The 72,089-nt window shown below is 33.0% G+C and overlaps 3 protein-coding genes and 1 long non-coding RNA gene across 9 annotated transcripts; 3 read left to right on the top strand and 1 right to left on the bottom strand.

Moving 5' to 3' along the window:
* Positions 1-26,721: 26,721 nt before the first annotated feature.
* On the top strand, positions 26,722-28,263 carry LOC116134154. The gene is made up of 3 exons (XM_031419839.1): positions 26,722-26,807; positions 26,968-27,480; positions 27,616-28,263. Exons 1-3 carry the CDS (start codon positions 26,766-26,768, stop codon positions 28,261-28,263), a joined length of 1,203 nt encoding a protein of 400 aa, XP_031275699.1. The 5' UTR covers positions 26,722-26,765.
* A 7,210-nt stretch (positions 28,264-35,473) lies between these two features.
* Positions 35,474-55,944, top strand: LOC116134153. The gene is made up of 11 exons (XM_031419838.1): positions 35,474-38,242; positions 38,343-38,836; positions 43,902-43,968; positions 47,961-48,149; positions 49,641-50,162; positions 50,498-51,226; positions 52,943-53,575; positions 53,693-54,190; positions 54,354-54,866; positions 55,023-55,619; positions 55,792-55,944. Exons 1-11 carry the CDS (start codon positions 35,783-35,785, stop codon positions 55,807-55,809), a joined length of 6,720 nt encoding a protein of 2,239 aa, XP_031275698.1. The 5' UTR covers positions 35,474-35,782; the 3' UTR covers positions 55,810-55,944.
* Positions 55,945-56,597: 653 nt separating this feature from the next.
* On the top strand, positions 56,598-61,680 carry LOC116134183. 6 transcript variants are annotated; one of them, XR_004128682.1, is made up of 12 exons: positions 56,598-56,745; positions 56,884-57,003; positions 57,311-57,454; positions 57,952-58,021; positions 58,414-58,502; positions 58,836-58,985; positions 59,098-59,135; positions 59,423-59,521; positions 60,007-60,066; positions 60,306-60,466; positions 60,907-61,025; positions 61,138-61,680. It is a non-coding gene; the product is annotated as an uncharacterized LOC116134183 (long non-coding RNA). The 6 variants fall into 6 exon arrangements; XR_004128681.1 differs by having other exon boundaries at positions 58,365-58,502; positions 58,852-58,985; XR_004128680.1 differs by having other exon boundaries at positions 58,365-58,502.
* Positions 61,681-67,502: 5,822 nt separating this feature from the next.
* On the bottom strand, positions 67,503-67,934 carry LOC116134152 (putative cysteine-rich receptor-like protein kinase 16). The gene has a single exon (XM_031419837.1). The coding sequence runs from the start codon at positions 67,932-67,934 to the stop codon at positions 67,503-67,505; it is 432 nt and encodes a 143-aa protein (XP_031275697.1).
* Between the last annotated feature and the right edge of the window lie 4,155 nt (positions 67,935-72,089).

Genomic DNA, 72,089 nt, shown 5'->3' with positions numbered 1-72,089 from the left:
ACAATTGACTCGGTTGAAGATGCTGATTGACCAGTTGTTCAAAACTGAAAGTAATTGCACCAAATGTCATTTCAAGCCTTTCCCGATTAGAGAGAACATATATGAGCAAAGTTTCTTCATTGGGAGATTGAAGGATTGATCAACAATCGAGAACGAACAGCAATGCCAGTCTTCTTGAGTTGAAGCAATTGTCTCGCCTAACCACTCTAGATATACATGTTCATGGCATCCAGATATACAAGAAGACTTGTTTTCAGAGAAGTTAATAAGATACAGAATACTCATAGGAGATCAGTGGAATTGGAGAGGCTACTATTATGGTGAAACCTCCAGAATGTTGAAAATCAAGCTCGACAACAGCATTTCCTTGATCCATCGAGTTAAAATTTTTGTTGAAGAAAACTGAGAACTCCATTTAGAATTGAATGGTGTTAAAAATGCTATTGATGAACTTGATGAGGGTGGTTTTGCACAATAAAGCATCTTCAAGTACAAAAGGTCATAGCTCTTATATGTTGTTAGCGTTGTTCCTAGCAAAACTGTCTTCCCAAGGTTAGAGTCATTGTTTCTTCATAATTGATTAAATTAGAGAAGTTATGTGATGGGGAACTCTATGCGGAGTCTTTCAGCAAACTAAGAATTTTGAAAGTTGAAAATGTGATAGGTTGGAGCATCTCTTCTCGTTCTCCGAGTATAAAAAGTTTTCGCAGCTTCAAGAAATTGAAGTCATTGATGTAAGAACCTAAAGGAGATTTTTGGTGAAAGAAGTGTAGACTTAGTGGTTGAAAACGCAAGGAATAGTAAGCTTGAGTTCACTCCATTGCGTCCTAGTACTACAATGCTACCACATTCATAAGTTTGGCATGAAGGTATATTTCTCTTTTTCTTTTTTTTCATTTCTTTTTCATGTATAAAGGTGTTTTGTAATTAGTTTCTAAGTTATTATGGAGTAAGATTTGCTTTTGCAGGTTGTTTTGCCAAGATTGGAGAACTTGACACTGCTCAATTAAAATTGAGGATATATGGCTTGGTCAACCTCAACTGATGTCTTCTTTTCAATACTTAAAAATATTAACTGTGGAGGAGTGTAATGGTTTGAAATTTCTGTTCATCCTCCATGGTCAAAAGTTTTATGCAACCCAAAAGCTTGTGATATGCAAATGCAAGTCAATGGAAGCAGTGATATTGGCTCAGAAGGATTAGAAGTACAAGATAAGATAATTGATATGAGTTTTCCTAAATTGTTTTGCCTAAAACTTGCGTGTCTTCCAAAACTCACAAGATTGGCACCGGAAATTCAGCTGAATTTCCCACCTGAATGAACTTCACATTGAGAGTTGCTCTAATTTGAAGACGTTCTTCTCTGATTTTTCTGGTGTAGACATGTTAAGAGAAGAAACCTGAGGAAGTGAGCTTGGAGGACTATATTTTGATGTAAATCCCTTTTTGACAAAAAGGTAAAGTTAATTCTTCTTATTGAAATTCTTCCTTGTGTTGGCCTCAAAATTTTAACCTTTATGTACCTATTAATGTCACTATTATCAGTAATTAAGTAGTAGAAATTTGCTTATAGATATTTCTTTTATTTTTTATTTTAAAGAAGACAAAATCCTCTTCATGTTTCTAATTTTGATTCATAATATATGCCAAAAGAAATTTACATGATGAGATGTTTTTTGCAGGTTGCTTTTCCAAGTTTGGAGAAGATGATACTCTCACACTTGGATAACTACAGTTGATATGGCACAACAAACTCCATGGAGATTCCTTTCGAAACTAAAAGAAGTGAGAGTCGAATTCTGTAAAAAATTGATGACTATTGTTCCTTCTAATCTACTCAAGGACTTCTTACCTTACAATCTAGAAACATTAACTGTTAAAAGATGTTGGAATATGAAAAGTCTGTTTCCAGTTCATAGCTACTGGTCTTTTGCAACTTAACGAGCTTCAGATTATCGTTGTGGGTTGGAGGAAATTGTTGTTGCCAAGGAGGAAGTAGATGGGACCCCTAGATTTTTGTTTCCCGAATAAACTTCCTCAAACTTGATAATTTACCAAAACTCAACATTTTTACATGGGGTTGCATGCAATTGAGTGGCCAAGGCTAGAACGGTTGCTAGTGTATAATGTAAAAAGATGAAAGTATATGCTTCAGATGGAGAGAGACACCTCCCCTGTTTTCATTTGAAAAGGTATGACTTCTCCTATTCCACTAAAAAATGCAACATAATCATTAAGGTTTATTTGTGACATTTACTTTCTTTTTCTCTTCAAACCAATCGAGTGGATTTATTGAAGTATTGATCTGTTTTAAGTAAGATATAAATTTGTCAATTAATATAATTTTGTATTCTTAAAGTATTTATAATCAGGTTGTCAGATTATATCTATTTAGAAGCGTATATATAATATAATTAATAGGAAAAGTTAAATGGTTAAAAATTGGCACCCTTTATATAATAAATTGACTTGTGAACTAGATGATGAATGGATATTTTTGTTTGTTCATTGATTTTCAGGTCATACCCAACTTGGAATGGTTGGGTTTAAATGCCGATACATTACATCCAGTTGCCTGGATCGGATTCCAGCTAGGAGCTTTAGGAAACTTAAATTTTTTGGGTGGTTAACTGTGACAATGAATCAATGGCATTTTGGTTTGGGTCTTCAAAAACTGTACCACCTGGAAAATTCTATCTAGTGATAGTACTCTACAAGAACTTGATTACCAAGTGGGCACATTTCTTCAAAATCTTCAAACTCTGAAAGTAGAGAGATGTCATCTTTTGAAATATTTAATGCCATCTTCAGTATTTTCTTTCAAAAAAACTTAAGAGTTTGGAAGTACGGTTGAATGGATTAGCGAAGATATTAGCATGCTCAGCAGGAAGAACTCTTGTCTATCTTACATCATCCGAATAAGAGAATGTAAGTAGTGAAAGAGGTAATAGCAAATGATGTAGACAACATTGATAAAGAGATTGCTTTCAACACAGTTGAAAATTTGGAGCTTCATGTTTACCGAGTCTACAAGCTTCTGCTCAGCCAATTTCGATTTCGAATCCCATGCTTAGAACAAGTAATTGTGAGTCAATGCCCCAATTTGAAGATCTTTTCCAAGGAGGCTTAAGCACACCAAAATTAAACAGAGTAAACTAACAAAGAGCATCAATGAAGATATTGTGGAATGATGACCTTAATTCCACTATCCATCAAATGTTTACGAAAATGGTACGTACTATTCACATATTCTTTTATTTTGTTTTGCAACATTGCCATTAATCTCTCTCTCTCTCTCTCCCTATAATATAATTTTTTGCCCTTAGCTACCAATTAGCTTAAGCTTTTTAGATAAAGATAAAGCAGTAGTTTAACATTACCTTGGGTCTTATTGATAAGGTCCAAATGGTAAATGCAAAATTGGGTATTAAAAGTTTATTGAACAATTATTACTAAACAATGTACATAAATTTTTGGTTCATCAATTTAGTGTAGAATGTAAAGCCTAACAATGGAGAAATTAAAATTGAGAAACCAAATCATGCTGTTTGTTCTTGTTCTGCAAAATTGCCAGAATAATACACTTTTGTAATTTTTAAACATGCATTAAAAGTTAGTATTGATATGAACAATTGCATTAATAGAAAAATAGAGAAATAATTTTTTTTTTTTTTTTAATTTAAGAACTTAAAACAATAGAGGAAGAGAAATGTAGAACTGAAGGAAAAGACAGTGGATGTAAATTTACCAAAAAGTATTTGACAAATTAAGGAATTGATTTTGTAGTAAGATTAAGAGATTCTTTTTTTATAAATGAAGATAAACATTAATAATTCTAAATTTAGACAGAATTAAAATTTAAAAATATTATTTTCTTTCTAAAATTTCAGGATTGATATGAATCATATTGTTAAGCTTAAAACTACTTTTTTTTTCCTTCTTTTACACTTTAGCCTCTTCTAACACTTTTTAAGCAAAAATTTTGTGTTTTGTAGCTTGGATTTCGCAAATTAGAACATTTGAAACTCTTGAATTCCCACATTAGAAGAAAAAGTTGGGAATGCTCAAGTTCCTATTGGCTTATTTGCAATTTAAAGTCACTAGTTTTGGACGTGTTTTGGGTACGTTATCTGCAATTCCAGCAAGTGTGTTAAGCGCCTTTAAAAACCTGGAAACACTAGAAGTAAGAAGTTGTGGTTCGCTAAAAAAAGTGTTTGATATGGATACACAACAAAATGCTGATGGACATACGTTGAAGAAAACTAATCAAGAAGCTTTGGACTTCAACAACATGAAATCGCTTAAAGTTTACAATTGCTGCAACTTGAGATGTATATTTATGCATCTATCATCTCAGGCCTGCTCAACTCCAAAAGATAGCAGTTAAAAATTGTGCGTTGATAGAAGAAATCATCATGAAAGAGAAAAGAAAGGAAGCACACATTGAGGAAATTAGAATCCCCAAAACTAAATCCATTGTTCTTGAGTCATTGCCTAATTTGACAAGCTTCTGTTTAGGAATTAATATTTTGGAATGTCCTGCCTTGAAAGCTATTGCAGTAGCCAAATGTCCAAACATTGAGACAATTATTTTCGCTGCTATGAAGCACCAATCTGACCACATGCCCCCTTTTCAGTTTTAATCATAAACCAACTTAGAATATAATTAATTAGATTTCCTATTAGCGTTAACATAATAAATATATTAATTAACTAATTAGGTGTATATATATATATATATTAATTAGGTAATTTATTTATTCTATAATAAATAGACATAGGAGCCAACCTATACATAGTTACCGAATCACCCTAGTCTTTGTAAAAAGACCAAAATACCCTTTAGCATTCTTTGATTAAATACACAATCCACAATCCACTCTCCTTATGTGTGTGACTCGTACGCTCCCTATCATGTTGGCAGTGAGTAATATTGCGATTAACTACCAATGAATCGTCTCATTATACACAGAGCAAGATTGACCTCTAGCAAGACATCATGGTCACCCAACAAGTAGAGATCAGCGAAGAACTGATATCAATCTATAGTATGGTTATCGTGCAATTCAATCATTTCATCATCTGTTATCTCATCAAGGCTGAAGTACAAAAAAAGTGTCATCCTCAGATCATACCCTTGATGTATTTGGTGTTTGGTTATCAAACTAACGATCGAAATTAAATCGGATTTTAGCAACAACTCAATTCCACTGTAGCCACAGATTTATGGTCATTACCATATAGCCAAACTATGCTGTGAAATAATTACTCCGGTAGCTAGGATTGATGAATCATTTGTCAGTCCACCATAGCCATGATATATTTCATGATGTAGTCAATCACCACCGTATTGGTAACCCTAAAAAGGGATTACGTTGTGCTGGCATCAAACTACACCACTAAGTACACATGACGCTCCGATGATTTTAAGTCTTAGGATCACATGTACCATCATCCGTAAGAGGATTTGTTCTACAGACACTAGATTTACCATCTGCATGGAATCCTCTAGTGGGTCAGACAAGTAAACTTGCATCCAACAAGCACTTATGCATTGCACCAGTTGGGTTTTAATCGAATAATAATAAACAAAAATTTTATTTGAAACTCATTTAATCCTGGATCATAGATTGATGTTAATAACCCATTCAAAACAAATATATATAAATTAAAGAATCATTCTAATCAAACCTTCGATTGGAGGCTCCACCACTTTTTGATTGAAGAAAAACGCTTGCACTTCAAGAGGAGAAGTGAACTAACGATGATCCACACAAGGACAACAAAACCCCACACAATCAATTTGCTAGTTTGAGAGTGAAAATATAAAGAAGAAAAAAGAGAGAAATTTTTTTAGGAAATTTTCTCTTTACAACTTTTAGCTTGGGAGGCAAAAATAAGCTAATTGGGAAATCAGGGGTAAGGCCCCTTTTTATAGTCAAATCTTAATCCTAATATTCCCTTGGCATATTCCTACTAATATCCACTACTATCCATTATTTATAAATAAATAATTAGACTTTACTTAGTGCCCAAGAAAATGTCGTTTTGATATTTTATTATTATTGCTTTAATCATACAATAATAATTCACTATTTAAGATGCATATACACCAATATATTAAATTAAATAATGATTTTTTTTTTAATATATATACACCAATATAATATATATATATTTGAATAAATAAGTAATCTTACAAATTAAAATCTAATATTAAAATCGAACATAGGCAACAACCTTTAAGGTGATAACTTTCAGCAAATTTAATTGCACCATAAGAATTACCAAAATACCCTTTCACCTTGAAATGACGAAATTGCCCTTACTCTAAATCTTCTTTGATTTGTCTTTTAAGTGTGTGACTCGTATGTTCCTTATTGTATCGGCAATGGGTAATATCGCAATTGATACTAAATCAATTGTCTCATTACACACCGACCCAAATTGGTCTCTAACCAGGCATCAAGGCCACCCGATAGATTCAGATTCAGTATATCAGCTACCTATCAACGATATGGTTATTGTGTAATCAAATCCTTTCATCATCTATTTTCTCATCAAGGTTTGAAGTGTAGAAATAATGACAACTTCAAGTAAGCTACCTTGATATGTTCATATTCAGTAATTCAAACTAACGACTTAATTAAACTTAAGCACCAACTCAATTCCACTGTGGTGAGAGTTTTGCAGTTGTTGTCATTCACCAAATTACTTAGCAAGATAAATTCTCTTATAACTAGGAGTGATGAATCTTATGTTGATCCACCATAACCATAATGTACTTCTCAATGTCGCCAATTACTTCCGTACTGATAACCCTAAATAGGACTACGTTAGGCTAATGTCAAACTACACCAATATTTACACATGACGCTCTAGTGATCTCAAGTCTAAGGATCAAATGCAACACCATCCATTAGAAGATATATTTCATAGACATTGGGGTTACCATCTATATGGAATCCTCTGGTTAGTCATGTCCAGTGAACTTGCCAACTGTAAGCACCAATGTGTCACACCAAGTTGTCACCAAACAACTTTAACATGCAAGATTTGTTACTATCTTTCAATAAGGTCGTTCAATGTTATGATAGCCTTACCATATTATCTATGCTCTTATTTCAAGATAATAATAGGGCTACGAATGATTTCTAGAATGACCATCTAATGTGATCATAGAGTTCTTACAATCAAGATTTAAAGCACTTGATACCCTCGTCACGATTCTACTATTCTAAGAACATATATTATAACATATTTTAAAAAGGATTTACATAATATAGTCATAAATAATATAATCAAATTGGGTTTTATTAATATTAACATGTTTTTACAAATAGTCAAATACTACAATTTGATTGGCTCTAGGACACCTACCCTAATAGTTATCACCAAACAACTTTGACATGCGAGACCTATCACTACCTTACGATAAGGTCATTCAACGCTATGATAGCTTTACCATATTATCTGTGCCCTAAGTCAGAATAATATTAAGGCTATTGACATTTCTAGAATGGCCACCATATGTGCTCACAAAGATCTCACAATCAAGAATTAAAACCTTTTGATTCCCTCATCATGGTTCCACCACTCTAAGGACATATATTATTACATATATAAAATACAATATACATAATATAATTAATGCCTTTATTAATTTATAATCATGATACATTAGAGTCAATTGCAATAAGTTGATTGGCTCTAAGATACCTACTCTAATAATCTCCCATTTGCACTATGGCTAGTTATTCATGTATTTAATACCAAATGAAGCTAAGTATCATGCTTCTGCTATGACAGAGCCTTTGTCAGTGGGTAGGTATGTTGTCATCTATGGGTACTCTGTTAATTTTCACATCTCCTCTCTGAACGATTTCTTTGATAAGGTGGAATGGTCTAAGTATGTGTTTGGATCTTTGATGAGACCATAGTTCTTTAGCCTGTGCAATGGTTCCATCGTTGTCGTAGTAAAACTCTACTAGATCAACACTGCTTGGAACATACCAAGTTCATTAATGAACTTCTTAATCCAAACCCCTTCTAAGGTTGCATCTAACAATACAATGTACTCAAATTTAGTCATAGAATCTGCTACAGTGTTTTGCTTTGAGCTCGTCAAAAATCTTTGTCAGCTTGAAAACTGGCATCTTTGTATCCTCTAACAGTGAGTTTATCTTCTCCTTCATAAACCACGAATATATCTTTATTCCTTTTTAGGTACTTAAGAATGTTCTTGACTACTATCTAGTGGCGCTCACCTAGATCTAACTGATATCTACTACAACTGCTTAATGCACACGAGACATCAATTCGAGCACATAACATGACATATATGATGGGTCCAATAGCAGAAACATGTGGAATCTTATTCATTTTTTCTCTTTTTTCGGGTGTTTTATGATACATGTCCTTCAAGAGATAAACACCATATGACAAAGGAAGAAATCCTTTCTTGGACTCTTATATACTGAATCTCTTTAGTACATTGTCTATATATATATTCTAACTTAGGCCAAGCAACCTATGTGATCTATCTCGATAGATCTCAATTCCAAGGATATAAGTTGCTTCTCCTAAGTTCTTGATGGAGAAGCACTTGGATAATCAAGTTTTTACCATCTGCAAGTTTGGTATATCATTCCTAATTAGTAGTATGTCGTCAACATTTAACACTAGGAATGCCACTACACTCCCACTGAACTTTTTGTATACATAGGGCTCCTCTTTGTTTTTATGAAACCAAATTCTTCCATGGCTTCGTCAAAACGAATGTTCTAGCTCCTTGATGCCTGCTTGAGTCTATATATGGACCTGTGTTACTTACATACCTTATTTGCCTTTCTTTCAAGAACGAAACCATCGGGTTGTGTCATATAGACATCCTCTACAAGGTTTCCATTCAGAAAAGAAGTTTTGATATCCATTTGCTAAATTTCATAATTGTAGTATGTAGCTATTACAAGCAAAATCTGAAGGGACTTCAACATTGCTACTGGTGAAAAAGTTTCATCATAGTCTATGTCATACTTTTATTTGAAACCTTTAGCAACCAACCGTGTTTTATATGTATACATGTTACCATCCATGTCAGTCTTCTTCTTAAAGACCCATTTACACCTTATGGGTTTAACCCTTTTCAAGTAAATCCACTAGAGTACATACTTGGTTTTGATATATAGAGTCAATTTCAGATTTCATGGCTTTTAGCCATTTGATGGAATTTGGATCCAATACATCATCATCATAGGTTCTAGGTTCATCATCCTGATAAACCAATATGTCGCCATGTTGAGTCATGAGGAAACCATATCTTTTATGCTCACGACGTACTCTTATAGACCTACACAACTCCTATGTAACCATAGGTGGTTTGCTTTGTTCCACATTTTGTGGAGTAACCCCTTCATGATATTTAACCGTCTAAAGCACATCATCTCATCTTTCATCCATGTATTTTGTGGAATCAGAACTTTATCGAATTCTATATTCCTCCCACTAGTTCTTCTTTGGAGAAATTCCTTCTCCAAGAAGACCCCAGTTTGAACAACAAATACTTTGTGTTAGAATACCTCACAAAAATACACTTCTTAGATTTTGAGGCAAGCTTATTTGATGTTAATTTCTTGATATAAGCTTCGCAACCCCAAATTCTCAAATAAGATGATATGGGCTTATGCCCATACCAATGTTCATTTGCTGTCTTAATTATTGACTTTGACGATACGCGATTCAGTGTGTGGGTCACAATCTCTAGGTGTAGCCCTAGAATAAGATATGTTTAACTTAATCTACCATACTTGGCATAGTTATTACTTTGAGAATTTTCTTATTGTTTAATTTAAGAACATACAAACTATTATGAAACAGTTCCATAAAGAATATTATTTATATTAAAAGACAACAATCCTTTAATAATCAAAACAATATTCTCATTTGTCCAAAGTGGACACAGAAACAAAATTCTTTGAAACTAATTGAACATAATTGTCATCTGTAAGTTCTGATATCAAGCATGTAGGAAAAGACAAACAATAGGTCCTTACAGCTAATGCAGCAACATGTGCTCCATTCCCAACTTGTAGGTCTACCTTTCCTTTGGCGAGCGATCTACTCTGCCTTTTGCTCTGCATGTTTGTAAAATATGAGAACCACATCCATTGTCAATGACATAAGAAGTAATAAGAGATAGGTTAAACTCAGTAATTAACATACATTATGTTGAAGTTTTTGACTTCTTTACGAGGAAGGCCTTACAATGTTTCCTCCAATGACTAGGTTTGCCATGTAGAAGCAAACAACCTTCCTGCCTTTACTGACACCTCCCATAGGCTTCAGAGTATTCTGGGATTTTGGGCTTGGGCTTAGCCTTATCCTTCCTGTTACCCTTCCTTTCACTAGTGCTAGCATCAACTAGCAACACTGGTTTGGACCTTTTAATGTCCTATTCTGTAGTCCTTAAAATGGTTAGGAGCTTGGAGAGGGTTTTCTTATTCGTGCTCATATTATTTATGAACTCAGAATAAGAATTAGGTAAGGAATATAAGACTAAGTCGATTGCTAAGTCATTGTCCAAATTAGAGCTGGGCATTTGGGACTGGGCCCAAAAGCCTAGCTCCAAAACCCGGTCCTAGGACCGGTCCTCGAGAGGACCAGACCTAGGAGGCCTGGTCCCAAAACGGGATCAAGCCTAAAGAGGAGGGCCCGGGCCCTCCACTTGGCCCTCCTCCAAGGCCCGGGCCTAGGCCCAAAAAAATTTGTATTTTTTCAATATAGTCCCCTGCCAAATTACATAAAACCCTTGTTAATTTGAAAATAAATATAAATTAAAAGGGCTAAAATGAAATTTTACAAAATTTATAAAAAAAAAAAAAATCTTTTAGGTCTAAAAAATTTATAAAATTTACCCTAAAAAATACTAAAAACCCCTATAAATTTTCATTTTGCCCCCAAAATATAAAAAAAAATTGAGGGGGGAAAAATTAATTATCCAAGCGCCATGGGACCAGTCCCTACCAGGCCTAAGGCCTGGTCTCGGTCCTAATTTTTCTCATGGGCCTAGGACCGGTCCCAGGCCCATGGGACCAGTCCCAAACGGGCCTAGGCCTAAGCCTGCTTGGGACCGGTCCCTGCCCACCTCTAGTCCAAACCAAAACCCAAAGTCTCAAGCCTCTTGATATACTTGATCATCTTGAGTACATGAAGGCCAACTTCAGCACTCTCATCCATCTTGCACTTGAATAGTTGTTTCGACACCTCATACCTTTCATTATGTTGAAGGTATAAGATCATGGTAGAAGGATCCATGTTTTGGTACTGCTTTTGCAGTTCAGTTGTCATTAGCGCTAACATGATATACTTAATAAGTTTTATGTTAGTATCATTTAGATGCTTTTTATAAACATCTCGCTATTCTTGGGTGATGTCATCACCAAGCTCTTGAAATAGAGTCTATACAATGGTATCTATAATTTATGTTCCGACTTTAGTACAATTCATAGATTTCAATACCAGTAAGTGAAATTGGTACCATCTAGCCTGTTTTCCTTTTTGATTATCGATTGAAGCGAAAAGGTAGTATTGCTCATTTTTAATGTGATTCTACAAGTGCAAATTAAACAAAGGTAATATCATGTTTATTTAATCTAATTAATTAGGTCTTTAATTAATTAAATGCTCCCACTATTTCACTCAAGATTAATAGCCCTCACTATTAAACTTGGGAAGACCTGTTGGTCTTCCTAGTGGGCTGAGATCACATTAATTCCATTTTAAACCTTCGTTGATGCGAACAAGCCAAAATTGGTTGAATTAGGTAGGCCATAAGCTGTAATTATACCAATCTATGGCACCCACCAAATATCTCAAATGTAAAGAAAGCAAACAAACCAATTACACAATCCAACGAAACCAACTATTATCCTCAAGTGCAACTCTCGGATTAGTAGAGTAGACACTACATGTCAACCCATGCATTATTCGATTGCACTTCTCTACTATACCTCTAGTATGTTTATCAACCTTCACTGATGCAAATAAGCAAAACTACTAGTTAAGTCTTGAGCCAACACTATTTAGGAAAAACTTCAATGTAACCTAACCTCCCACTAGTAGAAGTATGCCCTTCGCTGATGCAAACAAGTTCACGAGCCCATAGTGTTGGAAGGCATAAAATAGACTTAATATCTTTAACGAGGTTTTTTTTTTTTTTTTTTTTTTTTGGTCTCATCATTTTATTATCTTTATTAACATGTTATAGTCATAACATCCACCCTTAGCATGTATACTAAGCAATAAAAATAAATATGTTGGTGCATTGCCTTAACTAAAACCCAATTCCTTGAGCCTAGAGGAATTGATAAGTCAACCTAGGTAATGAAAATTAAAAGGAGTCTTCAATGGGAAAACCACCTTCTTCAATCCAATGCTTCTTCTTCTCGATCATTACAATAACTTCAAAAAAAATCCAATTTAATTTTGCATAGTTGAAAAGAAACTTCGAGTTACACTTAAGGGGAGTAAGACGAGAGAAAGAAATACAAGAGAGTAGGAGGAAGGCAGGGCACACAAACCTTATTTAAATTGAAAATTACAAACCCCCAAAATAATCAATATTAGGTCTAAAGGCAAATGTGCCAAACACCATGCAAATTCAAACACAAGAACATGCATAAGATAATCAACATTTTAATTTTGATCATTTTGGTAAAATTATAATTACCCCTTGTTTTTTAACATTGTTTTTTAAACCCAATAAGTTTTAAACTTTACAATTTAGTCCCTTGCTATCAGGCCCTACTCAATTTGGGCCTCCAAAATATTTATAATATGCAGCAACATATTATAGAATTTTCTGGCCCATCATCAACGCACGACAATGCGAAAACAACCCAAAACCAAGGCCATTGCACCATTGGGCAAGCTGCCCGTAAAAGCGGTTTAATGCGCATTCGTGAAGCAGTGTTACAGGACTTGCAAGACGTGCTCCAACATGTCAGAAATCCAATGGTTCAATTTGTGAATCAATTGATTCATGATAGCATCCGTTATGATCAATTCACGGACATGCAGCAAATTCACACGAAACAACGTTTAGAAACACTGCTTGTTCGTAAACTGATCGAAACCCCTTGTTATATTAGTCCGAAAACAAATATAAACATATAATCATGATCCTAACACATGCAGCAACACGTGGGATCTGATCCCGCCCAAAATTCACACCATAGTGTAAACAAGAGCGGTTTTACCGAAGGTACTGCAGGTTACCCATTAATGCTATTTAATTCGCGTGTAACACTCTTTAAATCGAACATTTGGCTAAAATTACCAAATGCAAGTCAAGGCGTGTGTTGACACACCCGGCCAAGCCACTTTGGTCGTGTGCAACAACACGCAGCCATGGGCCATCGCCACGCAACGTGGTGTAGAATGGAGCAGTAGTGGGTACGAGTGTTAACCCGAATCTTTCGCATTTGGTGGTCGCATGCTACTGCACACGACCACCACACGTTGTTTGTGGCAGTGTGAGACGAGGCTGCATGTAGACACATGCAGTAGCCACGCGCTGTTGTACAAGGCAAGCATGCTACTGTTGTTGCTGCTTCAACACCCGCCATGCGTGGCAGTACATGGTGGTTGTGCATTGCGGTGAATGACAATGCACCAGGCTTCTAAAATTAATTTTAATTTTAATTAAAACAAAATTAAAATCAGTTCAGATGAATTCAATAATCAACACAACAACAAATCCAATTTAATCCAATTAACCAAAAACAAATTAATCAAATTAAACCCTAATCATGCAATCATCAAATCACATAATTAAAACATGTAATTAATCAATTACAAACAATCCAAAAAATCTTAAAATAATTAAATCATATTACCTGAGGCTCTGATACCACTGTAAGGTTTAATATAAGTGAAAGAATGTAGAGGCATAGTCTTTTAAAATTTTATTAAACCTTAATCCAATGATCCGGGTATTGATTTAATTATTTTCATGTTTAATTCACAGACAAGGTTGCAAATTACTTACTTTCATTTGAAGGTTCCTTCACTTTAATTTTCCAGTTGTTCACAATACTGTTCATGATGGAACTGTTCACGATGGATCCTTCGCAACCCAATTCAAGGATAGAATTGCACCTTAGCATCCACGCAAAGAGCTTGCAGAATAATCAGAGAAAATCCCAATTGCTAGAGAAGGAGTGGATGTCGGCTAAGGTTTTTCCCTCTAAAAAATTATCTCTATTCTTTATTGAATGAATTCTCTCTTTAAAAACATAATTCAGGTTGTCTTATATAGGCAACTTAAAATCCTATTCCATTTTGGAATAGGATACAATTCCATTCCTTGTTTGGTTTTAATCCTAAACCAACTTAGAATAGAATTAATTAGGTTTCTTATACGATTAATATAATAAATATATTAATTAACTAATTAGGTATTTTATTTCAATTAACATTATATATATTAATTAGGGTAATTTAATTAATGCAATTAATATTAATATATCAAATTTATTAAATATAAATTAGGTAATTTATTTATTCTATAAGAAATTGAAATACGTGCCAACCTATATATAATTACTAAATTACCCTCATCTTTGTAAAAAGACCAAAATACCCATTAGCCCTTCTTTGGTTAAATACACAACCCACAATCAACTCTCCTTATGTGTGTGACTCATAGACTTCCTATCATATTGACAATGAGTAGTATTGTGATTAACCACTAATTAATCGTCTCATTACACATAAAATAAGATTGACCTTTAACAAGACATCATGGCCACTCGACAAGTAGAGAACAGCGAAGAACTGATACTTATTTACAGTATAGTTACCGTACAATTCAATCATTTCATCACCCGTTATCTCATCAAGGCTGAAGTACAAAAATAGTGTCATCCTCAGATCATATCCTTGATGTATTTGATGTTTGGTTATCAAACTAACAACCGAAATTAAATCGAATTTGAGCGACAACTCAATTCCACTATGGCCACAAATTTAAGGTCATTGCCATAAAACCAAATTGCGTGGTGAGATAATTACTCTCGTAACTAAGAGTGATGAATCATTTGTCAATCTACCATAGCCATGATATATTTCATGATGTAGTCAATCACCACAGTACTAATAACGCTAAAGAGGACTAAGTTAGGCTAGCGTCAAACTATACCACTAAGTACACACGACGCTCCGGTGATCTCAAGTCTTAAGATCACATGCACTACCATCCGTAAAAAGATTTGTTCCATAAACACTGGGTTTACCATTTGTATAGAATCCTCTGATGGGTCAGTCCAATGAACTTGCATTCAACAAACACTCATGCGTTGCACCAAGTTGTCACTAATCAATTTTGACATACGAGATCTGTCACTATCTTTCGATAATGTCATTGAACACTATGATAGTCTTACTGTATTATTTGTGCCCTAGGTCAAAATGAGGCTATAGACATTTCTAAAATGACCGTCATATGTGCTCATAGGGATCTCATAATCAAGACTTAAAACCGCTTGATTCTCTCATCATGATTCTACTACTCTAACGACATATATTATTATATATATAAAATACGATTTACATAATATAATTAATGCCTTTATTAATTTTTAATTATGATATATCATAATCTATTACAATTAGTTGATTGACTCTAGGGACCTACTATGATAGAATGGACTTTAGTTTATACTTTCCACGTTCCTCAAAATGCATTGCATAATTAAATTCTCTGGTAGCTTAACATTAAAGGATTATTTCTTCAAATTGAGTAATATATAATAATTAAGAATAACATTTATGACAATTTATTTAGGTATTATAATCGAAAATTATAGGCTCTGTTTGATTCATTATTATGATGGTTTTTAGAATAATATTTTGAAAAAAGTTAAATTGGGCGGATATTACGATGTACTATTTGAAAATTAACAAAAACATTCCCTATGTTTGTTTATTTACTAAACATCCCTATAATAAAATATTAAGAGTTAATAAAAACACCTTTAACCCACCCATTAAATACGGATAATCGGCTACCACCGTCGGAGGGTGGCCGGAGTGTTTTTGCAATTTTAAAAAAAAATATTTAGGGGTGTTTAGTTAAATTAACAAATTTAAAAAATTTAAAAGAAATTGAAAAATATAGAATAATATTTTAAAAATAATGATATTTTACTGTTTAATCGAAATACTAATAATAATATTCCCAAAAGCAAACCACACATAGTCATAGTACAATAAAGTTGATTTCTTAATTATTTTTACCGAAATAAATTCTTTTAGCTTTTAAATTAATGGAATTAGTTCATAAGTGTACTTTCTAGTTATTCCTTTAATAAAATCGATTCATTTACATTTTCGTCCCTAAAGTGAGTAAAGTCTGAAGACATTTTTTCAAAAACTAGTAAAATAATATGTTAAAAACTAACTGTTAAAGGGTATATATGTCTTTCTAGTCCTCTCTTAAAATTGAAACCCGAGTTATTCACCCAAAACAATGGACGAAAATACGACACTGACAAGGCAGACATCTAGGCCCACACTTCAACAAAGGAACTTTAATGAAAGACTTGGGAATTGACTGAAACAAGCCGAGCAGATGATACTACTGTATTATGAAAGTAATCGACGGCTGCGATTTACATGTAAGTTAACTTTGTTCAAGCTACAACATCTTCTCATATTTTCATCATACCATCATTCACTCACAGCTATCAAAGAGCTTTTGCGTTTGGCTCCTCCCTTCCTTCAGCGGCTTTGCTTTGCTTCTGAACCTCAACATTGTATTCCTGTTGTCATTTTCTTTCTTAAGGTTATTTCTTTTTTCCCCTGCTTTGTCATTTTGATAGCAATTTTAAGTTTTTTATTTCTGCATATTTTATTTGCTTTGTTCAGCGCTCTTTTTCTTGAATATATTTTACTTTTATAGCTCTTCAAAAATAAATCCAGTTTTTTTCAGAATCCACACACCCAAACAACTTGTGTTTGATCATTGATGTATAGATCGTCTTAATTTACTGTGTTGAAAACAAAATTGATCCGAGTTTACAATTATTTCCGTAATATTGAAAATTAAATAAAAAATTTCAGTTCTGTTTGTGTCAATTTTCGAGTTGTTTCTCAATCTTTTTTTTGTTTTTTTCTTATTAATTTCCCCCTTGTTATTCCAATATTCATTTCTTTGAAGACGCCCAGGACAAAATTCGTGTTTTTTAAAACAGTGCTTAGTTGATTGTTGTCTATTTTTTCCTCCCTTAAATTTTGTTGTCTTTGGCCAATCGGGTTCGGATTTAGGTTTTGCTTCGTTACAGAAAAAAAAAAAAAAAAAAAAAAAAAAAAAAAAAAAAAGAGCAATGGCTGCTGAACTAGGTAACGCTGCAGTTTCTGGTGTTGATCAAATTGCAGAGTCAGCTTTTGATACCATTGGACTCATATATCTTATTTGTTCAAGTACCAAGCTATATCGATGATCTCAAGAATCGAGTTGAGGATCTGGGAAATCAGAGAGGAGGGTGGAACATCAAGTTATGAAGCTAAGACGAGGGGAAGAATTGAACAGGATGTAGAGCTATGGCTTGAAAGAGTGAATGAGTTCACTGAAGGGTTGTAAAACCCATAACTGGTGATGAAGATAAAGCAAAGAATCGTTGTTTCATAGGGTTGTGTCCTAATTTGATTCAGCGTTACATGCTCGGCAAGAAGGCAGCGAAAGCGTTACCAGGTGTACCGATCTCTCGAAGGGGAACTTCAGTATTGTTTCCTACCGTCCTCCAATACAGAGGACAGAACCGTTTATACTAGAGGCTATGAGGCCTTTGATTCCAGGATGCCTTTTTGCAGGAAATTATGGAAGCATTGAAGGATGCTAATGTTAACATGGTTGGGGTGTATGGGATGGCTGGTGTGGGAAAAACTACATTGGTGAAAAAAGTAGCTTGGCAAGCAGAGGAAGATAAGCTATTTGATCAGTGGTCATGACTACAGTAACACAGACCCCAGACTTGAAGAGCATGCAAGAAGAAATTGCTGATCAATTAGGCCTAATATTCCCTGAGCAGAGTGTATCCGAAGATCTCTTCGATTCGTGATAGATTGAAGAGGGAGAAGAGGATTCTAGTAAATTAGATGATATATGGGCTAAAGTCGATTTGGATGTGGTGGAATTCCTTATGGAGATTCACGAGGGAATTGGCCAGAAAAAGAAGACTGAGAGACAGAAAAGATGATGACAAACATACAAGATATTGCTTACATCTAGATCAAGACTTATTACGTAATCATATGATGTTCAAAAGAACTTCTTTGTTGATCTTTTATCTGATAGAGAAGCATGGAACTTGTTTCAGAAGTTGTAGTGATTTCGCTGAACCGCTGGATTCCGACCTATAGCAGAAGATTTGGTTGAAAATGTTCAGGTTTGCCTATTGCTATTGAAACAGTTGCAAAGGCATTGAAAAATAGTCTTCCAGTTTGGAAAGATGCCTGGGCCAATTAAGAAGATCTAATCCTAGACCTATAGGAATGCTACAGTGTGTACTCTATTATAGAACTGAGCTATAATTTTTTGCGAGGTGAGAAAAATCACTATTACTTCTTTGTGGTCTAGTTAATACAGGTAGTCATATACACATTAGCTACTTACTAAGATTAGTATGGGTTTGCGCTTATTGCAAGATGTTTATACCTTGGAAGATGGAAGAAATAGATTACATAGTTTGATCCATGGCTCTCAAAGCTCTCGTCTTTGTTGTTGGATGGTATCACCAATGATACTGTTAAATGCATGACATCTCATGCCGTTGTTGTATCAATTGCATCCTTAGATAATTTATGTTTAATATTAAAAATGTTGTTGATTTGAAAGCAGTGCTAAGAAAAATACCCAAAACTTCAAATGCTATATCTTTGCACTATGGAGATATTGTGTTGACTTCCGCAAAGTTTGGAATATCCGAAACTCAAGTTTTTTCATCTATTCAGGAAAATCACTTTCTAGAAATCCCAGACCTCTTATTCCAAGGGATGAAAGAACTCCAAGTTTTGGATTTGACTGGAATTTGTGCCTTGTCACTACCTTCTTCACTCCGCTGCCTGAAAAACCTTCAAACACTATGTTTGAACGCCTGCCTACTAGAAGACATAGCAATAGTTGGAGAGCTAGAGAAGTTGAAATTCTTACCTGCAAATTCTGATATAGAAAAGTTGCCCGGAGAAATTGGACAATTGCTCGGTTGAAGATGCGAATTTGACCAGTTGTTCAAAACTGAAATAATTGCACCAAATGTCATTTCAAGCCTTTCCCGATTAGAAACTATATATGAGCAATAGTTTCCTTCTTGGGAGATTGAAGGATTGATCAACAATCGAGAACGAAGCAATGCCAGTCTTCTTGAGTTGAGCAATTGTCTCGCCTAACCACTCTAGATATACATGTTCATGGCATCCAGATTATCAAGAAGACTTGTTTTCAGAGAGTTATAAGATACAGAATACTCATAAGATCAGTGGAATTGGAGATGGCATACTACTTATGGTGAAACCTCCAAATGTTGAAAATCAAGCTCACAACAGCATTTCCTTGATCCATCGAGTTAAATTTTGTTGAAGAAAACTGAGAATCCATTTAGAATTGAATGGTGTTAAAAGCTATTGATGAACTTGATGAGGGTGTTTTGCACAATTAAAGCATCTTCAAGTACAAAATGGTCATGAGCTCTTATTGTTTTTGCGTTGTTCCTAGCAAAACTGTCTTCCCAAGGTTAAGTCATTGTTTTCTTCATAATTTGATTAATTAGAGAAGTTATGTGATGGGAACCTATGCGGAGTCTTTCAGCAAACTAAGAATTTTGAAAGTTGAAAAAGTGATAGGTTGGAGCATCTCTTCTCGTTCTCCGAGTATAAAAAGTTTTCGCAGCTTCAAGAAATTGAAGTCATTGATTGTAAAACCTAAAGGAGATTTTTGGTGAAGAAAGTGTAGACTTAGTGGTTGAAAACGCAAGGAATAGTAAGCTTGATTTCACTCCATTGCGTTCCCTAGTACTACAATGCCTACCACAATTCATAAGTTTTGGCATGAAGGTATATTTTCTCTTTTCTTTTTTCATTTCTTTTCATGTATAAAAGGTTTTTGTAATTAGTTTCTAAGTTATTTATGGAGTAAGATTTGCTTTTGCAGGTTGTTTTGCCAGATTGGAGAACTTGACACTGTCCTCAATTAAAATTGAGGATATATGGCTTGGTCAACCTCAACTGATGTCTTCTTTTCAATACTTAAAAATATTAACTGTGGAGGAGTGTAATGTTTTGAAATTTCTGTTTTCATCCTCCATGGTCAAATTTTTATGCACACTCCAAAGCTTGTGATATGCAAATGCAAGTCAATGGAAGCAGTGATATTGGACTCAGAAGGATTAGAAGTACAAGATAAGATAATTGATATGAGTTTTCCTAAATTGTTTTGCCTAAACTTGCGTGTCTTCCAAAACTCACAAGATTTGGCACCGGAAATTCAGCTGAATTTCCCACCTTGAATGAACTTCACATTGAGAGTTGCTCTAATTTGAAGACGTTTTCTCTGATTTTTCTGGTGTAGACATGTTAAGAGAAGAACCTGAGGGTGAGCTTGGAGGACTATATATTGATGTAAATCCCCTTTTTGACAAAAGGTAAAGTTAATTCTTCTTATTGAAATTCTTCCTTGTCTGTTGGCCTCAAAATTTTAACCTTTTTGTACCTATTAATGCCACTATTATCATAATTAATTAGTAGAAATTTGCTTATAGATATTTTCTTTATTTTTTTTATTTAAGAAAGACAAAATCCTTCTCATGTCTTCTAATTTTTGATCTCATATATATGCCCAAAAAGAAATTTACATGATGAGATGTTTTTTGCAGGTTGCTTTTCCAAGTTTGGAAAGATGATACTCTCACACTTGGATAACTTACAGTTGATATGCACAACAAACTCCATGGAGATTCCTTTTCGAAACTAAAAGAAGTGAGAGTCGAATTCTGTAAAAATTGATGACTATTGTTCCTTCTAATTCTACCAAGGACTTCTTACCTTTCACAATCTAGAAACATTAACTGTTAAAAGATGTTGGAATATGAAAGTCTGTTTCCAGTTTCCATAGCTACTGGTCTTTTGCAACTTAACGAGCTTCATTATCGCTTGTGGGTTGGAGGAAATGTGTTGCCAGAGGATAGATGGGACCCCTAGATTTTTGTTTCCCGAATTAACCTTCCTCAAACTTGATAATTTACCAAAACTCAACATTTTTACATGGGGTTGCATGCATTGAGTGGCCAAGGCAGAACGTTTGCTAGTGTATAAATGTAAAAAGATGAAAGTATATGCTTCAGATGGAGAAGCCAACCTCCCCTGTTTTCATTTGAAAAGGTAGGACTTCTCCTATTGCCACTAAAAATGCAACATAATCATTAAGGTTTATTTGTGACATTTACTTTCTTTTTCTCTTCAAACCAATCGAGTGGATTATTGATGTATTGATCATGTTTTAAAGTAGATATAAATTTTGTCAATTAATATAATTCTTGTATTCTTAAAGTATTTTATAATCAGGTTGTCAGAATTATATCTATTTAGAGCGTATATATAATATAATTAATAGGAAAAGTTAAATGGTTAAATGGGCACCCTTTATATACTAAATTTGACTTGTGAACTAGATGATGAATGGATATTTTTGTTTGTTCATTGATTTTCAGGTCATACCCAACTTGGAATGGTTGGGTTTAAATGCCGATAACATTACATCCAGTTGCCTGGATCGTATTCCAGCTAGGATTCTAGGAACTTAAATTTTTTGGGCTGGTTACTGTGACAATGAATCAATGGCATTTTGGTTTGGGGTTCTTCAAAAACTGTACCACCTGGAAAATTCTATCTAGCTGATAGTACTCTACAAGAACTTGATTACCAATGGGCACATTTCTTCAAAATCTTCAAACTCTGAAAGTAGAGAGATGTCATCTTTTGAAATATTTAATGCCACTTCAGTATTTTCTTTCAAAAATCTTAAGAGTTTGGAAGTATTCGTTTGCAATGGATTAGCGAAGATATTAGCATCTCAGCAGGAAGAACTCTTGTCTATCTTACATCACTCCGAATAGAGAATGTAAGTTAGTGAAGAGGTAATAGCAAATGATGTAGACAACATTGATAAAGATTGCTTTCAACGCTTGAAATTTTGGAGCTTCATTTTTTACCGAGTCTCACAAGCTTCTGCTCAGCCATTTCGATTTCGAATTCCCATGCTTAGAACAATTAATTGGAGTCATGCCCCAATTTGAAGATCTTTTCTCAAGGAGGCTTAAGCACACCAAAATTAAACAGAGTACACTAACAAAGAGCACTCAATGAAGAAATTGTGGAATGATGACCTTAATCCACTATCCATCAAATGTTTACGAAAATGGTACGTACTCATTCCATATTCTTTTTATTTTGTTTTGCAACATTGCCATTAATCTCTCTCTCTCTCTCTCCCTATATATAATTTTGTGCCCTTAGCTACCAATTAGCTTAAGCTTTTTAGATAAAGATAAAGCAGTAGTTTAACATTACCTTGTGTCTTACTTGATAAGGTCCAAATGTTATAATGCAAAATTGGTATTAAAAGTTTATTAGAACAATTTATTACTAAACAATGTACATAATTTTTGGTTCATCAATTTTAGTGTAGAATGTATAAAGCCTAACCAATGGAGAAATTAAATGAGAAACCAAATCATGCTGTTTGTTCTTGTTCTGCAAAATTGCCAGAATAATATCACTTTTGTATTTTTAAACATGCATTAAAAGTTAGTATTGATATGAACAATTGCATTAATAGAAAAATAAGAAATAATTTTTTTTTTTTTTTTTTAATTTAAGAACTTAAAACAATAGAGGAAGAGAAATGTAGAACTGAAGGAAAAGACAGTGGATGATAAATTTACCAAAAAGTATTTGACAAATTAAGGAATTGATTTTGTAGTAAGATTAAGAGATTCTTTTTTATAAAATGAAATAAAACATTTAATAAATTCTAAATTTAAGACAGAATTAAATTTTAAAATAATATTTTCTTTCTAAAATTTCAGGATTGATATGAATTCATATTGTTAAGCTTAAAACTACTTTTTTTTTCCTTCTTTTACACTTTAGCCTCTTCTAACACTTTTTAACAAAAATTTTGTGTTTTGTAGCTTGGATTTCGCAAATTAGAACTTGAAACTCTCTGAATTCCCACATTAGAAGAAAAAGTTGGGAATGCTCAAGTTCCTATTGGCTTATTCTGCAATTTAAAGTCACTAGTTTGGGACGTGTTTTTGGTACGTTATCTGCAATTCCAGCAAGTGTGTTAAGCGCCTTTAAAAACCTGGAAACACTAGAAGTAAGAAGTTGTGGTTCGCTAAAAAAAGTGTTTGTATGGATACACAACAAATGCTGATGGACATACGTTGAAGAAACTAATCAAGAAGCTTTGGACTTCAACAACATGAAATCGCTTAAAGTTTACAATTGCTGCAACTTGAGATGTATATTTACTGCATCTATCATCTCAGCCTTGCTCAACTCCAAAGATAGCAGTTAAATTGTGCGTTGATAGAAGAAATCATCATGAAAGAAGAAGAAAAGGAAGCACACATTGAGGAAATTAGAATCCCCCAACTAAACTCCATTGTTCTTGAGTCATTGCCTAATTTGACAAGCTTCTGTTTAGAATTAATATTTTGGAATGTCCTGCCTTGAAAGCTATTGCAGTAGCCAAATGCCCCAAACATTGAGACAATTATTTTCGCTGATATGGCACCATCTGACCACATTGCACCCTTTTTCAGCAAAAAGGTTGCTATATCTGAACTCTTTTTTCACTCTTTAATTTTATTATCTTTATAATTATCTATGTTATATCATCATCTACGTTTATTGAAATTGGATTGTTATGCATAGTTGAAAATAACATATTGTTTAATTCCGATATACTTTGGTTCAATGGTTTTTAGGAAAAAATCTTTTTGTTGAATTTAATGATCGTAAAATTTTTATTTCCAATATATTTTGGAAAGCTTACCTCGAGATGTTTTTGTAGGTTGTTTTTCCAAGCTTGAAGACACTTTATCTGTATGATAGTACTTTCCAAGAACTATTCCCAATGAAGGTTATTATGGAAACAAATTCCCAAATGGCACCAGTTCTTCAAAATCTTCAAACTTTGAAAATATGGAGATGTCATCATTTGACATATTTAATATCATCCTCCACAATTTCCTTCAAAAACATTAAGAATTTGGAAGTCCACTGTTGTAATGGATTGGCAAATATATTGCATGCTCAATAGTAAGAACTCTCGTCCATCTCACAATAATCAAATAACAGATGCAAGTTAGTGACAGAGGTAATAGCGACTGAGGCAGAGACACGGAAAGGGAGATTGTTTTCAGCCAATTGAAATTCTTGAGCTTCATTGTTAACAAGCATCACAAGCTTCAGCTCAGCCAATTATGCTTTCGAATTCCCATGCTTAAACAAGTAATTGTGAGTCAATGCCCCAATTTGAGATCTTTTCTCAAGGAGATTTAAGCACACCAAAATTAAACAAATGCAACTAACAAAGAAGATCGATGAGAATATTTTGGAATGATGACCTTAATTCCACTATCCATCAGATGTTTACGAATATGGTACTTACTCATTCACATATTCTTTTTATTTTCTTTTGCAACATTACATATATTACTACTATTCTTTGTATAATTAAAGAATATGTGAGAAAATTGCTGCAGTGCCAAACGCATGACCACAGAATCATAAATTTGGATACAAATTCTCAAAACTACTCTTCTTGCAAGAATCCATTGTCCTTTCACAACTATTTCAATTAAGAAAATGTTTAATTCCGGATTCCACGTATCTGATTGTTTTGAAAAATTCATCATCAATCTACACATGGCATAAGCAAATATTGGCTAAGCAACATAGTTGTTCTATATTTTTCACTGAATTTGTTTTAGAAACTATTTTGTGAACTGGAATAAATTATTTGTTTTGTTAATAAAGTAATCTCCTGAGAATATATATATTTTTTTTTTTTTCTGTTAAAACCTTGGGGTGTTGCCTATATATACACTATTGGATAGTTTCATGTTGGCTTTGTCAAGTAGACTAGTACATAAATTTCAAATGGTTCCACTGTATTCATGCCTAAGTGTTGGCTGGTCTTAATAATTGGGCACACAATTGAGACTTAAAAAAAAAAAAAATTGTATTAGAGGTATATATATTTTGACATAATCTCAATATTTTTCTTATGACCTTAAAATGTTTCTAAATACATAAAAAACCACCCACATTAATGCTTTTATTTGAGTAGTTTTCTGAAGATATTTGTTACAGGAATTTAAAACTTGTTAATTAGAGTTATTACATCCTTGTCAGCCTTTGATTTAAAATTTCTGTCGATATAATATAATCTTATACTTAAGCATAAAATAGTATTTTTAATATTTTCAAATTAAATCATAATTCTCATTGTGCATGTTTTAACTAACGTAATGTTTTTGGTTTGCAGGTTGGTTTTCGTAAATTTGAACATCTGAAGCTCTGTGAATTCTCTTTCTAAAAGAAAACATATGAATGGCAAAGTTCCATTGTTTATTCTGCAATTTGAAGTCATTAGTGCTAGATGGGCTTTCTGATAGTGCAACTATTATTCCACCATTGTTAAGCTACTTCAAAAATGTGGAAAAGATAGAGGTAAAATTGTATTCGCTGAAAAAGTTTTTGATGTGGAAGAGCAACTAGATTATGTTGATGGACGTACAGCAAAGAGAAGTCATCATGAAATTTTGGGCTTCAGAAATCTGAAATCATTGAAAGTTTTAATTGCAACAACTTGAGATATAATATCTGCATCTTTAGTCTCAAGCCTCGTGCAACTCGAACAGATAGAAATAAAAAGTTGTGCTTTGGTTGAAGAAATCATTACAAAAAGGGGAAAAGGATGCGGGCATTGATAAATTAAATCCCTCTATTGAAGTCCATTAGTCTTGAGTCTTTACCAAATTTGACAAGCTTCTATTCAGGAAGTAATATTTTGGATGTCCTCCCTGAAAACCATCATCATAAAAGCTGTCAGAATATACATTTGAAGGACTTCAGCCTCCATCTCCATCCCTTTTCAGTGAAATGTAAGTTTTTAGAGTTTTATTAAAGAAATTTACATAGTGTAAAATAATTTAGGTATCATAGATAATGTTATTCACAAACAATCATAATATCTGCAGGTTGTGTTTCCTACCATGGATGACTTAACATTATCCTCAATCTCACTGAGTGGTATGGCAGAGCCAACTGGCCAGCCATTTCCGTGCTTTCAAAACTTACAATCTTGGTCATTGATGGCTTTGATCATTTAAAATATTTTTCTGTTCTTCATGTGTCAAAAGTCTTTTCAATTTGAAGGAGCTTGAGATATCCAATTGTAAGTTGATAGAAGGAATTATAGTTGAAATGAAGAGAGGACAAGTACAATGCTGTTTCCTAAATTATACCAGCTGAAGCTTAAGATCTTCCAAACTCACAACATTCTGCAGCTCCACTGGAAATTTTGTTGAATTGTCCTCCTATTCAGATTGTGGATTGACAATTGTCCGGTATGAAATCATTTGTCTCCATTTCTATTGGAGACATGACATCAACCAAGAAACTTGAAGAGATGAACTCCAATGAGAACCTCCAAGCACATGCAATCTCTTTTTGATAAAAAGGTGATTTATCTCTTTTTTCTTTCACATTTATTCCCTTCTTTGTTCATACTTTCTGAGATTCTTTAATCTATTTTCTCATTTTTTTTCATCATACTCATGTCAATGTTTATAAGTAATTGATATCGGTGCCTTGTTATTGTAATGTAATTGGATTCTTCAGGTAAGGCTCCCTTGTTTGGAGAGATTGCAAATCAGTTATGCTGATGAATTGGTAAAAATATGGGACGATCAGGTCTCTTTGGATTGTTTCAGCAGTTTAAATCGTGTGTTTGTACGGTTTTGTAAAAAACTTGTAAATGTTTTTCCACCTATCATGCTTGAGAGACACCCAGAACTAGAGATGCTGGAAGTGCAAAATTGTGATTCAGTTGAAGAGATATTTGAAGTGCTTGAGAAAAGATCTGGCATGGTGGAGGAAATTGTTGCCAATGAAGAAGCAGGTCATAAATTTGTGTTCTCCAACTTAACAAGGTTGAATTTACAGATGCTTCCAAGTCTCAAAAGTCTGTACCCAAAAAAACATATTTCAGAGTGGCCGGTTTTATACAAGTTGAAGGTAAATGGATGTAACAATGTGGAGACTTTAGCTTCAAAATTTCTGACCATCAGAGAGACTCATGGGCAGAGTCAAAATGAGACCCCAAATCAAAAACCACTATTCTTGGTTGACAAGGTATGTAGAAGGCATTGTAACTAAATATTCATTGAAAAAAAAAATTAGTTCAGCTTAAACGTCCACTCAAGTATATGCAAGTTTTAATTCTCTATTCTACATATATAATAATTCAGCTTTCTTGTGATATTCTAGGATGGATTCCCAAGATTGGAAGAGCTTGAGTTATGTGAAATGCCCAGATTGTTGCATCTATGGAGAGGAAATCCTCAACCTAGCAATGCTTTTCTAAATCTGAAGACTCTAAAACTATCAGAATGTGGCAGTTTAGATAATTCATGGTCATCATCGGTGTCTTTCCAAAATTTGGTGAGTTTGCAAGTATCAAAGTGTGATGGATTGAGATATTTACTGAGCCTCTCAAAAGCTAAAACTCTGAAGTGGCTTACAAGTATGAATATATCTGAGTGCAAAATGATGGATCAAATTATATCCACTTTGGAGGGTGAAGTGGTGGAGGATTCAATTGCTTTCAACTATTTGAATAATTTGGAAATTCATTGTTTACCAAGCCTTACAAGCTTTTGTGGTGGAGATATTAGTCTTGAATTTCCATCATTGAGAAAAGTAATTGTCAAACAATGCTTGAAGATGGAGACTTTTTGTCTTGGAGTTTTAAGCACGCCAAAGCTACAAACATTACAGTTGATAGAAGGAGAGGAGGAAGTTGAAGAATGTGGGGAAGGCAACCCTGAACTTAATTCTGCCATACAACAATTTTTCAATAAAAGGGTATGTATTGATTCACAAAATTATCACGTGCATTTCCCTTGCACTTTCTGATTTGCTGAAAATATTTCTTCTTTGGTATATTATTGCGATTGATGTATTAATCAATTGCTTTAATCCTCTTTCTTTTTATGTGATGGGAACTCTATGCGAGTCTTTCAGCAAACTAAGAATTTTGAAAGTTGAAAATGTGATGGTTGGAGCATCTCTTCTCGTTCTCCAGTATAAAAGTTTTCGCAGCTTCAAGAATTGAAGTCTTGATTGTAAGACCTAAAGGAGATTTTTGGTGAAGAAAGTGTAGACTTAGTGGTTGAAAACGCAAGGAATAGTAAGCTTGAGTTCACTCCATTGCGTTCCCTAGTACTCACATGCCTACCACAATTCATAAGTTTTGGCATGAAGGTATATTTTCTCTTTTTCTTTTTTCATTTTCTTTTCATGTATAAAAGGTTTTTTGTATTAGTTTCTAATTTTTTATGGAGTAATTTGCTTTTGCAGGTTGTTTTGCCAAGATTGGAGAACTTCACTGTCCTCAATTAAAATTGAGGATATATGCTTGGTCAACCTCAACTGATGTCTTCTTTTCATACTTAAAAATATTAACTGTGGAGGAGTGTAATGGTTTGAATTTCTGTTTTCATCCTCCATGGTCAAAGTTTTATGCAACTCCAAAAGCTTGTGATATGCAAATGCAGTCAATGGAAGCAGTGATTGGCTCAGAAGGATTAGAAGTACAAGATAAGATAATTGATATGAGTTTTCCTAAATTGTTTTGCCTAAAACTTGCGTGTCTTCCAAAACTCACAAGATTTGGCACCGGAAATTCAGCTGAATTTCCCACCTTGAATGAACTTCACATTGAGAGTTGCTCTAATTTGAAGACGTTCTTCTCTGATTTTTCTGGTGTAGACATGTTAAGAGAAGAACCTGAGGAAGTGAGCTTGGAGGCTATATTATTGATGTAAATCCCCTTTTTGACAAAAGGTAAAGTTAATTCTTCTTATTGAATTCTTCCTTGTCTGTTGGCCTCAAAATTTTAACCTTTTATGTACCTATTAATGTCACTATTATCAGTAATTAAGTAGTAGAAATTTGCTTATAGATATTTTCTTTTATTTTTTTATTAAAGAAGACAAAATCCTTCTCATGTCTTCTATTTTGATCTCATATATATGCCCAAAAAGAAATTTACATGATGAGATGTTTTTTGCAGGTTCTTTTCCAAGTTTGGAGAAGATGATACTCTCACACTTGGATAACTTACAGTTGATATGGCACAACAAACTCCATGGAGATTCCTTTTCGAAACTAAAAGAAGTGAGAGTCGATTCTGTAAAAAATTGATGACTATTGTTCCTTCTAATTCTACTCAAGGACTTCTTACCTTTCACAATCTAGAAACATTAACTGTAAAAGATGTTGGAATATGAAAAGTCTGTTTCCAGTTTCCATAGCTACTGGTCTTTTGCAACTTAACGAGCTTCAGATTATCGCTTGTGGGTTGGAGGAAATTGTTGTTGCCAAGGGGAAGTAGTGGGACCCCTAGATTTTTGTTTCCCGAATTAACCTTCCTCAAACTTGATAATTACCAAAACTCAAACATTTTTACATGGGGTTGCATGCAATTGAGTGGCCAGGCTAGAACGGTTGCTAGTGTATAAATGTAAAAAGATGAAAGTATTGCTTCAGATGGAGAGAGCCAACCTCCCCTGTTTTCATTTGAAAAGGTATGACTTCTCCTATTGCCACTAAAAAATGCAACATAATCTTAAGGTTTATTTGTGACATACTTTCTTTTCTCTTCAAACCAATCGAGTGGATTTATTGAATGTATTGATCATGTTTTAAAGTAAGATATAAATTTTGTCAATTAATTAATTCTTGTATTCTAAAGTATTTTATAATCAGGTTGTCAGAATTATATCTATTTAGAGCGTATATATAATATAATTATAGGAAAGTTAAATGGTTAAAAATTGGCACCCTTATATACTAAATTTACTTGTGAACTAGATGTGAATGGATATTTTTTGTTGTTCATTGATTTTCAGGTCATACCCAACTTGGAATGGTTGGGTTTAAATGCCGATAACATTACATCCAGTTGCCTGGATCGTATTCCAGCTAGGAGCTTTAGGAAACTTAAATTTTTTGGGCTGGTTAACTGTGACAATGAATCAATGGCATTTGGTTTGGGGTTCTTCAAAAACTGTACCACCTGGAAAAATTCTATCTAGCTGATAGTACTCTACAAGAACTTGATTACCAAGTGGGCACATTTCTTCAAAATCTTCAAACTCTGAAAGTAGAGAGATGTCATCTTTTGAAATTTTAATGCCATCTTCAGTATTTTCTTTCAAAAATCTTAAGAGTTTGGAAGTATTCGGTTGCAATGGATTAGCGAAGATATTAGCATGCTCAGCAGGAAGAACTCTTGTCTATCTTACATCACTCCGAATAAGAGTGTAAGTTGTGAAAGAGGTAATAGCAAATGATGTAGACACATTGATAAAGAGATTGCTTTCAACCAGTTTGAAAATTTTGGAGCTTCATTGTTTCCCGAGTCTCACAAGCTTCTGCTCAGCCATTTTCGATTTCGAATTCCCATGCTTAAAACAAGTAATTGTGAGTCAATGCCCCAATTTAAGATCTTTTCTCAGGAGGCTTAAGCACACCAAAATTAAACAGAGTACAACTAACAAAGAGCATCAATGAGAATATTTGTGGAATGATGACCTTAATTCCACTATCCATCAAATGTTTACGAAAATGGTACGTACTCATTCACATATTCTTTTTATTTGTTTTGCAACATTGCCATTAATCTCTCTCTCTCTCTCTCCCTATATATATAATTTTTGCCTTAGCTCCATTAGCTAAGCTTTTAGATAAAGAAAAGCAGTAGTTTAACATTACCTTGGGTCTTACTTGATAAGGTCCAAATGTTATAATGCAAAATTGGGTATTAAAGTTTATTAGAACAATTTATACTAAACATGTACATAAATTTTTGGTTCATCAATTTTAGTGTAGAATGTATAAAGCCTAACCAAGGGAGAAATTAAAATTGAGAACCAAATCATGCTGTTTGTTCTTGTTCGGCAAAATTGCCAGAAAATATCACTTTTGTAATTTTTAAACATGCATTAAAAGTTAGTATTGATATGAACAAATTGCATTAAGAAAAATAAGAGAAATAATTTTTTTTTTTTTTTTTTAATTTAAGAACTTAAAACAATAGAGGAAAGAAATGTAGAACTGAAGGAAAAGACGGATGATAAATTTACCAAAAAGTATTTGACAAATTAAGGAATTGATTTTGTAGTAAGATTAAGAGATTCTTTTTTTATAAAATGAAGATAAAACATTAATAAATTCTAAATTTAGACAGAATTAAAATTTTAAAATAATTATTTTCTTTCTAAAATTTCAGGATTGATAGAATTCATATTGTTAAGCTTAAAACCTTTTTTTTCCTTCTTTAACACTTTAGCCTCTTCTAACACTTTTTAAGCAAAAATTTTGTGTTTTGTAGCTTGGATTTCGCAAATGAACATTTGAAACTCTCTGAATTCCCCACATTAGAAGAAAAAGTTGGGAATGCTCAAGTTCCTATTGGCTTATTCTGCAATTTAAAGTCACTAGTTTTGGACGTGTTTTTGGGTACGTTATCTGCAATTCCACAAGTGTGTTAGCGCCTTTAAAAACCTGGAAACACTAGAAGTAGAAGTTGTGGTTCGCTAAAAAAAGTGTTTGATATGGATACACAACAAAATGCTGATGGACATAGTTGAAGAAAACTAATCAAGAAGCTTTGGACTTCAACAACATGAAATCGCTTAAAGTTTACAATTGCTGCAACTTGAGATGTATATTTACTGCATCTATCATCTCAGGCCTTGCTCAACTCCAAAAGATAGCAGTTAAAATTTGTGCGTTGATAAAGAAATCATCATGAAGAAGAAGAAAAGGAACACACATGGAGGAAATTAGAATCCCCCAACTAACTCCATTGTTCTTGAGTCATTGCCTAATTTGACAAGCTTCTGTTTAGGAATTAATATTTTGGAATGTCCTGCCTTGAAAGCTATTGCAGTAGCCAATGTCCAAACATTGAGACATTATTTTCGCTGATATGAAGCACCAATCTGACCCAATTGCACCCTTTTTTCAGCAAAAAGGTTGCTATATCTGAAACTCTTTTTACATCTTTAATTTTATTATCTTTATAATATCTATGTTATTATCATCATCACGTTATTAGAAATTGGATTGTTATGCAGTTGAAAATAACATATTGTTTAATTCCGATATACTTTTGTTCAATGGTTTTTAGGAAAAAATCTTTTTGTTGAATTTAATGATCGTAAATTTTTATTTCCAATATATTTTGGAAGCTTACCTCGAGATGTTTTTGTAGGTTGTTTTTCCAAGCTTGAAGACACTTTCTGTATGATAGTACTTTCCAAGAACTATCCCTATGAAGGTTATATATGGAAACAAGATTCCCAAATGGACACAGTTCTTCAAAATCTTCAAACTTTGAAAATATGGAGATGTCATCATTTGACATTTTAATATCATCCTCCACAATTTCCTTCAAAACTTAAAAGAATTTGGAGTCCACTGTTGTAATGGATTGGCAAATATATTAGCATGCTCAATAGTAAGAACTCTCGTCCATCTCACAAATCAATAACAGATGCAATTAGTGACAGAGGTAATAGCGACTGAGGCAGAGACAACGGAAGAGGAGATTGTTTTCAGCCAATGAAAATTCTTGAGCTTCATTGTTTAACAAGCATCACAACTTCAGCTCAGCCAATTATGCTTTCGAATTCCCATGCTTAGAACAAGTAATTGTGAGTCAATGCCCAATTTGGAGATCTTTTCTCAAGGAGATTTAAGCACACCAAAATTAAACAAAGTGCAACTAACAAAGAAGATCGATGAAGATATTTGTGAATGATGACCTTAATTCCACTATCCATCGATTTTTACGAATATGGTACTTACTCATTCACATTTCTTTTTTTTTTTCTTTTGCAACATTCATATTACTACTATTCTTTGTATAATTAAAGAATATGTGAGAAAATTGCTGCAGTGCCAAACGCATGACCACAAGAATCATAAATTGATACAAATTCTCAAAACTACTCTCTTGCAAGAATCCATTGTCCTTTCACAACTATTTCAATTAAGAAATGTTTAGTTCCGGATTCCCGTATCTTGATGTGTTTTGAAAAATCTCTCATCAATCTACACATGGCATAAGCAATATTGGCTAAGCAACATAGTTGTTCTATATTTTTCACTGAATTTGTTTTAGAAACTATTTTGTGAAACTGGAATAATTTTTTTTTTGTTTTGTTAATAAAAGTATCTCCTGAGAATATATATTTTTTTTTTTTTCTGTTTAACCTGTGTTTTGCCTATATATACACTATGGATAGTTTCATGTTTGCTTTGTCAATGTAAGTACTAGTACATAAATTTCAAATGGTTCCACTGTATTTCATGCCTAAGTGTTGGCTGGTCTTAATATTAGGGCCACAAATTGAAGACTTAAAAAAAAAAAAAATTGTATTAGAGGTTATATATATTTGACATAATCTCAATTTTTCTTATGACCTTAAATGTGTCTTAAAATACATAAAACCACCCACATTAATGCTTTTATTTGAGTAGTTTGCTGAAGATAATTTTGTTACAGGAATTTAAAACTTGTTAATTAGGAGTTATTACATCCTTGTCAGCCTTTGATATTAAAATTTCGTCGATAATAATATGAATTCTTATACTTAAGCATAAAATAGTATTTTTAATATTTCAAATTAATCATAATTCTCATTGTGCAGTTTTAACTAACGTAATGTTTTTGGTTTTGCAGGTTGGTTTTCGTAATTTGAACATCTGAAGCTCTGTGAATTTCTCTCTAAAAGAAAACATATGGAATGGCAAAGTTCCAATTGATTTATTCTGCAATTTGAAGTCATTAGTGCAGATGGGCTTTCTGATAGTGCAACTATTATTCCATCCAATGTGTTAACTACTTCAAAAATGTGGAAAAGATAGAGGTAAAAAATTGTGATTCGCTGAAAGAAGTTTTTGATGTGGAAGAGCACCTAGATTATGTTGATGGACGTACAGCAAAGAGAAGTCATCATGAAATTTTGGGCTTCAGAAATCTGAAATCATTGAAAGTTGATAATTGCAACAACTTGAGATATATATTTACTGCATCTTTAGTCTCAAGCCTCGTGCAACTCGAACAGATAGAAATAAAAGTTGTGCTTTGGTTGAAGAAATCATTACAAAAAAGGGGAAAAGGATGCGGGCATTGATAAATTAAATCCTCTATTGAAGTCATTAGTCTTGAGTCTTTACCAAATTTGACAAGCTTCTATTCAGGAAGTAATATTTTGGAATGTCCTCCCTTGAAACACCATCATCATAAAAGACTGTCAGAATATACTTTTGAAGGACTTCAGCCTCCATCTCCCATCCCTTTTCAGTGAAAATGTAAGTTTTTTAGAGTTTTATTAAAGAAATTTACATAGTGTAAATAAATTTAGGTATCATAGATATGTTATTCACAAACATCATAATATCTGCAGGTTGTGTTTCCTACCATGGATAACTTACCATTATCCTCAATCATCACTGAGTGGATATGGCAGAGCCAACTGGCAGCAGCATTTCCGTGCTTTCAAAACTTAACAATCTTGGTCATTGATGGCTTTGATCATTTAAATATGTTTTCTTTCTTCTTCAATGGTCAAAAGTCTTTTCAATTTGAAGGAGCTTGAGATTCCAATTGTAAGTTGATAGAAGGAATTATATTTGAAAATGAAGAGAGGACGAGTACAATGCTGTTTCTAAATTAACCAGCTGAGCTTAGAGATCTTCCAACTCACAACATTCTGCAGCTCCACTGGAAATTTTGTTGAATTGTCCTCCTTATTCAGATTGTGGATTGACAATTGTCCTGGTATGAAATCATTTGTCTCCATTTCTATTGGAGTGACATGACATCAACCAAGAAACTTGAAGAATACTCCAATGGAACCTCCAACTACATGCAATCTCTTTTGATAAAAGGTGATTTATCTCTTTTTTTCTTTCACATTTATTCCCTTCTTTGTTCATACTTTCTGAGATTCAAGTTAATCTATTTTCTCATTTTTTTCATCATATCTCATCAATGTTTATAAGTATTGTAATCGGTGCCTTGTTATTGTAATTGTAATGATTCTCTGGTGTTGCATCAAAAATTGCAGAGTCAGCTTTTGATACCATTGGACATCATATATCTTATTTGTTCAAGTACCAGAGCTATATCGATGATCTCAAGAATCGAGTTGAGGATCTGGGAAATGCAAGAGAGAGGGTGGAACATCAAGTTGATGAAGCTAAAAAACGAGGGGAAGAGATTGAACAGGATGTAGAGCTATGGCTTGAAAGAGTGAATGAGTTCACTGAAGGGGTTGTAAAACCCATAACTGGTGATGAAGATAAAGCAAAGAATCGTTGTTTCATAGGGTTGTGTCCTAATTTGATTCAGCGTTACATGCTCGGCAAGAAGGCAGCGAAAGCGTTACCAGGTGGTACCGATCTCTCAGGAAAGGGGAACTTCAGTAGTGTTTCCTACCGTCCTCCAATACAGAGGACAGAATCCGTTTATACTAGAGGCTATGAGGCCTTTGATTCCAGGATGCGAGTTTTGCAGGAAATTATGGAAGCATTGAAGGATTCTAATGTTAACATGGTTGGGGTGTATGGGATGGCTGGTGTGGGAAAAACTACATTGGTGAAAAAAGTAGCTTGGCAAGCAGAGGAAGATAAGCTATTTGATCAAGTGGTCATGACTACAGTAACACAGACCCCAGACTTGAAGAACATGCAAGAAGAAATTGCTGATCAATTAGGCCTAATATTCCCTGAGCAAAGTGTATCCGGAAGATCTCTTCGATTACGTGATAGATTGAAGAGGGAGAAGAGGATTCTAGTAATATTAGATGATATATGGGCTAAAGTCGATTTGGATGTGGTGGGAATTCCTTATGGAGATATTCACGAGGGAATTGGCCAGGAAAAAGAAGACTGGAGAGACAGAAAAGATGATGACAAACGATACAAGATATTGCTTACATCTAGAGATCAAGACTTATTACGTAATCATATGAATGTTCAAAAGAACTTCTTTGTTGATCTTTTATCTGATAGAGAAGCATGGAACTTGTTTCAGAAGATTGTAGGTGATTTCGCTGAAACCGCTGGATTCCGACCTATAGCAGAAGATTTGGTTGGAAAATGTTCAGGTTTGCCTATTGCTATTGAAACAGTTGCAAAGGCATTGAAAAATAAGAGTCTTCCAGTTTGGAAAGATGCCTTGGGCCAATTAAGAAGATCTAATCCTAGACCCATTGAAGGAATGGCTACGAGTGTGTACTCTATTATAGAACTGAGCTATAATTTTTTGCGAAGTGAGGAAAAATCACTATTACTTCTTTGTGGTCTAGTTAATACAGGTAGTCATATACACATTAGCTACTTACTAAGATATAGTATGGGTTTGCGCTTATTGCAAGATGTTTATACCTTGGAAGATGGAAGAAATAGATTACATAGTTTGATCCATGGTCTCAAAGCTTCGTCTTTGTTGTTGGATGGTATCACCAATGATACTGTTAAAATGCATGACATCATTCATGCCGTTGTTGTATCAATTGCATCCTCAGATAAATTTATGTTTAATATTAAAAATGTTGTTGATTTGAAAGCAGTGCTAGAGGAAAAACCCAAAACTTCAAATGCTATATCTTTGCACTATGGAGATATTGGTGATGAGCTTCCGCAAAGTTTGGAATATCCGAAACTCAAGTTTTTTCATCTATTCAGGGAAAATCACTTTCTAGAAATCCCAGACCTCTTATTCCAAGGGATGAAAGAACTCCAAGTTTTGGATTTGACTGGAATTTGTGCCTTGTCACTACCTTCTTCACTCCGCTGCCTGAAAAACCTTCAAACACTATGTTTGAACGCCTGCCTACTAGAAGACATAGCAATAGTTGGAGAGCTAGAGAAGTTAGAAATTCTTAGCCTGCTAAATTCTGACATAGAAAAGTTGCCCGGAGAAATTGGACAATTGACTCGGTTGAAGATGCTAGATTTGACCAGTTGTTCAAAACTGAAAGTAATTGCACCAAATGTCATTTCAAGCCTTTCCCGATTAGAAGAACTATATATGAGCAATAGTTTCCTTCATTGGGAGATTGAAGGATTGATCAACAATCAAGAACGAAGCAATGCCAGTCTTCTTGAGTTGAAGCAATTGTCTCGCCTAACCACTCTAGATATATATGTTCATGGCATCCAGATTATACAAGAAGACTTGTTTTCAGAGAAGTTAATAAGATACAGAATACTCATAGGAGATCAATGGAATTGGAGATGGCACACTACTTATGGTGAAACCTCCAGAATGTTGAAAATAAAGCTCGACAACAGCATTTCCTTGATCCATCGAGTTAAAATTTTGTTGAAGAAAACTGAAGAACTCCATTTAGAATTGAATGGTGTTAAAAATGCTATTGATGAACTTGATGAGGGTGGTTTTGCACAATTAAAGCATCTTCAAGTACAAAATGGTCATGAGCTCTTATATGTTGTTAGCGTTGTTCCTAGCAAAACTGTCTTCCCAAGGTTAGAGTCATTATTTCTTCATAATTTGATTAAATTAGAGAAGATATGTGATGGGGAACTCTATGCGGAGTCTTTCAGCAAACTAAGAATTTTGAAAGTTGAAAAATGTGATAGGTTGGAGCATCTCTTCTCGTTCTCCGAGTATAAAAAGTTTTCGCAGCTTCAAGAAATTGAAGTCATTGATTGTAAGAACCTAAAGGAGATTTTTGGTGAAGAAAGTGTAGACTTAGTGGTTGAAAACGCAAGGAATAGTAAGCTTGAGTTCACTCCATTGCGTTCCCTAGTACTACAATGCCTACCACAATTCATAAGTTTTGGCATGAAGGTATATTTTCTCTTTTTCTTTTTTCATTTTCTTTTCATGTATAAAAGGTGTTTTGTAATTAGTTTCTAAGTTATTTATGGAGTAAGATTTGCTTTTGCAGGTTGTTTTGCCAAGATTGGAGAACTTGACACTGTACTCAATTAAAATTGAGGATATATGGCTTGGTCAACCTCAACTGATGTCTTCTTTTCAATACTTAAAAATATTAACTGTGGAGGAGTGTAATGGTTTGAAATTTCTGTTTTCATCCTCCATGGTCAAAAGTTTTATGCAACTCCAAAAGCTTGTAATATGCAAATGCAAGTCAATGGAAGCAGTGATATTGGACTCAGAAGGATTAGAAGTACAAGATAAGATAATTGATATGAGTTTTCCTCCTAAATTTGTACCAAACTTGCGTGTCTTCCAAAACTCACAGATTTGCACCGGAAATTCAGCTGAATTTCCCACCTTGAATGAACTTCACATTGAGAGTTTCTCTAATTTGAAGACGTTCTTCTCTGATTTTTCTGGTGTAGACCTGTTAAGAGAAGAACCTGAGAGAGTGAGCTTGGAGGACTATATTATTGATGTAAATCCCCTTTTGACAAAAAGGTAAAGTTAATCTTCTTATTGAAATTCTTCCTTGTCTGTTGGCCTCAAATTTTAACCTTTTTGTACCTGTAATGTCACTATATCAGTAATTACGTAGTAGAAATTTGCTTATAGACATTTTTTTTTATTTTTGTAGTTTAAAGAAAGACAAAATCCTTCTCATGTCTTCTAATTTTGGTCCATATATATGCCCAAAAGAAATTTACATGATGAGATGTTTTTTGCAGGTTGCTTTTCCAAGTTTGGAGAAGATGATACTCTCACACTTGGTAACTTACAGTTGATATGGCACAACAAACTCCATGGATTCCTTTTCGAAACTAAAAGAAGTGAGAGTTGATTCTGTAAAAAATTGATGACTTGTTCCTTCTAATTCTACTCAAGGACTTCTTACCTTTCACAATCTAGAAACATTAACGTTTAAAAGATGTTGGAATATGAAAAGTCTGTTTCCAGTTTCCATAGCTACTGGTCTTTTGCAACTCAACGAGCTTAGATTATCGCTTGTGGGTTGGAGGAAATTGTTGTTGCCAAGGAGGAAGTAGATGGGACCCCTAGTTTTTGTTTCCCGAATTAACCTTCCTCAAACTTGATAATTACCAAACTCAAACATTTTTACATGGGGTTGCATGCAATTGGTGGCCAAGGCTAGAACGGTTGCTAGTGTATAATGTAAAAAGATGAAAGTAATGCTTCAGATGGAGAGAGCCAACCTCCCCTGTTTTCATTTGAAAAGGTATGACTTTCCTATTGCCACTAAAAGCAACATAATCATTCGGTTATTTGTGACATTTACTTTCTTTTCTCTTCAAACCAATTGAGTGGATTTATTGAATGTATTGATCATGTTTTAAAGTAAGATATAAATTTTGTCAATAGTATAATTCTTGTATTCTTAAAGTATTTTACAATCAGGTTGTCAGAATTATATCTATTTAGAACTATATATAATATAATTAATAGGAAAAGTTAAATGGTTAAAAGTGGCACCCTTTATACTAAATTTGACTTGTGAACTAGATGATGAGGATATTTGTTTGTCATTGATTTTCAGGTCATCCCAACTGGAATGGTTGGGTTTAAATGCCGAGAACATTACATCCAGATGCCTGGATCGTATCCAGCTAGGAGCTTTAGGAAACTTAAATTTTTTGGGCTGGTTAACTGTGACAATGAAATAATGGCATTTTGGTTTGGGTTCTTCAAAACTGTACCACCTGGAAAAATTCTATCTAGCTGATAGTACTCTACAAGAACTTGTTACCAAGTGGGCACATTTCTTCAAAATCTTCAAACTTGAAAGTAGAGAGATGTCATCTTTTGAAATATTTAATGCCATCTTCAGTAATTTCTTTCAAAAATCTTAAGAGTTTGGAAGTATTCGTTGCAATGGATTAGCGAAGATATTAGCATGCTCGCAGAGGAGAACTCTTGTCTATCTTACATCAATCCGAATAAGAGAATGTAAGTTAGTGAAAGAGGTAATAGCAAATGATGTAGACAACATTGATAAAGAGATTGCTTTCAACCAATTGAAAATTTTGGAGCTTCATTGTTTACCGAGTCTCACAAGCTTCTGCTCAGCCATTTCGATTTCGAATTCCATGCTTAGAACAAGTAATTGTGAGTCATGCCCCAATTTGAAGATCTTTTCTCAAGGAGGCTTAAGCACACCAAAATTAAACAGAGTACAACTAACCGAGCATCAATGAAGAATATTTGTGGAATGATGATCTTAATCCACTATCCATCAAATGTTTACGAAAATGGTACGTACTCATTCACATATTCTTTTATTTTGTTTTGCAACATTGCCATTAATCTCTCTCTCTCTCTCTCTCTCTCCCATATATATAATTTTGTGCCCTAGTACCAATTAGCTTAAGCTTTTAGATAAAGATAAAGTAGTAGTTTAACATTACTTGGGTCTTACGTGATAAGGTCCAAATGTTATAATGCAAAATTGGGTATTAAAAGTTTATAGAACAATTTATACTAAACAATGTACATAAATTTTTGGTTCATCAATTATGTGTAGAATGTATAAAGCCTAACCAATGGAGAAATTAAAATTGAGAAACCAAATCATGCTGTTTGTCTTGTTCTGCAAAATTGCCGAAATAATATCACTTTTGTAATTTTAAACATGCATTAAAAGTTAGTATTGATATGAACAAATTGCATTAATAGAAAAATAAGAGAAATAATTTTTTTTTTTTTATTTAAGAAATAAAACAATAGAGGAAGAGAAATGTAGAACTGAAGGGAAAGACAGTGGATGATAAATTTCCAAAAGTATTTGACAAATTAAGGAAATTTTGTAGTAAGATTAAGAGATTCTTTTTTTATAAAATGAAGATAAAACATTTAATAAATTCTAAATTTAGACAAACTAAAATTTAAAATAATTATTTTCTTTCTAAAATTTCAGGATTGATATGAATTCATTGTTAAGCTTAAAATACTTTTTTTTTTTTCTTCTTTTACACTTTAGCCTCTTCTAACACTTTTAAGCAAAAATTTTGTGTTTGTAGCTTGGATTTCGCAACTTAGAACATTTGAAACTCTAGAATTCCCCACATTGAGAAAAAGTTGGGAATTCTCAAGTTCCTATTGGCTTATTCTGCAATTTAAAGTCACTGGTTTTGGACGTGTTTTGGGTACGTTATCTGCAATTCCATCAAGTGTGTTAAGCGCCTTTAAAAACCTGGAAACACTAGAAAAGAAGAGTTGTGGTTCGCTAAAAAAAGTGTTTGATAGGATACCACAAAATGCTGATGGACATACGTTGAAGAAAACTAATCAAGAAGCTTTGGACTTCAACAACCTGAAATCGCTTAAAGTTTACAATTGCTGCAACTTGAGATGTATATTTACTCCATCTATCATCTCAGGCCTGCTCAACTCAAAAGATAGAAGTTAAAAATTGTGCGTGATAGAAGAAATCATCATGAAAGAAGAAGAAAAGGAAGCACACATTGAGGAAATTAGAATCCCCAACTAAACTCCATTGTTCTTGAGTCATTGCCTAATTTGACAAGCTTCTGTTTAGGAATTAATATTTTGGAATGTCCTGCCTTGAAAGCTATACAGTAGCCAAATGTCCAAAGATTGAGACATTATTTTCACTGATATGAAGCACCACCTGCCCACATTGTACCCTCTTTCAGCAAAAAGGTTGGTTAATCTGAAACTCTTTTTTCACTCTTTTAATTTTTTTATCTTATAATTATCCATATTATTATCATCTACGGTTATTAGAATTCGATGTTATGCATGGTTGAAAAACTATTGTTTAATTTGATATACTTTTGTCAGTGGTTTTAGGAAAAAATCTTTTTGTTGAATTTAATGATCGTAAATTTTTATTTCAATATTTGGAAAGCTTACCTCAAGATGTTTTTGTAGGTTGCTTTTCCAAGCTTGGAGACACTTCATCTGTATGATAGTACTTTCCAAGAACTATTCCCATATGAAGGTTATATTGGAAACAAGATTCCCAAATAGACACATTTCTTCAAAATCTTCAACTTTGAAAATATGGGATGTCATCATTTGACATATTAATATCATCTCCACAATTTCCTTCAAAAACATTAAGAATTTGGAAGTCCACTGTTGAATGGATTGGCAAATATATAGCATGCTCAATAGCAAGAACTCTTGTCATCTCACAATAATCAGAATAACAGAATGCAAGTCATGACAGAGGTAATAGCGACTGAGGCAGAGACAACGGAAGAGGAGATTGTTTTCAGCCAATTGAAAATTCTTGAGCTTCATTGTTTAACAAGTCTCAAGCTTTAGCTCGGCCAATTATGCTTTCGAATTCCCATGCTAGAACAAGTAATTGTGAGTCAATGTCCCAATTTGAAGATCTTTTCTCAAGGAGATTTAAGCACACCGAAATTAAAAGAGTGAACTAACAAAGAAGATCGATGAAGAATATTTGTGGAATGATGACCTTAATTCCACTATCCATCAGATGTTTACGAAATGGTACTTACTCATTCACATATTCTTTTATTTTCTTTTGAACATTACAATATATTACTACGTTCTTTGTAAATTACAGAATATGTGAGAAAATTGCCACGGTGCCAAACGCAGACCACAAGAATCATAATGGATACAAATTCTCGAAAACTACTCTTCTTGCAAGAACCCATTATCCTTTCACAACTATTTCAATTAAGAAATGTTTAGTTCTAGGACTCCACATTCTTAATTGTTTATGAAACCTATCTATCAATCTACACATGGCATAAGCAAATAATTGGCTAAGCAACAAAGTTGTTCTATATTTTTCACTGAATTTGTTTTAGAAACTTTTTGGGAAACTGGAATAAATTATTTTTTGTTTTGTTAATAAAACAATCTCGTGAGAATAACTTTTTTTTTCTGGTAACCTTGGGTTGTTTGCCTAGGTTAGATCTGGTGTTATTCAATCGGGTCCAAGGGTTCTTTACCGGTTAAAAGTTCATTTAAACTTCTCATCAGTAAACAGTGCAATTAATTTTTCAATTTATGTAGACTATAGACCGAACCAAATCAGAAAATTAAATTTAAGATCAAAACCTGCATCTTCTACTTCTTCTTGCATTTCATTGTTATTATATATCCAACTATTGGATAGTTTCATGTTTTCTTTGTCAAGTACTAATACATAAATTTCAAATGGTTCCACGGTATTCATGCCTAAGTGTTGGCTGGTCTAATAATTAGGGCACACAATGAAGACCTAAAAAAAAAAATGTATTAGAGGCTATATATATTTGACATAATCTCAATATTTTTCTTATGACCTTAAAATGTGTCTTAAATACATTAAAACCACCACATTAATGCTTTTATTTGAGTAGTTTGTTGAAGAGAATTTTGTTACAGGAATTTAAAACTTGTTAATTAGGAGTAATTACATCCTTGTCAACCTTTGATATTAAAATTTCGTCGATAATATGATGAATTCTATACTTAAGCATAAAATAGTATTTTTAATATTTTCAAATTAAATCATAATTCTCTTTTGCATGTTTTAACTAACGTAATGTTTTTGGTTTTGCAGGGTGGTTTTCGTAAATTTGAGCATCCGAAGCTCTGTGAATTTCACTCTAAAAGAAAACTATGGAATGGCAAAGTTCCAATTGATTTATTCTGCAATTTGAAGTCACTAGTGCTAGATGGGCTTTCGATATTCCACAATGGTTAAGCTACTTCAAAAATGTGGAAAAGATAGAGGTAAAAATTGTGATTCGCTGAAAGAAGTGTTCGATATGGAAGAGCAACTAGATTATGTTGATGGACATACAGCGAGAGAGTCATCGTGAAATTTGGGCTTCAAAATCTGAAATCATTGAAAGTTAATAATTGCAACAGCTTGAGATATATATTTACTGCATCTTTAGTCTCGAGCTTGTGCAACTGGACAGATAGAAATAAAAAATTGTGCTTTGGTTGAAGAAGTCATTACACAAAAGGGGAAAGAATGAGGTCATTGATAAAATTAAAATCCCTCTATTGAGTCCATTAGTCTGAGTCTTTACCAAATTTGACAAGCTTCTATTCAGGAAGTAATATTTTGGAAGTGCCTCCCTTGAAAACCATCAACATAAAAGACTGTCAGAATATACGTTTGAAGGACTTCAGCCTCATCTTCATCTTTCAGTGAAAATGTAAGTTTGTTTGAGTTTTATTTCCAAGATTAGTTTTATTAAAGAAATTTACATAGTGTAAAATAAATTGAAGTATCATAGATAATGTTATTCACAAAACAATCATAACATCTGCAGGTTGTGTGTTCCTACCATGGAAGACTTAACATTTTCCTCAATCATCACTAAGTGGATATGGCAGAGCCAACTGCCAGCAACATCTTCTTCCTTTCAAAAGTTAACAATCTTGGTCATTGATGGCTTTGATTATTTAAAATATTTTTTCTCTTCTTCATGGTCAAAAGTCTTTTCCAATTGAAGGAGCTTGAGATATCAATTGTAAGTTGATAGAAGGAATTATAGTTGAAGATGAAGAGAGGACGAGTACAATGCTGTTTCCGAAATTAACCAGCTGAAGCTTAGAGATCTTCCAAAACTCACAACATTCTGCAGCTCCACTGGAAATTTTGTTGAGTTGTCCTCCTTATTCAGATTGTGGATTGAAAATTGTCCTGGTATGAAATCATTTGTCTCCAATTCTATATGGAGTGACATGGCAATGACATCAACCAGGAAACTGAAGAAAGCAACTCAAATGAGAACCTCCACGCTCACATGCAATCTCTTTTTGATAAAAAGGTGATTTGTCCTGTCCCGCATTTTTCTTCTTTTCCAATTTCTTTTTTTGGTAGCATATTCAAGTTAATCTATTATCTTATCTTTTTCATTATGTCTCATTATATGTTTCTAATAATGGGTATGCATTATTGTAATGTATTGAATTCTCATGTAAGACTCCCACTTTGGAGAGATTGGTAATCAGTCGTGCCAATTGGCCTCAAAATGTTAAAATTCTTTATAGCTATAATGTACCATTATTACATTATTTGCAATTAATTAGTAGAAATTCACTATAACGCTCTTCTTTTGTTTTCCTTTTTTCTTTTAAGACAAAGATATATCTGTTTGATATGTTTTTATTGTCTAATGATGGTCTCAAATATTAATTATTATCATTTTCATTATCATTATCATTACCAAAACATTAACTGATTAACATAAGGAGATGTTTTTTGCAGGTTGCTTTTCCAGCTTGGAGAAGATGATACTTTACACTTGGATAACTTGCAGTTGATATGGCACAACCAACTCCATGGAGATTCCTTTTCCAAATTAAAAGAAGTGAGAGTTGAATTCTGTGAAAAATTGATGACTATTGTTTCTTCTAATTTACTCAAGGGCTTCTTACCTTTCACAATCTAGAAAGATTAACTGTTACGAAGTGTTGGAATATGAAAAGTTGTTTTCAGTTTACATAGCCTGGTCTTTTGCAACTTAAGAGCTTAAGATATCGCTTGTGGGTTGGAGGAAATTGTTGCTGCAAGGAGGAAATAGATGGGACCCCTGGATTTTGTTTTCCCCAATTAACCATCCTCAATCTGTAAATTTACCAAGACTCAAAACTTTCTACCTGGGGTTGCATACAATAGAGTGGCCAATGCTAAAACAGTTGTTGGTGTATGGTTGTGGAAAGATAAAAGTATATGCTTTAGATGGGAGAGCCAACCTGCCCTTTTTCATTTGAAAAGGTATGACTTTCCTATTACCACAAAAAAAAATGCAACATAATCATTAAGGTTTATTGTGACATTTTTTTTTTCTTATTACTTTCTTTTTATCTTCAAACCAATCAAGTGGATTTATTGAATGTATTGATCATGTTAATTAATATAATTCTTGCATTTTATAGTGTTTATATCAAGTTGTCAGAATTTATTTATTTAAAACATATAAATATTGGAAAAGTTAAAGGTTGAAAAGGGGCACCCTTTATATACTAAATTTGACTTGTGAACTAGATGATGAATGGAATTTTTGTTTGTTCATTGATTTTCAGGTCATACCCAACTTGGAAGTGTTGGCTTTAATGCTATACCATTACATCCAGATGCCTGGATTGCATTCCGGCTAGGAGCTTTAGGAAACTCAAATTTTTTGGGCTGGTTAACTGTGACAATGAATCAATAGCATTTGGTTTGGTGTCCTTCAAAAACGTACCATCTGGAAAAAATCTATCTAGCTGATAGTACTCTTCAAGAACTTGATTACCAAGTGAGCACATTTCTTCAAATCTTCAAAATTTGCAAGTACAAAGATGTCATAGTTTGAAATATCTAATGCCATCTTCAGCAACTTTCTTCAAAACATAAGAATTTAGAAGTCCACTGTTGTAATGGATTGACAAATATTTAGCATGCTTAGCAGTGAGAACTCTTGTCCATCTCACAACAATTAGAATAAGAGATGCAAGTTAGTGACAGAGGTATAGTGACTGAGGAGATTGAGGTAGAGACAACAGAAGAGGAGATTGTTTTCAGTCAATTGAAAATTCTTGAGCTTTATTCTTTACCGAGCCTGACAAGCTTTTGCTCAGCCAATTACGCTTTCCAATTCCCATGCTTAGAACAAGTAATGTTAGTCAATGCCCCAATTTGAAGATCTTTTTCAAGGAGGCTTGAACACACCAAAACTAAAAAGGGTACAACTAACAGAGAAGATGTGGTGAAGAATATTTGTGGAACAATGACTTAATTCCACTATCATCATCTGTTCACAAATATGGTACTTACTCTCTCTCTCTCTCTCTCTCTCTCTATATATATATATAATATCCCACAATGTACGTATATTTTAGATAAAGATTAAAATGAGAAATTAATTGAGAAACCAAATCATGTTGTCTGTTCTTGTTCTGTTAATTGCCTGAATAATATCACTTTTGTAATTCGGTGCTGTTCAGAAGTAAAGGTACCAGAGGTAAATTTTTGGGTGGGCTAATAAAATTTTTAAATATGCCTTAAAAGTTAGGATTGATCTTAAATTGAATTAGTAGAAAAATAAGAGAGATAATTTTTTAAATTAAGACTTTAAAAAAAAAAATTAAAAAACAAAAGGAAGAGAAGAAATGTAGAACTAAACAAAAGACAGTAGAATATAGACCAAACCAATCAGAAAATTAATTTAAGATCAAAACCATGCATTTCTACTTCTCCTGGCATTTCATTGTTATTATATATATAACTATGGAATTTTCATGTTTTCTTTGTCTAGTAAGTAGTAAATAAATTTCAAATCGTTCCATGGCATTTCATGAGGTGGTGGTGGTTTAATAATTAGGGCACACAATTGAAGACTTTAAAATAAAAAAATAAATTGTATTGGAAATTATATATATATTGACATAATCTCAATATTTTTTGTACCTTAAAATGTGTCTTATAATACATGTAAAACCACCCACATTAGTGCTTTTATATGAGTAGTTTGCAGAAGTAATTTATTTACAGGAATTTAAAACTTGTTAATTAGGAGTTACTACATCCTTGTAACCTTCGATATTAAAATTTTTAATATTATCAAATCAAAATTCCCAATGTGCAATGTTAACTAACGTAATATTTTTGGTTTTGCAGGTTGGTTTTCGTAAATTTGAACATCTGAATCTCTGTGAATTTCTCACCTTAAAAGAAAACATATGGAATGGCAAAGTTCCAATTGATTTATTCTGCAATTTGAAGTCACTAGTGCTAGATGGGCTTTTGATTGCAACTATTATTCCATCCAATGTGTTAAGCTACTTCAAAAATGTGGAAACGATAGAGGTAAAAAATTATGATTCGCTGAAAGAGTGTTTGATATGGAAGAGCAACTAGATTATGGTGATGGACTTTCAGCGAAAGAAAAGTCGTCATGAAATTTTGGGCTTCAGAAATCTGAAATCATTGAAAGTTGATAATTGCAACAACTGAGATACATATTTACTGCATCTTTAGTCCAAGCCCGTGCAACTCGAAAAAGATAGAAATAAAAAGTTGTGCTTTGGTTGAAGAAATCATTACGAAAAAAAAGGGGAAAAGGATGTGGGCATTGATAAAATTAAAATCCCTCTATTGAAGTCCATTAGTCTTGAGTCTTACCAAATTGACAAGCTCTATTCAGGAAGTAATATTTTGGAATGCTCCCTTGAAAAACATCATCATAAAAGACTGTCAGAATATACATTTGAAGGACTTCAGCCTCCATCTTCCATCCTTTTCAGTGAAAATGTAAGTTTGTTTAGTTTTATTTCCAAGATTAGTTTTATTAAAGAAATTTACAAGTGTAAAATAATTGAAGTATCATAGATAATGTTATCACAAAACAATCATAATATCTGCAGGTTGAGGTTCCTACTGTGGACGACATTAACATTACCGTCAATCATCACTGAGTGGATATGGCAGAGCCAACTGCCAGCAACATCTTCTTGTTTGAAAAGTTAACAATCTTGGTCATCGATGGTTTTGATCATTTAAAATATTTTTTTCTTCTTCAATGGTCAAAAGCCTTTTCGAATTGAAGGAGCTTGAGATATCCAATTGTAAGTTGATACAAAAAATTATAGTTGAAGATGAAGAGAGGACGAGTACAATGCTGTTTCCTAAATTATACCAGCTGAAGCTTAGAGATCTTCCAAAACTCACAACATTCTGCGGCTCCACTGAGAATTTTCTTGAGTTGCCCTCCTATTCAGATTGTGGATTGAAAACTGTCCTGGTTGAAATCATTTGTCTCCAATTCTATATGGAGTGAGATGACATCAACCAGGAAACTTGAAGAAAGGAACTCAAATGAGAACCCCACGCCACTGCAATCTCTTTTTGATAAAAAGGTATGTGTCCAATCCCCATTTTTCTTCTTTTCAATTTTCTTTTTTTGGTAGATCATATTCAAGTTAATCTATTATCTTATCTTTTTCATTATGTCTATTTATATGTTTCTAATAATGGGTATGTCATTATTGTAATTGTATTGAATTCTTCAGGTAAGACTCCCCACTTTGGAGAGATCGGTAATCAGTCGTGCCAATTGGCCTCAAAATGTTAAAATTCTTTATAGCTATTAATTTCACCATTATTTGCAATTAATTAGTAGAAATTCACTTATAACGCTCTTCTTTTGTTTTCCTTTTTTCTTTTAAGAGAAAGACATAATCTGTTTGATATGTTTTTATTGTCTAATGATGGTCTCAAATTATCATATTATTATCATTCTCATTCTCATTATCATTACCCAAACATTAACTGATTAACATAAGGAGATGTTTTTTGCAGGTTGCTTTTCCAAGCTTGGAGAAGATGATACTCTTACACTTGGATAATTTGCAGCTGATATGGCACGACCAACTCCATGGAGATTCCTTTTCCAAACTAAAAGAAGTGAGAGTCGAATTCTGTGAAAAATTGATGAATATTGTTCCTTCTAATTCTACTCAAGGGCTTCTTCCCTTTCACAATCTAGAAAGATTAACTGTTAAGGAGTGTTGGAATATGAAAAGCTTGTTTCCAGTTTACATAGCTGCTGGTCTTTTGCAACTTAAAGAGCTTGAGATTACGGCTTGTGGGTTGAAGGAAATTGTTGTTGCCAAGGAGGAAATAGATGGGACCCCTAGATTTTGTTTTCCCCAATTAACCTTCCTCAAACTTGCTAAGTTACCAGAACTCAAACATTTTTACGTGGGGTTGCATAAAATTGAGTGGCCAAGGCTAGAACGGTTGCTGGTGTATAAATGTGAAAAGATAAAAGTATATGCTTCAGATGGAGAGAGCCAACCTGCCCTGTTTTCATTTGAAAAGGTATGACTTCTCCTATTGCCACTAAAAAATGCAACATAATCATTAAGGTTTATTTGTGACATTTACTTTCTTTTTCTCTTCAAACCAATCGAGTGGATTTATTGAATGTATTGATCATGTTTTAAAGTAAGATATAAATTTTGTCAATTAATATAATTCTTGTATTTTTAAAGTCTTTTACAATCAAGTTGTCAGAATTATATCTATTTAGAACGTATATGTAATATAATTAATAGGAAAAGTTAAATGGTTAAAAAGTGGCACCCTTTATATACTAAATTTGACTTGTGAACTAGATGATGAATGGATATTTTTGTTTGTTCATTGATTTTCAGGTCATACCCAACTTGGAATGGTTGGGTTTAAATGCCGATAACATTACATCCAGATGCCTGGATCATATTCCGGCCAGGAGCTTTAGGAAACTCAAATTTTTTGTGCTGGTTAACTGTGACAATGAATCAATAGCATTTTGGTTTGGTGTTCTTCAAAAACTGTACCACCTGGAAAAACTCTATCTAGCTGATAGTACTCTACAAGAACTTGATTACCAAGTGGGCACATTTCTTCAAAATCTTCAAACTCTGAAAGTAGAGAGATGTCATCTTTTGAAATATTTAATGCCATCTTCAGTAATTTCTTTCAAAAATCTTAAGAGTTTGGAAGTATTCAGTTGCAATGGATTAGCGAAGATATTAGCATGCTCAACAGGAAGGGCTCTTGTCTATCTTACATCAATCCGAATAAGAGAATGTAAGTTAGTGAAAGAGGTAATAGCAAATGATGTAGACAACATTGATAAAGAGATTGCTTTCAACCAATTGAAAATTTTGGAGCTTCATTGTTTACCGAGTCTCACAAGCTTCTGCTCAGCCAATTTCGATTTCGAATTCCCATGCTTAGAACAAGTAATTGTGAGTCAATGTCCCAATTTGAAGATCTTTTCTCAAGGAGGCTTAAGCACACCAAAATTAAACAGAGTACAACTCACAAAGAAGATTGATGAAGAATATTTGTGGAACGATGATCTTAATTCCACCATCCATCACATGTTTGCGAATATGGTACTTTCTCATTCACAAATTCTTTTTGTTTTCTTTGGCATCATTGCTCTCTCTCTCTCTCTCTATATATATATATATATATATACACACACACACACACATAATGTACGTATATTTTTAGATAAAGATTAAAATTGAGAAATTAAATTGAGAAACCAAATCATGTTGTCTGTTCTTGTTCTGTAAAATTGCCTGAATAATATCACTTTTGTAATTCGGTACTGTTCAGAAGTAAAGGTATCAGAGGTAAATTTTTGGGTGGGCTAATAAAATTTTTAAATATGCATTAAAAGTTAGGATTGATCTTAAATTGAATTAGTAGAAAAATAAGAGAGAGAATTTTATTTTTTTTAAATTAAGAACTTTAAAAATAAAATAAAATAAAAAAAAGGAAGAGAAATGTAGAACTAAACAAAAAGACAGTAGACTATATAGACCAAACCAAATCAGAAAATTAAATTTAAGATCAAAACCATGCATTTCTACTTCTCCTGGCATTTCATTGTTATTATATATACAACTATTGGATATTTTCATGTTTTCTTTGTCTAGTAAGTAGTAAATAAATTTCAAGGCTCCGTTTGGTTCCCTTTTGGAAATATTAGTAGTAGTATTCCCAATAAAGTTAAACAGTAAAATTACAAAAACTCACAATAGTATTCAACTTTTTTTAAACCCCTTAAATTTATAAATTTAATTAAATACCCCTAAATATTTTTTTTAGAAATTGCAAAAACACTCTAACAACCCACATTTACCAAATTCCGGCCACCACTGTCGAAAGATGGTCGGAATCTGGTATAACGGTGCACTACCGGCTGAATCTAGCTGGTAGTGCACCGATCTAGCCTTTTCCAGCCAGATCCACAGTGGATTTGGCCGGAAAAGGCCAGATCTTTGGCCGTAGCCAGTCGTCAATGACGGCCAACATATGGTCGTCGTTGACCATCAATGACGACCATATGTTGGTCGTCGTTGACGAGCAAATGCGGCTAGATCTAGCCATAGATCTAGCCTTTCCGGCAAGATCCACCATGGATCTGGCCGGATAAGGCCATATCGGTGCACGACCGGCAAGATCTAGCTAGTCATGCACCGATACAGAGACTCCGGCCACCCTCCGACGGTGGTGGACGGCTGTCCATATTTTTTGGGTGGGTTGGGGGTGTTTTTGTTAACTTTTAATGTTTTATTATAGGGGTGTTTAGTAAATAAATAAATAAACATAGGGGGTATTTTATTAATTTTTAAAATTTACATCGTAATGCCTGCCCAATTCAACCTTTTTTTAACTTTTTTCACAAAACATTTCTAGAAAGTGTAAAAAAGTGAACCAAACAGAGCCCAAATCGTTCCATGGTATTTCATGTCTAAGTGGTGGGGTGGTCTTAATAATTAGGGCACACAATTGAAGACTTTCAAAAAAAAAAACAAAAAAACAAAAAAAAAATTGTATTGGAAATTATATATATATATTGACATAATATCAATATTTTTTTTACCTTAAAATGTGTCTTAAAATACATGTAAAACCACCCACATTAGTGCTTTTATATGAGTAGTTTGCAGAAGATAATTTATTTACAGGAATTTAAAACTTGTTAATTAGGAGTTACTACATCCTTGTCAACCTTCGATATTAAAATTTTTAATATTATCAAATCAAAATTCCCAATGTGCAATGTTTTAACTAACGTAATATTTTTGGTTTTGCAGGCTGGTTTTCGTAAATTTGAACATCTGAATCTCTGTGAATTTCTCACCTTAAAAGAAAACATATGGAATGGCAAACTTCCAATTGATTTATTCTGCAATTTGAAGTCACTAGTGCTAGATAGGCTTTCTGATATTGCAACTATTATTCCATCCAATGTGTTAAGCTACTTCAAAAATGTGGAATCGATAGAGGTAAAAAGTTGTGATTCACTGAAAAAAGTTTTTGATATGGGAGAGCAACTAGATTATGTTGCAGCAAAGAGAAGTCATCCTGAAATTTTGGACTTCAAAAATCTGAAATCATTGAAAGTTGATAGTTGCAACAACTTGAGATATATATTTACTGCATCTTTAGTCTCGAGCCTCGTGCAACTCGAACAGATAGAAATAAAAAGTTGTGCTTTGGTTGAAGAAATCATTACAAAAGAAGGGGAAAAGGAGGCGATCATTGATAAAATTAAAATCCCTTGGTTGAAGTCCATTAATCTTGAGTCTTTACCAAACTTGACAAGCTTCTATTCTGGAAGTAATATTTTGGAATGTCCTCCCTTGGAAAACATCATCATAAAAGACTGTCAGAATGTACATTTGAAGGACTTCAGCCTCCATCTTCCATCCCTTTTCAGTGAAAATGTAAGTTTATTTGAGTTTTATTTCCAAGTTTAGGTTTATTAAAGAAATTTACGTAGTGTAAAATAAATTGAAGTATCATAGATAATGTTATTCACAAAACAATCATAATATCCTCAGGTTGTGTTTCCTACCATGGACGACTTAACCTCATCCTCAATCATCACCGAATGGATATGGCAGAGCCAACTGCCAGCAACATCTTCTTGCTTTGAAAAGTTAACAATCTTGGTCATCGATGGCTTTGATCATTTAAAATATTTTTTCTCTTCTTCAATGGTCAAAAGCCTTTTCGAATTGAAGGAGCTTGAGATATCCAATTGTAAGTTGATAGAAGAAATTATAGTTGAAGATGAAGAGAGGACGAGTACAATGCTGTTTCCAAAATTATACCAGCTGAAGCTTAGAGATCTTCCAAAACTCACAACATTCTGCAGCTCCACTGGAAATTTTGTTGAATTGTCCTCCTTATTCAGATTGTGGATTGACAATTGTCCTGGTATGAAATCATTTGTCTCCATTTATAAATGGAATGACAAGACATCAACCAAGAAACTTGAAGAAACGAACTCAAATGAGAACCTCCACGCTCACATGCAATCTCTTTTTGATAAAAAGGTGATTTGTCTCTTTTTTCTTTCACATTGATTCCCTTCTTTGTTCACACTTTATGGAGATTCAAGTTAATCTATTTTCTCACTTTTTCATCATATCTCATGTCTATGTTTATAAATAATTAATAATCGGTACCTCGTAATTGTAATTGTAATTGAATTTTCAGGTAAGACTCCCCTGTTTGGAGAGATTGGTAATCAGTCATGCCGATGAAGTGGAAAAAATATGGGATGATCAGGTTTCCTTGGATTCCTTCTGCAAGCTTAATCGTGTGTTTGTGTATTTTTGCAATAAAATTTTAAATATTTTTCCATCTAACATGCTCGGGAGACACCAAGAACTAGAGATGTTGGAAGTACAAAATTGTGATTCAGTTGAAGAGATATTTGAAGTGCTTGAGAAAAGATCTGGCATGGTGGAGGAAATCGTTGCCAATGAAGAAGCAGGTCATAGATTTGTGTTCTCCAACTTAACAAGGTTGTATCTACAGAGGCTTCCAAGTCTCAAAAGTCTGTACCCCAACATACATATTTCAGAATGGCCGGTTTTAGAGGAGTTGAAGGTATATGGATGTAACAATGTGGAGACTTTAGCTTCAGAATTTCTGAGCATCAGAGAGACTCATAGACAGAGTCAAAATGAGACCCCAAATAAAAAATCACTGTTTCTTGTTTACAAGGTATGTAGAAGGTATTTTAACTAAATATTCATTGAAAAAATATAATTCAGCTTAAACGTCCACTCATGTATATGCAACTAAGAATTTTGATTCTCTATTCTGCTTATATAATATAGCAATTTGTGGTTTTTACCCTACTTTCTTGTGATACTCTAGGATGCATTCCCTAGATTGGAAGAACTTGAGTTATGTGAGATGCCCAGATTGCTTCATCTGTGGGGAGGAAATCCTCAACCTAACAACGCTTTTCAAAATCTGAAGACTCTAAAACTATCAGAATGTGGCAGTTTAGATAATTCATGGTCATCATCGGTGTCTTTCCAAAATTTGGTGACTTTGCAAGTATCAAAGTGTGATGGATTGAGATATTTACTAAGCCTCTCAAAAGCTAAAACTCTGAAGTGGCTTGCAAGTATGAATATATCTGAGTGCAAAATGATGGATCAAATTATATCCAATTTGGAAGGTGAAGTGGTGGGGGATTCAACTGCTTTCAACAATTTGAATAATTTGGAAATTCATTGTTTACCAAGCCTTACAAGCTTTTGTGGTGAAGATATTAGTCTTGAATTCCAATCATTGAAAAAAGTAATTGTCAAACAATGCTTGAAGATGGAGACTTTTTGTCTTGGAGTTTTAAGCACGCCAAAGCTACAAACGTTACAGTTGATAGAAGGAGAGGAGGAAGTTGAAGAATGTGGGGAAGGCAACCCTGAACTTAATTCTGCCATACAGCAATTGTTCAATAAAAGGGTATGTATTGATTCACAAAATTATCACATGCATTTCCCTTGCACTTTCTAATTGACTGTAAATTTTTCTTCTTTGGTAGATTATTGCGATTGATGTATTAATCAATTGCTTTAATCTTCTTTCTTTTATTTTGTGAATTCAATATGCTTTGTTATGATTACATAATGTGCAGAGTTCTGAGGAAGATTAAGGCCATTCTTCGAGTGCAATGTGATTGTTTATATTGCTTCAGATAGACTGCAGCTCCATTTTCCTGAAGATGAAGAGGATTTTTCATTCTGCTATCTTCATTGATGTTGTCTTGAAATTTGGTTGAATAGATTAATGCCCTCTCATTGCGCATTCATCCTGTTGCTTTACTACTTCGATTTGTTTTAGGCATTCTGATTTCTCCAGTTGTGGAACAATTTTTCAATACACTGTTTTGTGAATTTCTGTTTTAACACATTAATGGCTCTATCAACACTGAGTTTCTGGAAATCACAAGTGTTGTTTGTTGTAGGTGCTCATGAACTTGAAGATTATCTGACAGGTTAAGTTGTTTGAAACAACTTGGCATCCTTGTTTAAGTTGTTCTTTTTTGTTCATTGGTGTAACTCCAATGCTTAAAGAAGCCATCAGAGGAGCGTTTTTCCATTGCAAAAAAGGACATCCTTTTTTGTATCATTTCCAAACAAGTTGACAAATTTCCTGGATACATAAAAAGAGATCCTTTCTTTTCATCACTTTTGACAGGTTTAAAAAGAATAGTGTGCCATCCAATTTCTTAAGCATGTTCAAATTGGTTCTTTTTTTTTTTTTTTTTTTTTTTAATATTCAAATGGATGATTCTGTCGTTTATAGTCGAAAAAAAGATTCACAAGAGTTTTCCAAACCATAATTACATATTTCCCTTTTAAATATTAGTGAGGACTATAGCATTTATTCTAGTGTTTTAATAAGTTACAGTTGGTTTTCCGTGTTTGTTGGCATGATATAGATGTGGAAGGCAATGATACACTCTGCCTGGGGTCCTTAATTAGAAGATTTAGACCAAAACTGCTAGATGCCACAAACACTATGCTTAATCTTGAACAATGAATTTCTTCGGTTATTTTGCAAAGTTTGACTTCAAAAGTTATTCATGGTAAGAGAAGCGAGCATAATTGTTGCATTGTAGTGGAGATTTAGTTGGACTCCCACATTTGCAATTTAGGTGGTTTCTGCTACTGCTCCCTGAAATTTTTTGGGAGGTGTTGGTGATCAAATGTTGAAATTTTGGCAGCTGGAGAATTGTAAGGATGATTGTAAAATTCTGATGAAGCCTTTACAAAGCTTATGATTTTCAAGCCTATTGCCTACGGGTATGGTTTGTGGAGACTAGAAGGAAGCTGCGATTTCAGAGGTATATTTTTTTTCTTTGACATTCTTTTTTCTGCAACAAATTTTCGTTCTCTATGTTAAAATTTTTAACTGTTTTCATTTCCAATACTGGCATAAATTCTTCCTCCTTTGAGCAGTTATGAAGCATATTCAACCCCTCTTATATATCAAAACTTTAATTATGATATTCTAGTCTAATTCTTTTACTGCTAATTTTAACTGTTTTCATTTCTAACCCTAGCGGAAATTCTTTAACTGAACTAATAATTTTTAGATTCTCGAACTTGAAATGTCCATGTCCTAAGGGTTAAATCTCACCTCTCTTGAAGCGCTCCCGAACTTTGGTGGACATCAGCAACCCTTATACTGTACATGATAAGCTGTGCAATAAGGTGAGTGAGGAGGCAAACAGCTCATAAACCATGGATTGTTTGAAAGGGCAATGGCAGATTAGCTATTCATGTCTGCCCATGGTAAGAGCGCTTCTTCCTTTGATGAGAATCTGAACATGCATTATTGTTTACTCATCTTTGAATTATAGGAAGAACCAAGCAGTTATGCAACTAATTCAGTAACAGACCAAATTAAAAAGAAAAAAAAAATTTAAATTAGAGGATGAATATTGCTTGCTCATGATACAAATTATTTAATTTTGAAATCATGTTTGTGCTACTTCATGATGTGGGTGTTGTTGGGCTCTTCTTACTTGGGCTTGGAGGGTCATCATTGGCCTGGCTTGATGATGATATTAGTGGGCTTGTCTTGGGTGGGCTTGCAGGACGGGATGTTGCATTTAGACAAAATTACTGTTTGATAATTGATGAATAAAGTTCATACAAAAATATACTGTTTTTCATTTCAATCAAAACAGAGGCTGATGAATGACAGAACTCACTACGTTGCACATAAAAACTTAATATTTTGTATACATAATTTCCTTATACACCTCAATACAACAATTGTCTTTCAGTTTCCGTTCTGAAATGCCCCATTCTTCACCTCCAGCTCCGAGCAAGCTGACTTTTTCATCTTCACCGAAGGTGTGTTTTAATCATCTCAATTTACTTATATCTACCTGAATATCACATATATAGCTTTCATTTGTTGTTGTATAATGCTTGGGTGCTTGATTTAATTAAAATTCTTGATTGTATGTTAATGTATTGTATTTTGTTGTGTTGATATTTATTTGCTTTGGTTGATTAGTTAAATGGGTTCATGATTTCTTGGGATTGTTAATTTGCTTGTGAATGGCTATCATGTGTTTGAAAAAATTCCCCATTGAGAAACACACCCATACACTCAATTAATTAAAAGTTTGGCCACATCTTTATTGACAGATTATTAAATTTGAATTAATTAACGTTTCCATGCTTTTCATAGAGGAATTAGATTGGTTACAATGATCAAACAAAGCAATTCCATTTGTCAGATCACTTCCTTGCTGTCCGTGTTGTGATATTCTTTGCAGAATCTCTCATTCGCACACGCTTTCTTTGTTCAGTAGCAGAAGATATTCAGGTAAATTTATTTTTATGTCAATTCTTGTTCCATTTTTCTTGATGTTCTTTTGCGTTTTCTAGAAATTTATTTATTTATTTATAGAAAAAGAAGAAATTGAGTTATTTGTTTTGTTGGCTTATGTAAATTTATATGTTTATTTACTTTGAATATGATAGAAGATTTAGGAGAAAGTTGGGGCTTTTGTTGTAGGTAGGATAGTGCTAGTGAGGTGAAGAATGCTTAATGTTTGTAATTAGGCTGAACAAACTGGAATGTATTCTTAGTATTTCAGTTGAAATTATATAAATTAGTTATTTCTCTAGTCATGTAGTATTTAACAGTTCAATGCAGTTGATTTTTGTGACAGCTAAAGGGACAGACATTTTGTATGCAAAATGAGTAATTCTTCTGCCATACAATCTTGAAAACAAAAGGCAGGATCCTTGTAGCCTAATGAAACAACTTCCTTTAAGCGCAAGCGATGAGTCTTTCAAAAAGATTGTGAGTAAATGCCCTAGGTTTCTGTTTTAGATTTCTTATATTAGTGGAAACCTCTTTTCTGGGAGTTCTATTACTGTTTTTGTATTTTTACTCATGTATTTTCGTACTGCAGTGCAGCACATGATGTACGATTTTGGCAATGATCCTAATGTATGTAATGGTAGCTGTCTTTCAACTTTTTTTTTCCCCTTATCAACGGGATTGGGACACTGAATTGTGTTGTTGAGCAATCTCAAATTTAATGATTTGGTTGTTATGCATGGAACTGTATATGCTAATTGATGAATCTGTTATCTACTAATTTTATTTTTGATTCATGTGGATATCTCCAAATCATAACTTTTAAATGTAAGGTCTATTAGTAGCCTCTATCAGACCTGAATTAGCTCATTTCCCTGCATGCCCTAATTTTCATATGAAATTACTCTGATGTTCAGATTCAGCTGATTGCTGTCGTCACTTGTTGTTCATTGAGGTTACTTCTTGTTCATTCGGTTGACTCTAGCCAATTGGTTTTGGGGGATTTTGTGAATTTGGTAAGATAAACCCAGAAAATAGTTGGCAAGAATCTTTACATACTTTTTAAGTTTGCATCAAAATAATGTGAAATTTGTTTGCAGTGTTTATTACCTGTTTTAAGTGGCCTATAGCTGAAACTTTTTGCAGTCTGCATAATCCAGAAACGAAATAATCTTTTTCAGGCCTCCTGAATGTATGTCCTGCAAACACATACCTGCATGCATAGACATATATTGTTTATACTCTCTCTTTCTGAACAGATATCAGCTTCTTAATGAATTGATGTATATATCACTTGAATGACTATTTCAGGCCATCATATAATCCATGCTTCATTAACAACTAGAAACCTTAGTCTCCACATGGTCACATTTTACTTTTACATGATTCACATGGAACTGTTGTTATTTTGTTATTGGAATGTATAATGATATGAATTTTCGTCTTTTAAATTTTATGTCTAGTTTGATATACTATGAATTTCTTGTTTTCTTTCATTCAGCCACTTCCAGAAACTTTGACACTTGTGGAGTACATAGTTGTGGAATATTTCACAAATTTGGTATGCATTGTTTCTGATTAGTACTCATCTTTTTAATTTCTCTGATAAGATGGCATTGTAGGTGTGATAGCTATATATGCCACTAACATATTTACTCATTAATTAGATGAAATAGAGGTATTGTTATAAAATGAAATTTTTTCTTCTTTGGTACATTATTGCGATTTATGTATTAATAAATTGCTTTAATCCTCTTTCTTTTATTTTGTGAATCAAATATGCTTTATTTATGATTACAGAATGTGTAGAGTTCTAAAGAAGATTAAGGCCATTCTTTGTGTGCAAGCTGGAATTTGTTTGTATTTCTTCAGATAGACTGCAGCTCCATATTCCTGAAGATGAAGAGGATGTTTCGTTCAGCTATCTTCATTGATATTGTCTTGAAATTTGGTTGAATGGGGTTAGTGCTCTCTTATTGCACATTCATCATGTTTCTTTACCGCTTGGATTTGTTTTAGGCATTCTGATTTCTCCAGTTGTTGAACAATTTTTCAATACATTGTTTGTGAATTTCTGTTTTAATGTATTATTGGCTCTATCGACATTGAGTTTCTGGTCTATTTCCATAATTTCGTGATAAATTACTCTGTTTTCTCTGTTTCTGTCATCATATTAGAGCTTTTAAATTGACTATGCTTAATCTTGAACAATGAATTTCTGGGGTTATTTTGCAAAGTTTGACATCAAAAGTTATTTGTGATAAGAAAAGTGAGCATAATTGTTGCATTGTATCTGAAGATTTAGTTGGATTCCCACATTTGCATTTTAGTAGAGGTTTCTGCTACTTCTTTCTGAAAAAAATTTGGAGGTGTTGGTGATCATATGTTGAAATTTTGGCAGCTGGAGAATTATGGGGATGTTTGTGAAATTTTGCTGAAGCCCTTTCAAAGCTTATGATTTTCAAGCCTAGTGCCTATAGGCATGGTTTGTGGAGACTAGAAGGAAGCTGTGATCTCAAGGTATATTTTTCTCTGAAAGTCTTGTTTTTGTAACTAATATTCATTTTCTATGTCAAAGTTTTTAATCGTTTTCATTTCTAACACTGGCATAAATTCTTTATCCGTTGAGCAGTTATCAAAGTTTTCTTAAAATCCAGTCAGTTGTGTTCGGTGGACAGTTGCTCTTCTTCTAATAAGGCATGGAGCTCCATTTTGATTTGGAAGCCAATGATCGATACACTCCCTTATTAAAGAGTTGTCTTATGAAGCCACTAACAAGATTCGTATTGCTTCACCTCCTTAAAGAGCTATAAATGACAGAGCTTCCAGATCCTAATGTAAAGCCATAATCCTAAAATGAGATGGAGAGTTGAAGCACAACAATGCATGCATTCAGCACTTAAAAATCGATGGTTGTTTACTTCTCAAAAATATTCATTGTAAGAACCCAATTTCCTTCATCTCTAAACCCCTCTTGGTAGAAAATTTCTAATAAGAGGTTAGAGCTTGGGATAATAGAGAGGATACTTATAATTGATGGGGCTACCACATTCTTTCCAGAACAAGATATTTCCCACCTAACATCACCTTCTGTTTATGTTTAAGCACAAAATTCGTGGATGACTTATGCAGTGATGAAGGTTGTTTGTGGGATTGGATCGATATTTGAAATGAGTTTTATTGATTCACTTATGCAGTGATGATGTTGAGTTTTATTATGTGTAATGTTATACTTCTAACATTAATTTGCATTAAAATCGAAAATTTAAATAGAACATCAGTTTTGACTAAATGACTTGCCAGCTTAATCTCACTGTACATATGTGTTAAGTGGGTCCGGCTAGCATTGTACAAGTCCAAAACATATGGGCCTAACATGACATGAGACCATGGAGAGTTTACATTGGACTTAGACTTTAGGCAAGAAAACCCAATAATATTAGTACATTGATCAATACTAAAACATGAATAATTATTTGAAAATTTACATAAGGTTGTGAATTTTTACAACCATTTTGAATTTTGAATTTAAAAAAATTATTGTAAAAATTTTCGTATCAATATTTATTGGATCAAATAAATAAAAATTAAATTATTTTGTATAAAAAAAAAAAAAAAGAAAAGGAGCAATTTTAAGGTTTAAATATTATTTGTAAGAATTTTATTTTGTTTGCATTTTAATTTACATTCATCCAACTTACAATTTAAATCTTAGCTGGGTCATTACAAAGAGAGTCGAAAGCTAATGACAAAGACTAGTGAAGAAGTAAAGCTTAGAGAGTGAAGACAAGACAAATCTTTTTTGTTTTTAGAAGTTTGAATGATAATATGAGAAAAATGGATTTAAAAATAAAATAAAATTAAGTTTAAAAGCGTTATCGTTAGTTTTAATTGGGGTTTAAAGGGATATTTTAAAACATAAATATTTGATGTACTTAATGATAGGTGATACTAATATATTATATGTAACAAAATCAACACATTTACCACCATTGCAAACAACCATCGATTTATAAAATTTATTAAATATTACATTAAACAAAATATATCATACAATTTTGATGATATTAAAAAATAAATTAATATTTAAATCACTCAATTGTATAAATTTTTTGTAATTTTTATCTGTTTATATAACTCAATTGTATGATTCAATTGTAAGCAAAATATTATTGAAATCTGACTGTACGAGAAGTTGTATAAGGGATATTACAATTAACACCTCACGTAAAGACCTAAATTTTAGTGGCTAGTAATGAGGAATATGACATTGATACTTTTGCGCAAATACATTAATATAGGAAATGTTTGGTTTCGGTATGAGACTGGCAATGGGATGGAAGTGTACCAAGGGATATGGAATAGTAAATTCTATTATTATATGTATATTCTAAATTTCATTGCTTGTAATTAGGAATGCGAAGGGAATTGAATAAAATTTGTGATTCTGAAATGAAATTACTTCAAGTCTAAATTTTTATATATGTATATTCTATTACATCATGAAATCCATTAAAAATTAATTAGATAAGTACCACCTCAATAATTTAAAATATTTCATAAAAAATTAAAATTAAATATTATAAATAAAACTTAGATTATATTTCTATATTTTATTTAATAATTATTTATTATTATAATTATTATTTTTTTTAAATTGATAAAATGGAACCGATAGCCAGCCGACATCACCAAGCAACAACCATCCCTAACTTGCCTACGCGTGGACGCCCACCGGCCGACGATTTGTTAATCTAGGCAACTCCCAACCACCAAGGACCAATGATGTAATATTTCTGCCATTAAGTGTCCTTTAACTATAGTTTAAGAAACTTGTGTTCTCTCTCTTTTTTTTTTTTTTTTTTTTTTTTTTTTTACCGAGGTTGTCCAGGTCAACTCACATGTATCTCGATTAGTCATTTGATCTCGAACAAGGCTTCTGAAATAGACAAGCCATATGGTTTGTGGATAACAATATTAACAACCGTTCTTGTGATTCAAACTTGAGATCATAGAGAGAGTAAACCCTTTGATCCTAAGTTTTCACCACTTAGCCAACCCATTATTGGTTAGTTATCCCTAACATTGCCAACGCATGGAGGCCCAAGGGCCGACGATTTGTTATTCTAGGCAACTCCCTGCCGTCAAAGAACAATAATGTGACATTTTTCCACCATTAAGTATCCTTTAACTATAGTTTTAGAAACTTGTGTTTATTTTTTTATTTTTTTTTATTTTTATTTTTTTAATAAATATATGTTATCCTTTTAAGTTAAAGTTAATACACAATCTCTTAGAAAGCTTTTATAATTTTGGAGACGTCTCTCTTTCTTTTTCCATAAATACATTATATCTTTAATATCTTGATTAATTCAACTGATTTATTTTTTCACTTATGTAAAATTAAAAATAAAAATTCATTTTTCTAAGTACTTTTTCTTTTATTTAAAGTAATTTGCCAAAAATATTTATATTGACGTCCTCTTTAATTTTAAATCTATTTGATAAACATACTATATGAAATTATTCATTTTTGTCCTAGATACTATTTAATAAGCTGTTAAAACATCTTTGTTGGATACCCGTTAAACTTCGTTTTTTTTTTTGTTAATTCTATATGTCTTAAAATCCTTGGAATATGAAACAAATTTTGTATAGGTTCAATTAACTTTATAATTATATCAAGTACAAATCAATTATCCAAACACATTCTATATAATTAGATAAAGGAAAATAAAATTCAAGTCCCAAAAAAAATGAGAAAATAAGAAGATATTATATTTATTATATATATATGGAAAATTGGAAAAAAGGAAAAGGCTAACATACATATAATTATTAATGTTACAATCACAATTTAATGATGATGGTGGGAGATGGTCAATAACAAAGTAATAGCAGGACGTCATCACATCTGTATAAGATAAAACCGTGTTTGCCTCTAATAAGGATTCACATAATAATTGCAACAATTACGTAGGTTACACAAAACTTATACAGACCATCTCTTGGTATAAATGGTGGCAAATGGCAATTCCACTCGGTGGCAACTTTCTACATCATATTTGTTTATGAAGATCATTAACAACGTAAATAACAACAAAAAATAATTAATCAGTCAAAAATGTTAACGAGGTGTCATACTTGAAAAAGTTACCTCGTTAACAGAACAACTTTTACCATTTAATGAGGACTGAATTGACTGAGCAACTCGAACAATAGAAATGCAGGTTGGCTAGGCTTAGGAAGTGTACATTATCACTTACTAACATAAAAACTACAGTGACATAGTAGGTCTATATGTTGGATCTTCTGAACGACAACAACCCTATATGGATAAATTTCATTACTTCAACCGGAACATGTGCTTGCGCAAGTACGGGACCATTAACTCTAATGCATTTCCTCACACCATAGTTTCCACGCCTGAAACATATAAATTTAAGTTATAAACTAAAATTTTCGAAAAGATATTGATTTAGGTCCCTAATATTTTAGAGTAAACTTTTGGCATTAATATCACCAACATTTTGATCCCGAAAAATGAAACTTTGGTCCCTATAAAAACATATGAAAGTAACATATTTAGGTCCCTTGGATAAGAGTCAAAGTGTTACTTTTGGATTTTAAACGACCAAACTGTCTCCTAACCTAAACTTCAAGGATAAAATGTTTACTTTCGGTCTCTCATTAGAAATTATTTTCAAATTTAATGATATATATATCACATAACATAAGCAAGGAGGCTGCGGCCAGTTTCGAAAGATGAAAGCTGGTATTCTTTCTTCCACTTAATCTCTAGTAGAAGACATCCGAAACTGAAGACATCTGATTTAACTGAAAATATTCCGTCCATAGCAATATGGAGCCATGTAGCCACTGTTTGAATTTCAAGAAAAAATTTGAGAAGAGAATTCAACATCATGTGCATCTTCACACAGCAAATTTCCATATAAAAAAATGTTATAGACAAGGAAAAAAAATATCCAAAGCAATTTTCCATTATATTTTATAGTACTGAAGGAATTGAACAAACGGGAAGATATATGCTTACTATGTTCCAACTACTCTTAGGGTATTAGCTTCACTTTGATTTCCACCAAATATTCTCGCCATACCAAAATTTGATATTTTTGGATTCTCTCATGATCTAATAAAATATTACTAGTCTTTAGATCCCGATGAATGATTTTGAGTCGAGAATCCTCATGCAATACAAAAGACCTCGAGCGATTCATTAATGACTAGCTCTTCCCTTCAGTCCAGTTGTACACTCCTTGTTGAATCTAACAACAGAGTAAAGGAAAGGAAATACAACACCAATCACCAACTTTGTCATTCTTAATTTATGGCTAAGTAAGGAAATGTATTCAAGTTTTAGTTCTTATATAATATGCAACAAGAGTAAGTAGTTAAGTAGTAAATGTTTTGAGAGGCAAACCAAATAGGTGCATATCAAGGCTCTTGTTTGGCATGTACTCGTAGATGAGCAGCAATTCTTTCCCTCTAAACAGCATCAAGAGTACAACGGTTTTTATGTGTAATTTGGAATTAAAATAACTTCATTCTTGAACTCTTTAGTCCTTGCCCAGATCTTCTGAGAGCTTTTGACTGCAATTCTTACCATCTGCTAATACTGTAACCAAAACTTAATTGCTACCATCAAACAAAAAAGACAACGAAGAAAGTAATAATTATATCATGCTTTATATCATGACATTAATAACGAAGATGTTGGTAAGTGATGTATATAACCATACAAACTAAAATCTCCAGTCTTTAAGCTTGATATAAATTGTGATTAGTGTCTAGTGATCAATAAAAAAGATTAAACAGAAAACAAATCTCAACTAAAACATGTTCATTCATGTACACGTATTATAATTCATAAGGTTTGTAAAAGCTCAATAAACTCATATATGAAAAGAATCCGTGTTCATAAAATAATTAGTTGCACCATAGGGAAAAGGAACCACCGTTTAGTTAATTACCTTGTACACAGGACCAAATCCTCCTTCTCCAAGCTTATATTCATTGGAGAAATCTTGTGTAGCCTCTAATATTTGACCTAACGGGAAAAGAGGGAAATCTGGAGATTCTACCTGCTTCTCTCCACCTAAGATATTATGCTCGCTGTCATCTTCGGAGAAAAGTAATTGAATTGCTCGTCTTCTTACTTCCTCCTCTGCATGTCAGACTGAATTAATCTAGGTTCTGAAAGAAAGAAAAAAAGGGAACAGCTTCAAATTTGTAAATGGCAAGCTTATAGAAGAAGTAATTACCATTTTTTCTTCTCCAAATACGCCAAAAGAAGAAACCAAATAGTACGATTACCAGAATTGCTGATACAACTGCCCCGATAACTATCCATTGTGATTGGCTTCTTTTTCCTTCTTCAAAGAAGCAAATATCTGTCAATATTTAATTTTGCATGTAACCGATATGAGGACTACATAATGTACTCCAAAAAATAAATTAATGGTTATGAATGATGGAATAAGAATGCTCTCAAAAGTCCTACTACTACTGCACAAACTTAAAAGAGGACACTCAAATAAATGTTTAATTTGAACTATTTTCAATAAAATGTAAACTTACCAGGTGCCATTGGAGGAGGCAGTGACGGAGTACCTGCAGTAACGTTAAAAAGTTAAATATTAATGCTTGTTAAAATACAAATTTTAGTTATATAATTTCGTCAACGCTGTCAAGTTACGGGGTGGAATCGGAGGGGACGGGGACGGAGATTCTGGAGTAACATTACAGAATGGATACATCTGCCAGAGAAAAATACATGTAGGTATGCGAACAATACCTCCTTGATCCCCATTGCAGCAAGCCTGATATTGAGCCGCAGATGTACGTAGACAAATCTCATAATCACTTTGAGGTAAGTCTGCAGTACACTGCATTAATGCATACGTACGTACAAAGGCTGTCACATTTACTTCTTCAGTAACAAATTTTTTCTCAGAACTAGAGGCCTTTAATACCATTCTAGAAGCCAAATTCTTTGAAAAATGAGTATTTTCCATAGCGTACAAAGCAGGGAGAATCGGAATCCCTTAATCCCCAGGAAAGAGCTTCTTTCTGGTTCGGACAGTTTGCAATAAGACCATCAGTTGCTGAACTGACACAACTGGCGCAAGATACGTTCGTAGAATCTCCTCTGCAAACCGCACGAGCATAAACTCTGTCAGAGTGTTGGCCAAGGACGGCCATGTAAAAGCCGCCATTTATTTCGACATTAGTAGCAAGAGATGAGGGGAAGGCATTGCGGTTCTTTTCATACTCGCTATTTCTTGTGAAGTTTCCAGTCTCGTAACAAATATGAGCAAATTCATCTACAGTAGAAACACTGATGCTTATAATAAACATATAAAGAAGAATGGAAAGCAAGTATGTAGAACCCATTGCAAGTTTCCGCATTAATATTGTCAAGTTAATATAAATGGTTTGGAGAAGATGAAGCAGCACTCGGTCATTAGATAGGAGAAATGAAAGGTTAATTGCCTGGAGGCCGAAGGGCTTATTATCTTCGACAATATTTCTTATGGAGGCCCCCGTACCTTTGAAAACTGAGAATTTCATTGGAAAATTGCTCCTTATAAGGCAATTGTCTAATCTCTAATTTTCTTCACGTAACTTCCTAAGAAAGTTCTCTGATCTCTACTTTTCTTTGCCTCAAATAATCTTTTAAACGTAAAGACTTGACTAGTAAATGTCTTTCCATAATACAGAGAATACTGACATGAACAAATTAAAGGAAGGATATTGGCCATTCAGTACTTTTTTAACAAGACAAAGAAAACAGAAATTCTAGGAAGTAACACCTAGAAAAAATAACTCCGACGTTGGAAACTTTTTATTTCAGTCAGTCAATTTTACAAACGAGTGGCACTCATGTTTATATACACACCTGGGGATAAATACGGCTCTACCCCCCCCCCCCCCCCAAAAAAAAAAAAAACTCTTTAAACCTCATTTAATTCCGGAAAATAACCCTCTAAGCTTAATTAGGTTTATTTTCTCTAATTTAAAACTTAATTAAGTTTTTTGTTTCACACTTTTTTTCCCAAATCAAACTTAATTAGGATTTTTCTTTATACCTTTTTTTTTTTTTTTTTGCCCTAATTTCAACTTACTTTTTAATCTTCATAGTCAATTCATCTAGTTATCTTTTCTATAGTTTTAGTATTATATTTTTATCAACAAACAAATATTTAAAATAAAACAAAAGTTATGTATAGAAATGATTATTAAAATTTAGGATTAGGTTATTAAAAATTGGGGTTAGGGTTTATGTAATCAATGTTAAAAAATCAAAACAAAAATAAAAAATAAAGTATGAGTGTATTTAGATGTGATAAAGTTATTTCTAATGATTTTAAATTCGCCAAAACAAAAAATAAAATTAAAAAATACTTACCTTAACTTATTTGGGTCTAGTTGTTCCCTTTTGGGCCGATAATCTAAGTGCTGGTATTAGTTTTTAAGAGGAGGAATGCTATTTAAGTCTCTTAAATCTTTTCTAAACCTCATTAATATTTGTTTAAAGTTAATGTATATATAATTTAAATTTAAAATTACTAAAAAGCACCTTTTTATCACAATTAATACAGTTCATGAATTACTTATACCACTCTTTATTTCAATGAACTAAAATCTTTATATATATATACTCTCACAATAAATTATCTTCATTTTCTCTACACATTCATTAAATTTGACATTAAACCTTTAATGACTAATAAGGTTGTATGTTAGAACCACCCTTGGGTGGTCGGGGGAGCAATAGAGACTTTTCAAGAGATCTCGAGTTTAATTTCTTTCGGTTGCTAGTAGGGGTGACCACTGATATCCAGTTATTAACTTTAGGACATCAAGAGATTAGTCGAGGTGTGCACAAGTTGGTTAGACACTTTCGATCACCAAAAACGGTTGTATGTTAGAAACCATAAAATACAATTTTAATTCTCTAATTTCTATCAACTATATATATTTGAATTATTTTTAATATTGATAGCAATCTTATATATATTATACGTCATAGTCAAATATAAATAAAACAATTATAATATATTAAATAAGATATTAAAAATGAATATTGAAATTATAATGATCGATATTTTAATAATTTTTTTTTTTTTTTTTTAATTTTAGCCCTTCCATATTAGATTCCTAGCAACTAGAAAGTAGTCAAAGTCTTTGAACCAAACAACGTGACGAAGTGCTGCCGTGCTGGTACAGTTTTGGTTTTTAAGAGGAGTGATGTTATTCAAGTCTCTTAAATCTTTTCTAAACCCCATTAATATTTTTTTAAGGTCATGTATACATAATTTAAATTTAAAATTACTAAAAAGCACCTTTTTTATCACAATTAATACAGTTCATGAATTACTTATTCCACTCTTTATTTCAATGAACTAAAATCTATACATATATATACTCTCACAATAAATTATCTTCATTTTCTCTACACATTCATTAAATTTGACATTAAACCTTTCATGACTAATAAGGTTGTATGTTAGAATCGCTATCGGGTGGTCGAGTGGAATAATAAGGACTCTTAAATATATCATTCAAAAGGTTTTGAGTGCAATTCCCTTCGATTACTAATAAGAGTGAACACTAGAGGATATATCGAGTCGTTAACTTTAGAGCCTCAAAAGATTAGTCGAGGTACGCACAAGCTAATCTGGACACTCTTGGTCACCAAAAAAGGTTGTATGTTAGAAACCATAAAATCCAATTTTAATTCTCTAAGTTTCTATCAACTATATATATTTGATTTATTTTTTTATATTGATAACAGTCTTAGATATATTATACGATCATATTCAAAATATAAATGGAACAATTATAATATATTAAATAAGATATTACAAATGAATATTGAAATTATAATGATCGTTATTTTAATAATTTATTTATTTATTTTTTAATTTTAGCCCTCCCATATTTGATTCCTAGTTACGCGTAAATACTAATAAGTAGTCAAAGTCTTTGAACCAAACAACTAACAAGTAGTCAAGTCTTTGAACCAAACAAGGTGCCCTCTTCACAAGTACATTAAAAAATGGATAAAGATTGGCTTACAATCTAATTTTATAAATTTTTTCTTATAATCCTGATATGACAGCTTACAATTCGACAGATGTAACCCATAGTAAGCAGACATAATCTATTTGCGAGCTGACCAATTGCAAGCTACTATATCAGGATTGTGAGAGAAATAAGGATGGGCATAATCCCTGCCAAGTTGGGGACCTAGTGCAACCCGACCCGAACGAGGTGGAGTTTTCCTGAATTGTTTGGGGTTCAAGTTGGGCCCGAGTTGAAAATCTGTCCCCGAATTTGGGGACGGGTCGGGGATGGGATTGGTCTTGCCCTACCCGACCCAATCCCAAATTCTCCCCACCCTGAATTCCCCGACCCGACCCGTCCCATACAATATTATTATTATTATTAAATATTTGTAGTAAGGTTTAATTTTAACAATTTAATCATATATTAATTTCAATAGTTGAAATCAATCAATGAAGCCATAAATTATACAAGAACAAATTATAATTGTATGAGTATTTTATGAAACCATATACAAATGGGTAATATATAATAATATATTAAATATAATAAATTATTATAAATATCTGTAATACATAATAAATATATTATATATCTTTGTTTTTTTTTTTTGTTTTTTACCAAAAACAAAACTAATCGAATATATATATATATATATATATATATATATATAATATGTATGAATTATACATTATACATTATGCATAATATGTTAATGCTATAAAACAAAAGTTATACATTATACATTATATAACATATATATTATGTATTAACATGTGATTACAGCTAATATGTTATATATAATATGTTATATATGTATAACATATTAGCTGTAATCACATGTTAATACATAATATATATGTTATATATGTATAATATATTATATATTATACTTGTACATAATATACTATTATCCATAATCATAATATCATATATTCATATGTTATATTTATTACTTAATATAATAATACATAATACATAATATATTTATATATATATGTATAACGTATCATAATTATAATTTTGATATTTTAATTCATTATAACAAGTCAATAAATCATTATAAATTAAAAAAAATTAAATGCAAAACCCCCAAACGGGGATTTCAGGGACTTCTCAAATTCTCTGTTTGGGGATTGGGCCTAATTCAGACTGAATTTCCCGTTTGGGCTTCGGGCCGGGACCAGGGAATCCCCTTGGGCTTTCGATTCCAACCCCACACAGGCCCGTGCCCATCCCTAGAGAGAAAGTTTGTGAGATTGGGTTATAAGTGTAGTATAACTTTTAGGATGCGTTTGGTTCAGGGAACGTTAGATTATTAGGAATATTGGATTACTGGAAAGTTAGATTACCTTAAAGATTACTGAGAATCTTTAGGAAAATATGTTTGGTTAGTTAAAATAAATTAGTGGATATATTATATTAATATGTTTGGTTGGGAGGAATAAATTGGTAGGTATGTTATTTAAATTACTAAATTGCCCTCTTTTTAAA

This window comes from Pistacia vera, unplaced genomic scaffold (genome assembly GCF_008641045.1).
Source record: "Pistacia vera cultivar Batoury unplaced genomic scaffold, PisVer_v2 Contig283, whole genome shotgun sequence".
Taxonomy (NCBI): domain Eukaryota; kingdom Viridiplantae; phylum Streptophyta; class Magnoliopsida; order Sapindales; family Anacardiaceae; genus Pistacia; species Pistacia vera.
The sequence above is the reverse complement of the archived record's forward strand: the minus strand, read 5'-3'. Positions and strand labels throughout refer to the sequence as shown.

Excerpts from the sequence above, each read along its gene's own strand:
- LOC116134152 (XM_031419837.1), bottom strand. The coding sequence starts at position 67,934 with ATGCGGAAACTTGCAATGGGTTCTACATACTTGCTTTCCATTCTTCTT.
- LOC116134154 (XM_031419839.1), top strand. The coding sequence starts at position 26,766 with ATGAGAACCTCCAAGCACATGCAATCTCTTTTTGATAAAAAG. Across the intron at positions 26,808-26,967 it reads AATCTCTTTTTGATAAAAAG|GTAAGGCTCCCTTGTTTGGA; the intron begins GTGATTTATCTC and ends TGGATTCTTCAG. Across the intron at positions 27,481-27,615 it reads CACTATTCTTGGTTGACAAG|GATGGATTCCCAAGATTGGA; the intron begins GTATGTAGAAGG and ends GTGATATTCTAG.
- LOC116134153 (XM_031419838.1), top strand. The coding sequence starts at position 35,783 with ATGCTCGGCAAGAAGGCAGCGAAAGCGTTACCAGGTGGTACCGATCTC. Across the intron at positions 48,150-49,640 it reads AAAATGTGGAAACGATAGAG|GTTGCTTTTCCAAGCTTGGA; the intron begins GTAAAAAATTAT and ends TGTTTTTTGCAG. Across the intron at positions 54,867-55,022 it reads CACTGTTTCTTGTTTACAAG|GATGCATTCCCTAGATTGGA; the intron begins GTATGTAGAAGG and ends GTGATACTCTAG.